Raw genomic sequence first — 72089 nt, forward strand, 5'->3', positions numbered from 1 at the left:
CCGGAAGACTTGGAGTTAAGCTTTTCTCTGAGAAAAGAACAAAGAGCGGCACTGAAGTCATTCTTAAAAAGGGAAGATGTGTTCGGAGTTTAGCCGACTGGATACGGCGAATGTTTAATCAGTCAGCGAGCTCCCCTTCACCGTTGTTGCTCCGGTTGGTGTAGCGCTATCCTATCACGTGCAGAGGGAGTTTGAAAGACAACCGTTTATCCGCCCCTTGGATTGAGCTGTCGATGGTGAGTTTCCAGACCAAACATCTTGATGTGGGTCTGGCTTGTCAGGCTACATATGGCCAGTTTTGCTTGCCCAAATAAAAAATTAATTAAAACATGAACATCCCTCCTTTTTCTACTATATTTTGGGCCATAGATGAATAAAACTGGTGTAAACACTTCCCTCAGAGTATTACACCACTCTTCCAATTTCTGAAAAAGTGGCTGAAGCCTTTCACACGGTTTCCTGCTCTCCACATAAAGGACAACCCCCCCACCACCTGTGGATCAAGATGTGCTCTGTATCTGTTTGTAGCTATTAGCTATTACAATTCTCCACTGAAGGTCTCCAGACCTTTTCTCCAGTGGTGGTTTGTACAGGGCCCGCCAGCTACCTTTAGGGGAAGCACCTAGCCCGAACAACTCCAGCCATTTGGACTCTTTGACACTCTCAAGTGTTTTCAAGTGGCATATCTTAACACACAGTGCATAAAAGTCTTTTTTTTTTCCAGCATCCCGAAACAACAACAGCTGAGGTATCTTAAAAGATAGCAAACTACCTTCCTTTTCTTGCCATATTCCAGTCTCAGCAGAAACACTCAGGTCTGGAAACACACATTTGTCCAGCTCTTCATCAAAAGATTCCAGTGCCCGCCTATAGTCTTGTGGCAGAGACTCTATAATCTGATTTAACACTTTCTGTGCCAATCGGATTGATTTTATTCCCAGTTTTAAAGCAAAGTTTTCCACGGTTATCCATCCTTTTGTTTCCATTAGATGTCCAATTTTTGTTATGTTTGCTTTCCACATAGCTTTTCTGAAAGTATCTGATTTACAAATGTCCAAATCCAAACTGAGATTAAAAAGTAATGGTTCTTCTTTCAGCCATAAGCTCTGCGTCTCATTTACATTCCGTGAAGACTTGAACAGTGTCCATGTTTTTAAAATTGATCTGTAAGTAGAGAGAGAGAGAGAGAGAGAGAGAGAGAGAGAGAGAGAGAGAGAGAGAGAGAGAGAGAGAGAGAGAGAGAGGCAGGCAGGCAGGCAGGCAGGCAGGCAGGCAGGCAGGCAGGCAGGCAGGCAGGCAGGCAGGCAGGCAGGCAGGCAGGCAGGCAGGCAGGCAGGCAGGCAGGCAGGCAGGCAGGCAGGCAGGCAGGCAGGCAGGCAGGCAGGCAGGCAGGCAGGCAGGCAGGCAGGCAGGCAGGCAGGCAGGCAGGCAGGCAGGCAGGCAGGCAGGCAGGCAGGCAGGCAGGCAGGCAGGCAGGCAGGCAGGCAGGCAGGCAGGCAGGCAGGCAGGCAGGCAGGCAGGCAGGCAGGCAGGCAGGCAGGCAGGCAGGCAGGCAGGCAGGCAGGCAGGCAGGCAGGCAGGCAGGCAGGCAGGCAGGCAGGCAGGCAGGCAGGCAGGCAGGCAGGCAGGCAGGCAGGCAGGCAGGCAGGCAGGCAGGCAGGCAGGCAGGCAGGCAGGCAGGCAGGCAGGCAGGCAGGCAGGCAGGCAGGCAGGCAGGCAGGCAGGCAGGCAGGCAGGCAGGCAGGCAGGCAGGCAGGCAGGCAGGCAGGCAGGCAGGCAGGCAGGCAGGCAGGCAGGCAGGCAGGCAGGCAGGCAGGCAGGCAGGCAGGCAGGCAGGCAGGCAGGCAGGCAGGCAGGCAGGCAGGCAGGCAGGCAGGCAGGCAGGCAGGCAGGCAGGCAGGCAGGCAGGCAGGCAGGCAGGCAGGCAGGCAGGCAGGCAGGCAGGCAGGCAGGCAGGCAGGCAGGCAGGCAGGCAGGCAGGCAGGCAGGCAGGCAGGCAGGCAGGCAGGCAGGCAGGCAGGCAGGCAGGCAGGCAGGCAGGCAGGCAGGCAGGCAGGCAGGCAGGCAGGCAGGCAGGCAGGCAGGCAGGCAGGCAGGCAGGCAGGCAGGCAGGCAGGCAGGCAGGCAGGCAGGCAGGCAGGCAGGCAGGCAGGCAGGCAGGCAGGCAGGCAGGCAGGCAGGCAGGCAGGCAGGCAGGCAGGCAGGCAGGCAGGCAGGCAGGCAGGCAGGCAGGCAGGCAGGCAGGCAGGCAGGCAGGCAGGCAGGCAGGCAGGCAGGCAGGCAGGCAGGCAGGCAGGCAGGCAGGCAGGCAGGCAGGCAGGCAGGCAGGCAGGCAGGCAGGCAGGCAGGCAGGCAGGCAGGCAGGCAGGCAGGCAGGCAGGCAGGCAGGCAGGCAGGCAGGCAGGCAGGCAGGCAGGCAGGCAGGCAGGCAGGCAGGCAGGCAGGCAGGCAGGCAGGCAGGCAGGCAGGCAGGCAGGCAGGCAGGCAGGCAGGCAGGCAGGCAGGCAGGCAGGCAGGCAGGCAGGCAGGCAGGCAGGCAGGCAGGCAGGCAGGCAGGCAGGCAGGCAGGCAGGCAGGCAGGCAGGCAGGCAGGCAGGCAGGCAGGCAGGCAGGCAGGCAGGCAGGCAGGCAGGCAGGCAGGCAGGCAGGCAGGCAGGCAGGCAGGCAGGCAGGCAGGCAGGCAGGCAGGCAGGCAGGCAGGCAGGCAGGCAGGCAGGCACAGGCAGGCAGGCAGGCAGGCAGGCAGGCAGGCAGGCAGGCAGGCAGGCAGGCAGGCAGGCAGGCAGGCAGGCAGGCAGGCAGGCAGGCAGGCAGGCAGGCAGGCAGGCAGGCAGGCAGGCAGGCAGGCAGGCAGGCAGGCAGGCAGGCAGGCAGGCAGGCAGGCAGGCAGGCAGGCAGGCAGGCAGGCAGGCAGGCAGGCAGGCAGGCAGGCAGGCAGGCAGGCAGGCAGGCAGGCAGGCAGGCAGGCAGGCAGGCAGGCAGGCAGGCAGGCAGGCAGGCAGGCAGGCAGGCAGGCAGGCAGGCAGGCAGGCAGGCAGGCAGGCAGGCAGGCAGGCAGGCAGGCAGGCAGGCAGGCAGGCAGGCAGGCAGGCAGGCAGGCAGGCAGGCAGGCAGGCAGGCAGGCAGGCAGGCAGGCAGGCAGGCAGGCAGGCAGGCAGGCAGGCAGGCAGGCAGGCAGGCAGGCAGGCAGGCAGGCAGGCAGGCAGGCAGGCAGGCAGGCAGGCAGGCAGGCAGGCAGGCAGGCAGGCAGGCAGGCAGGCAGGCAGGCAGGCAGGCAGGCAGGCAGGCAGGCAGGCAGGCAGGCAGGCAGGCAGGCAGGCAGGCAGGCAGGCAGGCAGGCAGGCAGGCAGGCAGGCAGGCAGGCAGGCAGGCAGGCAGGCAGGCAGGCAGGCAGGCAGGCAGGCAGGCAGGCAGGCAGGCAGGCAGGCAGGCAGGCAGGCAGGCAGGCAGGCAGGCAGGCAGGCAGGCAGGCAGGCAGGCAGGCAGGCAGGCAGGCAGGCAGGCAGGCAGGCAGGCAGGCAGGCAGGCAGGCAGGCAGGCAGGCAGGCAGGCAGGCAGGCAGGCAGGCAGGCAGGCAGGCAGGCAGGCAGGCAGGCAGGCAGGCAGGCAGACAGACAGACAGACAGATAGACAGACAGATAGATAGATAGATAGATAGATAGATAGATAGATAGATATTACTAATCACATTTTAAAAAAACACTGGGTGAAGGGGTTGCAAAATTTGCCTGTGCACCTTGCACATTACATGGATGAATTTTAACATTAATGGATGAAAACAGGTGAGCTCTCCTGGTTTGAAGCAATGGATGCCAACATTGGAACCATTTTTTACTGTAACTGTATACAGTAAATTCTTCTGTTGTTTTGTATGTAGACCTCTGTATGTGTAACTTTGTGTTGGTTAAGAAGCCACCGTGTACATTTTGAGTCTTGGAGCCTTTTCCTTACTAGTCATCACTAAAAGAGAAAAACATAAACAATTAAGACAGAGAAAAACATACTTAGACAACAAGTATAGGAATTAATTGTACTAGGGGTGGGGACCTAGATCCTGTCATTTTCCTAGTCGTCAAAGGTAGAGCTAGAGAAACCACTTACCCCTACATTGTAGTGAAATTTTCCGCTACAGAAGCTTAACTTCATAGGAATTTACTGAAAGTCCTCGCTTTGCTCCGCTCCATTATTAATACCAGAGCAGCCGTGTGCATATGTTCCTTTTGGTTAGAAAGAAATAGTGATTTAAAAGCCCAGTCGGTGATACTGGTATTACCGGTGTTGTCACACGTTGATAAACCGGTGTGAAAATTTCCACACGTCACATCTTTATGCGTGCCATCTCGCATTCATTCCAAATGTAGGCTCTTATATATATATATATATATATATATATATATATATATATATATATATATATATATATATATATATATATATATAAATATATATATATATGCTTAACTGGCTGAAATCAGGGAAACTGTCAAGTGGGACAGTTAGTGAAGAAGGAGGAGAGGGACCAAGAGAGAGTGAGGATTTGGAGGCAAAAGAGACAGAGAGAATAGTGAAACATTTTATGTTTGATGTTGCACTTGAAAAGTTTCAGATTGATGCTCGTGTTTATTTATTTGATCTATATCGGACCTTATTCTCTTTAATGTTGTGGATCGATTGTAACTTCATTGCAATTTAATTCAATGTACTGTCGTTCTAATTTCCATAACCGTTGTGTTATGATGATGATAATGCTAGCTCCACAGTCATTGAATAGGCCTAGCGGCCTGTTGCTGCAACGCTTTTTTTATGCAGCTGAAAATAAATCTAATTTCTGTACTGAGCCTGTGTCTGTCACATCCTCTTAAAGTGGAAGCTTGTGCGTAGCTTTGTTGCATGTTGTTATTGTCATTCGTGTTCTGGTTATTTGCCCTGATTTGCCCTATCAGTCTTTATATGGTGATAAAACAAAGCTTTGTTGTTGTTGTTTTTTTTTAAGTGGGTATTGGGGGTTGCACGAACCCGTTCTGGACATAGAAGGGGGTGCGCAGGTAAAAAAGTTTGGGAGCTGCTATTCTAAAATTTAACAGAAGTCCCTGCGAGTAGATCAATGTTGATATGTATTGCCATAAAGCTACACTGTAGCCCCTTTCACACTGCACGTCGGACCCGCAATATTCCCGGAACATTGCCGGGTCGCCTTCTGTGTGAAAGCAACCACGTCCTGGAATTGATTACCGAATTGAACCCGGGTCGGGGACCTAGTAACATTGCGTTATTCGACCCGGGACGAGCGCTGTGTGAACAAAAGCCGAAACTAATGCCGCAACGTGTACGTAGTTATCGTGCGACTCCTAGAGCTTGTTTTTTCAATAATACAACCCTGCAGTGCCAGAAGAGCTCGTCTGTGTTTTAAACGCAGAGAGTGTTCGTATACAAAAGAAACTAAAATTAAACAAGCAGAAACGTGCGCAAACTGGACACAAGTCGAGACCACGGAGCTCCTAACTATCCGCGCTGAAGCTGAGATCGCTCGCCGTTATACGTCACATCAGGATGTTACATGTCAACTCGACCCGGGACCGTTACGGGTTGTGTGTGAAAGCGCACATATTACGGTATTTCGCTGGCAGTCTGAATGGGCCAAATCTAGCGGCCCGGGAACAAATGCCGGAACAAATGTCGCATTATCCGTGTATTTGCCGGAATCGCAGTGTGAAAGGGGCTCATGTGATATTCAGGGCAGGCGTGTTAGGGGCGCGAGCGCGCTCTAGTGCCGCCCATTACTTCCCATTAAACATAGAATCGGAACAAGCGAAAAACAACATGTTTATTAAACATGACCATCATAGGGCGCCCCCTCAGCCACATGTTTAATTGCTTATCAACCTGATTATTAGATTGAATTGATGGTGATTACTGATTATTAGTTCAGGCGTTAGGTCAGGCAAGTGCTCATCTTGCGCGTTCATCAAAAATGAGGCGTCTAAACCACGCACAGCGACGGAAAGCAAGAAAGAAAGAAAGAAAGAAAGAAAGAAAGAAAGAAAGAAAGAAAGAAAGAAAGAAAGAAAGAAAGCCCAGCATAGAGATTAGTCTTCTATCACAGCCAATATGTTGTCAAACTAAATAAAATTACTTAGTATTATCAATATTATCAACTAATATTTATTTTATAAACTTGCTAGTTATCTACGTATTACTACATATTGCAAACATAACTTCACTGACAATAATCTACAATAGCCTAACCTACTGGATGTAATTTAAATATCAAAAGTCCAGTTCATTATAAATATGGATAAAGTATGCACGTTAGTTATGAAAAGTATGCAACCTACATGGGCGTCGGGAGCAAATAAAAAGTGGGGCATCTTGTTTTTTTTTTTTACCGGAGTAACGATAGATGGCATAAATTAAACACAAATATGATGTCTTCTAGGCTACTTAAAGATTGATTGGGCTAGACAAAATTACAGAAACCACACTCTCTACAGTGGCTGCAGTCTAGGGGTAAGATGCATGTCATCAAGTTTTGACGCATATCGATCAGAGGTTCGAATCCGCCTTTTGCCACACTCGCTCTATTCCCTTTTCCCCATCACATATCAGATCGGAAAGGCATTTATTTTCAATAAAAAGTGAGAAAATATTAGAAAAGTGGAAATAAAGCATCTAACGTGTTTAATAATAAGTGCTTCTCGGTTAGGGGTAGGCCTAGGAAAACAGACGTGCTGAATTAGAGACGATAAAAGTGAGTGGGGCGGGGCGGGGCGGGGGGCGCGCAAAACTCCATCTCGCCTAGGGCAACCAAAGAGCTAAAGCCGGCCCTGGTTCCCCGTGAATGTTTTTGCTGGGGTTGGGGCCTTAAGTTGGCGTATATGAATAAAACAAGGACAAATAATGATAGCTATTATCGAATTTGCTGCAAATGCAGATAAACTTAATATTGCTTTTTTTGTCACACAGAAATGCCATTGGCAGTAAAGCACGTATGATTTTGAGCTAGGATGAAGTAAAGTAAATTTACTGCTTTCAAATGCTGTCATCATTTACTCACTCTCGTGTCGTTCCAAACCTGTATGACTTCTGTGAAACACAAAATGTTTTGTGAAATACAAAATACAAAAGATGTTTTGAAGAATGTTGGAAACCAAGCCATTTTGGTTAGGCTACCATTTGAATATTGTATGAACAAAAAAAAACAGACTCAAATTTTTATTTTATTTTATGCTACACAGAAATAAACTCATTTAGGTTTGGAATGACATTAGGGTGAGTAAATGATCACATTTTTGGGTTGAACAATCATATTTTTCAAGAGTTAACACATCATTAAAGTAAGACACTGATCTATCTTTCATGAGGCTATTACATTTAATTAAATCTATTAAAAAAAAGTTAATAAAACTTTTAAAGAGGAAAAAAAAGCTTTGTCCTTAATTCATTGGATCTAGACTTAAATATGTTTTATAGACTATAGTTTAACTGTTTGCCAGTTTCATTTAAATGTAAAATCATGGTAGTCACCAGGGCTGGACTGGTAATCTGGCATACCGGGCATTTGCCCGGTGGGCCGACGCACTTTGGGGCCGGTATAGTGTTTAAAAAAAAAAAAAAAACTGTATTTTTTTTTTGTACCACTGACAACATGCAGCGACAGCGGCCCATTGGTTTGTCTTCTGAATTGACAAGGCGAAGCGAGAGAGACCTCTCCATATTAGGCCCTTTTTTTCTATTTATTTATTTATTATTTGAGCGCATGGAACTGCAAAAGGTGAATATCCGCACAGCGCAGCCGCTGCGTTTAAATAATGCTCTATGAACGGCACTTTGACTTATTTTGTTTTATACAATCGTGTGATATGGAAACATTTCAGTTCTGTGGTGAATCAGCTAAAAACAGCCGCGAGCATGTAGGCCTATTCATGACGAGGTAAAGTGGAAAACGGCAATACACACAAACGTTTCACTTTACCACAACCACAACTCTGCAGCTATTAACAGCGAAGAAATATGGTGTTTTGGAAGAAACATTTATTAAAAATGTTGCTATACATAAATTAATATTGCAGAATATAAATTACTTTTATAGATGCTGTTTTCGTATTTTCTACAGGTGTTTACATTTTTTTTTTTACTTACAAAAATTAATATTGCAGAATATAAATTACTTTTATAGATGCTGTTTTCGTATTTTCTACAGGTGTTTACATTTTTTTTTACTTACAAATATAATAGTTTATTATATGTTTTATATAGTTTTGGAAACCATAGTAATGAGGGGCAAGGTTTTTACAGTCTGTTTTTTACCCTGCGACTACCAGGGCTGGACTGGGGCTAAAATTCGGCTCTAGCATACCCAGCACATCCGGCCCATGAGTTCCCCGTGAATGTTTTTGCTGGGGTTGGGGCCTTAAGTTGGCGTATATGAATAAAACAAGGACAAATAATGATAGATATTATCGAATTTGCTGCAAATGCAGATAAACTTATTATTGCTTTTTTTGTCACACAGAAATGCCATTGGCAGTAAAGCACGGATGATTTTGAGCTAGGATGAAGTAAAGTAAATTTACTGCTTTCAAATGCTGTCATCATTTACTCACTCTCGTGTCGTTCCAAACCTGTATGACTTCTGTGAAACACAAAATGTTTTGTGAAATACAAAAGATGTTTTGAAGAATGTTGGAAACCAAGCCATTTTGGTTAGGCTACCATTTGAATATTGTATGAACAAAAAAAACAGACTCAAATTTTTATTTTATTTTATGCTACACAGAAATAAACTCGTTTAGGTTTGGAATGACATTAGGGTGAGTAAATGATCACATTTTTGGGTTGAACAATCATATTTTTCAAGAGTTAACACATCATTAAAGTAAGACACTGATCTATCTTTCATGAGGCTATTACATTTAATTAAATCTATTAAAAAAAGTTAATAAAACTTTTAAAGAGGAAAAAAAAAGCTTTGTCCTTAATTCATTGGATCTAGACTTAAATATGTTTTATAGACTATAGTTTAACTGTTTGCCAGTTTCATTTAAATGTAAGATCATGGTAGTCACCAGGGCTGGACTGGTAATCTGGCATATACCGGGCATTTGCCCGTTTGGCCGACGCATTTTGGGGCCGGTATAGTGTTTAAAAAAAAAAAAAAAAAAAAAAAATAGTATTTTTTTTGTTGTACCACTGACAACATGCAGCGACAGCGGCCCATTGGTTTGTCTTCTGAATTGACAAGCCGAAGCGAGAGAGACCTCTCCATATTAGGCGCTTATTTCTATTTATTTATTTATTATTTGAGCGCATGGAACTGCAAAAGGTGAATATCCGCACAGCGCAGCCGCTGCGTTTAAATAATGCTCTATGAACGGCACTTTGACTTATTTTGTTTTATACAATCGTGTGACATGGAAACATTTCAGTTCTGTGGTGAATCAGCTAAAAACAGCCGCGAGCATGTAGGCCTATTCATGACGAAAACGGCAATACACACAAACGTTTTACTTTACCACAACCACAACTCTGCAGCTATTAACAGCGAAGAAATATGGTGTTTTGGAAGAAACATTTATTAAAAATGTTGCTATACATAAATTAATATTGCAGAATATAAATTACTTTTATAGATGCTGTTTTCGTATTTTCTACAGGTGTTTACATTTTTTTTTTACTTACAAATATAATAGTTTATTATATGTTTTATATAGTTTTGGAAACCATAGCCATATAATGAGGGGCAAGGTTTTTACAGTCTGTTTTTTACCCTGCGACTACCAGGGCTGGACTGGGGCTAAAATTCGGCTCTAGCATACCCAGCACATCCGGCCCATGAGTTCCCCGTGAATGTTTTTGCTGGGGTTGGGGCCTTAAGTTGGCGTATATGAATAAAACAAGGACAAATAATGATAGCTATTATCGAATTTGCTGCGAATGCAGATAAACTTAATATTGCTTTTTTTTGTCACACAGAAATGCCATTGGCAGTAAAGCACGGATGATTTTGAGCTAGGATGAAGTAAAGTAAATTTACTGCTTTCAAATGCTGTCATCATTTACTCACTCTCGTGTCGTTCCAAACCTGTATGACTTCTGTGAAACACAAAATGTTTTGTGAAATACAAAATACAAAAGATGTTTTGAAGAATGTTGGAAACCAATAGGTTACTGTCGTAACCCCGGTTCTCTGAAACATCGAGTGGAGAGATCCACCTATGGGAAGGGCATCCGTACCTGACCTCTGCAGAAGCATCCAATTGCACCAAGTCTGACAAGACAGGCAGGAGCGCGCAGCCAATGCCCAGTAAGGCCCCACCCCTTACCAGCGGGCATATATGGGCTGCATACGCTACTGTACATCAGTAAGTATATTCGCTTCTCGTGCGGTAAGCGGGGCAAGGCTGGTGGATCTCTCCACTCGATTTTTCAGAGAACCGGGGTTACGGCAGTAACCTATTGTTCTCTTTCATCATCTCGTTTTGAGATCCACCAATGGGAGAGACATGGACAGCTCCCCGATTGCCCAATACACTCACAGTGAGGTCCTGTTAGCCAGAAAAAGACGGTCACCCCGAGGGGCGGTGCACGACGCGTCTCATAATCATGAACTCGCCACACCGACGCAACCGCTTAACTGCGGTGTGAAGCAGGACATGAAACATAGGCTATGTGTGTCACACATAAAGAAGGCAGGGTTAGGAAGACCCCACCCCCAAGACCGAATGTGCTACTGAGGTTCTGGTGACATCCAGCCTGTAGTAACGCACAATCGTATGGGGAGAAGCCCAACTGGCCGCAGAACAGATATCCTGCAGTGATACTCCCCTGAACAGAGCCCAAGAGGCGGCCAAGCCCCTCGTGGAATGAGCTCTGATGTTCCCTGGGGGTTGCACTCCCTTTGATTCATATGCCAAGATTATAGCGTCCATAAGCCAATGTGAGAGGCGTTGTTTAGACAGGGGATCCCCTTTGCGAGGAGGAGCCCATGAAACGAAGAGTTGGTCACTCTTCCAGAACACGCTGGTCCTAGACACATACGTTTGTAACGCACGGACTGGACACAGGGCATTTAGCCTCTGATCCTCCACAGAGGAAAAGGGCGGAGGGTGAAAAGCGGATAGCTCCAACACCTCCGATGTGAACGCAGGGAAACATTTCGGCATGAATGCTGGATTAGGCTTGAGGAAAACCTTATCTCCACCCAGAGAGAAATTGATGCACGAGGGGTGGACCGAGAGTGCATGTAACTCACTGACACGTTTGGCTGACGCCAAGGCCAAGAGCAAGGCTGTTTTGAAGGACAGCAACTTAAGGGGAATATTCCCCAGAGGCTCAAAAGGGAATTGAGACAGAGCTTCCAGCACCATGGAGAGGTCCCATTCAGGGATGGTTCTCCTAATGACTGGCAACGAGCGACGGGCGCCCTTCATAAATCTGCGGATTAGAGAATGCTGCCCAACCATTGAGCCCTCAAAACCCACATGACAAGCAGAGATAGCTGCCAGATAGACCTTAATAGTGGAAAAAGACCTTCCCTTATCCATAAGGTCTTGGAGGAAACACAAGATATCAGCGACTGAGCACTGATATGACGTGAGACCCCGCTCATCACACCACTCATCGAACACCTGCCACTTACAGCCATACAAGGACCGTGTAGAAACGGCCCTGGTATTCTGTATAGTAGCCACCACGCGCGGGGGAAGCCCTAACGCGCTTAGGTTCGTCCTCTCACGGGCCAAGCCCAGAGAGCTACCCTGTCCGGGTGTGGGTGATAAATCTCCCCGTTCGCTTAAGACAATAGGTCTGTGCGGAGGGGGAGGCACCACGGCTGGGCATTTAACAGAGGGATTATCTCTGCCAGCCACGGCGCTTTGGGCCACCTGGGTGCTATCAGGATGAGAGAAAAACCCCCCTCTCTCGCCCTGGCCAGTGTGAGAATTATCAGGCACAGGGGAGGAAAGGCATACAGCAGCACTCTGGGCCACGGGTGGGCCAGTGTGTCCACCTCGAGGGGCGCGTCCAAGTCCTTTAGCGAGAAGAACATAGGACAATGGCTGTTTTCGCGCGAGGCGAACAGATCTACGGGCGCCCGTAGCCTCATCCATATCATGTCTACTATCTGAGGGTGGAGGTGCCAATCTCCGAAGAGCCGGTTCCCCCTCGATAGAAGATCCGCGCCTCTGTTCAGAATCCCCGAAACATGAGTCGCGCGTAACGACAGGAAAACTCGCCCGCTCCATACCAAACGCTTGTAAGCTAGGGCATGAAGCTTCGGCGAGCGCGCGCCGCCTTGACGATTGATAGCCACTGTCGTGGTATCGTCGCAGCGTACGAGCACATGATGTCCCTGCAGACGAGGCAGAAAATGATTCAGAGCCTTCTAATTGGTTAGAAGCTCTAAATAATCTATGTGCTCTGAACGTAGTTTGCTCGGCCGCAAACCGTTCACAGCTCTGCCCTCCTGGGTGGCACCCCAGCCTGTTAGGGACGCGTCCGTCGTCACGACTTTCCGCAACATGACAGTCCCCAGAGGGGTACCCTGTGCGTAAAAGTCTGCGCTCTTCCAGTGGCGCAGAGCTGCAGCGCAGGTGCGCGTCACTGTTACATAGCGGCAAAGATCGTATAAAATGGCTGAAATGTAGTGACAAAACCCATTTCATGAACGCCCTCATCCTCAGGGGTCCTAGTGGCAAAAACTGGATAGCTAAAGCCATAAGACCCTGTAGCCTGAGACATGTGCGATATCGCACCCTCGCCCCCTCTCTGAACTGTGACAGACAGTTCGTCAGAGAGAGAACGCGCTCTTGAGAGAGACGCGCTCGCATGGAGACTGACAGACATTCTTAGGGGGGTGAAGCCCGCTTCCACACGCAAACAGAAAGTTCGGGGGCTTAATTTTTGCCCGAACGGAAGCACCGTGAGTTCGTAACAAATGCCTTGATAGGCGAAACGAAGAAACTTCCGGTGTGGTGGATAAATGCTTATGTGGAAAAAAGCATCTTTCAGATCGACCGATGTGAACCAGTCGTTCCGTTTCATGACACGGGCGAGCGAACCAAGGGTTAACATTATGAATCTGTATTTCCTCAAATGTTTGTTCAACACCCTGGGGTCCAGAATAGGACGGAGGGAACCGTCCTTCTTTGGGACCAGGAAATAACGGGAAAAGAAACCCTGGTTTATCAGATTGTGGGGAACCACCTGAATCGCACCTTTGTTTAGAAGAGAGGAGATTTCCTCCTTCAGGACGTGGGCCGTGCTTTCCTCTGTGTGAGAAAAGAGAACGCTGCTGAAACGTGGATGTTTCATAGCAATCTGCAGACGATAGCCCTGTAATATCATGCGCAATACAGTAAGCCAGGCTGACACACAGCTCGTGTGTATGCCCGTCCGGGCCGTGCTGGCTTCGAGCATGCCTAGCTGTCTTATTTGTGATGCAATGGCGCCCTCTAGTGGAGAAACTAGGGACGACACGTGCAGGTTCACCATTACGAGAGAAAGGGTATTTCCCTACATTGAGAGGGTATCTCGCTGTGACGAATTCATTTGATTCGTTAGATTTATTGTGTTTTTTGTGTTTCTGTGTGTGTTGTGTTTTCTGGGAAACACTGGGGCCGAAGCCTTTATTATTTGAGTGAGGGGAACACAGTATGTGCGGTGTGGTTACACTGCTTTTGAACTTTTCTTCACGACAATCCCCTTGAACAGGGGGGAACACACATCGACCACTAAACACATGGGCTGGGCAGCCACGGGAGGGGGACACCCTACAGCAGGAACCTTCCGTCCTTTGGAGAGGGGTTCTGGGGCAGGAAGAAAGCCCAGAAAACTTCTTTCGAGGCTTTTCCTTGACCTGATTAAAATTACGTCCCGGGACCGGGGGGTTAGGCAAACGCACAGGGGGCGCCTGGCGTGGGACCGTCTTCCTGGGAAGATACAATATGAAGGCCTCGTGCTCCTTCTTGTCGTCGCATCGTTGTTGCATCATAGCAACTGCGGGGCCAAAGAGAGCCCGGCCGGGCTCTACCGGGGCGCCTGCGATACGTTTCTTTTCGCTATCCGGGAGACCAGACAGGTTGAGCCAGAGCGAGCGCTCTCCTACCACGGAAAGCGCCATAGAGCGCCCACAGGCTTGGACGACCTGACGAGCATTACGGAGAACGAGGTCGTTAACCATGATGATCTCCTTCCACAGTGCAGGAGAGGGAGAAGATCCCTTATCTAACTGCTGGCCCAGATCGTCCAGGATCTCCGCTTGGTAAGCGGAAAGGAGGGAGGAGACATTCAGAGTCCTAACAGCCAAGGCCGAGGATTTATAAACGGCCTGGTGCACCGAGGCAGAAAAACGGTCCATCCTGTTAGGAAGGACCGGCTTCGGGGGGGCGGGCAGCCCTCCCTGGACTGGGTTGAGGTGTCTGGCAATGGAGGGCTCAATGGCAGGCGGTTCGCCCATGCCGCGAGCCGCCATATCTTTAACCTCCAGCCCCGCGAGACCGTGTTTAAGATCGAGCGGGTCGTTCCAGTAGTGCCTCATGTGCTTAGCGCACGCTGGAAGAACGGGAAAGAGTTCTTACCTCGGGCCGGGGGGGGGGGGTCCCAACACTTTACCGTCATAAATATCCCTCTCCTGGTCGGTGGCGCTCTGTGGAGCCGGCCATTTAATGTTGAGACGAGCGGCCGCTCGCTCACACACATCCAGGAGGATGGATTGAGGCAAGGCCGCGGGGGCGCTAGCCTGGGGAATAACAGAGGGCGGGATGGCCTCCTCGTCCTCCGAAATTTCAAGAAGGCCCGCGTCGTCGTAATCACCGGACCCGGCAAGATTGTCGGCGAGCGGGAGGTTACCCGTGAAGATGTCCTCTTCGGGGAACTCAGGATTGGGCTGGTCAGCCAAAACAAGAGCCGTCGCGCCCCGGGAGGTCCCCGGTAGCGCGCTGTCGTCACCGTGTTCCATATCCGAGTACGACAAGTCGAGCTCGCCACACTGAGTAGCGGCAACTTTAAGGCGGTGTCGCAGGAGTTTCTTAGGCAGTACCAGGCAGTAACTGCAGTTCTCCGGGTTCTCTATTGCCTCCTCTGCGTGCTTGAGGCCCAAGCAGACCACCCAGAAAGGGTGAAAATCCTTAGCGGCGATAAGAGACCCACACGCGGCCGGGCAGGCCCGTAATAGGCTAGACACAGAAGGAGCAGACTGAGAGAGCGACATACCCGCGAAAAACTCAGAAAGGTCCGTGGCGGCAGCCGTGGAACAGGAAGACGGACGAGAGCGCGAGCGGCTCCGAATGCAGACACAGAATGTGCCAGAATAGAACTGTCACGCCCGGTGGAGGCTGATCTGGCGATATTTCCTCCTGCAGACAATAAGTGAGCAGCGCAAATCTAACCGAACTGTGTCAGTGCAGAGATCGCGAGAAGCGAATGTCAACTGATGTACAGTAACGTATGCAGCCCATATATGCCCGCTGGTAAGGGGTGGGGCCTTACTGGGCATTGGCTGCGCACTCCTGCCTGTCTTGTCAGACTTGGTGCAATTGGATGCTTCTGCAGAGGTCAGGTACGGATGCCCTTCCCATAGGTGGATCTCGAAACGAGATGATGAAAGAGAACAAGCCATTTTGGTTAGGCTACCATTTGAATATTGTATGAACAAAAAAACAGACTCAAATTTTTATTTTATTTTATTTTATGCTACACAGAAATAAACTCATTTAGGTTTGGAATGACATTAGGGTGAGTAAATGATCACATTTTTGGGTTGAACAATCATATTTTTCAAGAGTTAACACATCATTAAAGTAAGACACTGATCTATCTTTCATGAGGCTATTACATTTAATTAAATCTATTAAAAAAAGTTAATAAAACTTTTAAAGAGAAAAAAAAAGCTTTGTCCTTAATTCATTGGATCTAGACTTAAATATGTTTTATAGACTATAGTTTAACTGTTTGCCAGTTTCATTTAAATGTAAGATCATGGTAGTCACCAGGGCTGGACTGGTAATCTGGCATACCGGGCATTTGCCCGGTGGGCCGACGCACTTTGGGGCCGGTATAGTGTTTTAAAAAAAAAAAAAAAAGTATTTTTTTTGTACCACTGACAACATGAAGCGACAGCGGCCCATTGGTTTGTCTTCTGAATTGACAAGCCGAAGCGAGAGAGACCTCTCCATATTAGGCCCTTTTTTTCTATTTATTTATTTATTTATTTATTATTTGAGCGCATGGAACTGCAAAAGGTGAATATCCGCACAGCGCAGCCGCTGCGTTTAAATAATGCTCTATGAACGGCACTTTGACTTATTTTGTTTTATACAATCGTGTGATATGGAAACATTTCAGTTCTGTGGTGAATCAGCTAAAAACAGCCGCGAGCATGTAGGCCTATTCATGACGAAAACGGCAATACACACAAACGTTTTACTTTACCACAACCACAACTCTGCAGCTATTAACAGCGAAGAAATATGGTGTATTGGAAGAAACATTTATTAAAAATGTTGCTATATTACATAAATTAATATTGCAGAATATAAATGACTTTTATAGATGCTGTTTTCGTATTTTCTACAGGTGTTTACATTTTTTTTTAACTTACAAATATAATAGTTTTATATAGTTTTGGAAACCATAGCCATATAATGAGGGGCAAGGTTTTTACAGTCTGTTTTTTACCCTGCGACTACCAGGGCTGGACTGGGGCTAAAATTCGGCTCTAGCATACCCAGCACATCCGGCCCATGAGTTCCCCGTGAATGTTTTTGCTGGGGTTGGGGCCTTAAGTTGGCGTATATGAATAAAACAAGGACAAATAATGATAGCTATTATCGAATTTGCTGCAAATGCAGATAAACTTAATATTGCTTTTTTTGTCACACAGAAATGCCATTGGCAGTAAAGCACGGATGATTTTGAGCTAGGATGAAGTAAAGTAAATTTACTGCTTTCAAATGCTGTCATCATTTACTCACTCTTGTGTCGTTCCAAACCTGTATGACTTCTGTGCAGGGCCGGCTCTAGCTCTTTGGTTGCCCTAGGCGAAATGGAGTTTTGCGCCCCCCACCCCTCCCCACCCCACCCCACTCACTTTTATCGTCTCTAATTCAGCACGTCTGTTTTCCTAGGCCTACCCCTAACCGAGAAGCACTTATTATTAAACACGTTTGACGCTTTATTTCCACTTTTCAAACATTTTCTCACTTTTTATTGAAAATAAATGCCTTTCCGATCTGATATGTGATGGGGAAAGGGAATAGAGCGAGTGTGGCAAAAGGCAGGATCGAACCTCTGATCGATCTGCATCAAATCTTGATGCCATGCGTTTTACCACTAGCCTAGACATATCTAGACATACCCAAATCTAGACATACCCTAGCGGCAGCAAATCTAATTTGTGGGTCTGAACACCAAACATCTTGATGTGGGTCTGGCTTGTCAGGCTATCTTACCACTACACTACAGCCACTGTAAAGAACTTGGTGAACACAGCATATTTGTGTTTAATGTAAATAATATGGCATCTATCGTTAGGCTGCTCCAGTAAAAAACAAAAAAAACAAAAACGAGAGGCCGTATTTATTTCCTTCCGACGCCCACGTAGAGAGTGTTTGTACTTTTCATAAATAACATGCATACGTTATCCATATTCATAACGAACTGGACTTTTGATATTTAAATGACATCCATTTAGGTTATTGTAGATTATTGTCAGTGAAGTTATGTTTGCAATACGTATAGTAATTATGTAAAAAACTAGCAAGTGATAGCTTAGTGACAATAATATTTATAAAATAAATATTAGTTGATAAGATTGATACTAAGTAATTTTATTTTGTTTGACAACTTATTGGCTGAGATAAGAAGACTACCCTCTATACTGGGCTTTCTTTCGATTTTCTTCCTTTCTTTTTTTCTCTTTTTCCGTCCCTGTGCATCCGCGGGTTTAGACGCCTCACTTTTGATGAACGCGCAAGATGAGCACTTGCCTGACCTAACGCCTGAACTAATAATTAATAATCACCATCAATTCAATCTAATAATCAGGTTGATAAGTAATAAAACGTGTGGCTGAGGGGGCGCCCTATGATGATCATGTTTAATGAATATTATGTTGTATTTCGCTTGTTCCGATTCTATGCTTAATGGGAAGTAATGGGCGGCACTAGAGCGCGCTCGCGCCCCTAACACAATTGTCGCCCTAGGCAACTCACAATAATTTATTTACAATCATTCTGGGCATTCACTGTCATCACTAACCCAAAGAACTACTGAATAGTTGAACAAGTTATGTGTCTGTGTGAGTTGTGTGTGCATAGGTTAATACAAGCAGAGTAAAATACTTTATTAATACACAGGCAATAGAAAAAGGGTGTTCCCACATTATGACAATTTGGTTGCTCAGGATAAATAGATTTGTGTGCGATGCATTGCTTTGCACAGCAGGTGTCACTAGGGAGCACACTGTTTCATGAGGCTTCAGGTAAATGAACCTTTTGGTGAACTAATAGGCTGGAAAGCCTCAGTGGTTCAGGAAGCCTCATTTGGCCATCACTAACTGTACCGGCCCCAAAGTGCGTCGGCCCACCGGGCAAATGCCCGGTATGCCAGATTACCAGTCCAGCCCTGCATCTCAATGCCAAAGAGTGTTCCATTCACCTTGAATTCACCAAAAATCTGGAGAAGTGGATGATCTTGTGTTGTAAATCCAGTAAGCTCCGACTCCCTGTAAGTGTTGAAAAAATATAATGGCGGACCCCTGCCCACAGCTCGTGATAACGTACCAGTCTACAAACACGTAAACTAGGCGGTTAGCGAATCAGAATACACTGGGCCAGCTAACCAATCTAAGCCCATTGCGTATTTTTGAGGGACCGGCATAATATGACCGATATTATGTACGTTAAACTGGTGTCCACTTTCTAGCCATGCTCTTCCATTAAAAAGAGGTGCAGTAGTCCAGAGATCCAAATATTAAACAACTTTAATGCGGTTGACAGAAGTATACAAAGGTATTGGTTTCAGTGTTTCCTACAAATGTAGAAATATAGTGTTACAACATTATACAAAATTACTGAATTAAGATATACATACTTGCATATATAAGTCCCATTTCGTATGAATATACAGTTATGATAAACAGAGTGTTAAACTATGACACAGATACAATAATATTGCGTTGGTCAAAATGACGTCGTTATAGCACTCTTAAGATATACACCATAATTCCTGTTAACTGACTAACAATCAGGTACTTTAAGGAAACAAATAAATAATAGGTACAAATGGCATTCTAAATGTGGCATCAACATTAATTTCACTAAGTTTACATTGTATCATACCAAATGTGACTGCGATAGTGAAACTGCTGAGTCATAGTCTCAACGCGAATAGTCTGAACGTGACGATAACAAACCAAATAACTCACTTTTAAGCAAATTAATCATAATGATTCAAGCATTTAGCATTTAGTAGTTACTTACTTGTCAATAACGCACACAATACTGCCCAATATAGAACAATAACAAAGAACAGTCTTCACTCCGTCTCCACTGCGTACGATCTAGTTCAGTATAACAGGAATATCGTTAGAATACACTACTTTAGATATGTGCAGTACGTTACTGCCACCTGCTGGCTTTGTTGGAACTTAGAGAACTTTGTACAGCCGCCCCACAAATATACTTTACATATTTGTAATTAAGCAAAGTGCTCTGATTAGTCTCTAAGAATTGTCATCCTTATCTGTCAATTCAGGTAACACAATCAGCTTAGCTACAGAGCGAGTATATGTACGGTCTTTGATGTTTACCTCTGCAGTGCGTACATTACCATCATCACTTGTAATGATTCTTGTGACACGGCCCACCGGCCACAAAGTTCTAGGTAGTTGAGGGTCAACAACCATAACCACTTGTCCCTTTTTAAGATTAGGAGAAGAATTCTGCCATTTGTGACGAAGTTGCAAACTGGGCAAGTACTTCCGGATGAACTGGCTCCAAAAGTGATCAGCTATTACCTGGCTGTGTCGGTAGCGCTTGTGTCCCAATAGATCACTTGGTCCATATACAGCTTGTGGAAGGGAGGCATCCCGCCGCCCCATTAGCAGCAAGTTGGGTGTGATTGGATCAGGATCAGAGATGTCTGATGACACATATCCCAAAGGTTTTGAGTTCATTATGCCCTCAACTTCAATCAATACAGTCCTTAGTACCTCTTCTGAAAGTATCAGGTCTTTTAAGACTACCTGCAGTGAGGCCTTAATGGATTTGATTTCTCTCTCCCATGCTCCTCCGAAGTGGGGAGCATGCGGTGGGTTAAATCTGAAATCAATATTCTGTTTAGCTAGCTGCTCTTGTAGCTCAGGTTCTAGAGAAGCAAAGGCTTCCTGTAGTTCCCTCTCTCCTCCACGAAAGTTTGTGCCTTGATCACTGAGGAGTTCATAAGGTTTGCCTCGTCTTGCTACAAATCTTCTGAGTGACATTAAAAAGGAATCGGTGTCCATACTACTGAGAAGGTCTAAGTGTACGCACCTTGTTGTTAGGCATTTAAATATAATACCCCAACGTTTTTCATGTCGTCTCCCAATTTTTATTTGGTAAGGACCGAAGCAGTCAACTCCAGTGGACCAAAAGGGGGGTTTAAAGACACGCAACCGTGCTGAGGGCAGATCAGCCATTTTAGGCACAGTTGGTTTTTGACGCCACTTGATACACTCTGCACAATTCCTTTGATGTTTTTTGACAGCTTGTCTACCCTTTAGGATCCAGTAAGTCCTCCTCAGTTCAGAGAAATCTCTATCTGGGCCAGCGTGGAGAAGCCGATGGTCAAAGTCTTTGATCAGTAACTTTGTCACTGGGTGATTGGGTTCAAGCACTATTGGGTGGATTTCATCCTCCTGTAGTATTTCTGCTTTACGAAGCCGGCCTCCAACTCGAATTACACCAAGGAATTGGTCGTAGGTTGGAGAGAGTGTTTTCAGGCGGCTACTGGCTGGCACTGGTTTCTGCATCTGAAGTGCTTTGAATTCCTCAGGAAAACTTTCAGTTTGCGCTCGACGGAGCAGTTCAACTTCAGTTTGAATACGTAGCTCAGCAGACATTGAAGGTGCGGTCGCTCCATGAAAGTGCTGATATGCAGCATCCACCAGCTTATTCCAAGACTCATAATTTGTTAGATCGAGGGTTGGTTTAGCAAGAACTGAGATAGTGCCACAGAAGGTAGTCTTGCGTAACTCTTCCCTTTCCTCACAGTGTAGTGGGGGACATACAGGCCATTGATCGGTAGGTTGGAAAAGGAAAGAGGGGCCATCCCTCCAGCGGCAGGGAGAAGACAATTCCAACAATGTTCTTCCTCTTGTTATATCGTCTGCAGGATTGCTGTTGGAATCAACATACCTCCAGTTCTCAGTTCCGACCAGATCTTGAATCTCTGAGATTCTGGTTCCCACAAACACTTTATACTGGCAAGACTCTGATTTGATCCAGCTCAGTACTATTGTAGAGTCAGACCACATTGTTGTTTGTCTGAGAGTGAGGCTGAGTTCAGTGTTTAGTACTCGAGCTAACTGGGCTCCCGTCAGTGCTGCACAGAGCTCTAGGCGGGGAATAGAAAGCTGCTTTTTCGGTGTAACCCGGGACCTGGCCATAACAAAGGATACGTGGATGTCTCCCTGCTTGTCCTCCGCTCTAAGATAGGCAACTGACCCATAGGCCTTCTCTGAAGCATCACAGAAGACGTGAAGATCGATATTAACAGAGTGAGAGTCGGCACATGAGTGGAAGTAGCATCTTGGCAGGTATATGTTCTGCAGGTTGGGAAGTTCTTTTTCCCAGGTTTGCCATACAGAGAGAAGCTCGTCGTCAATAGGATTATCCCATCCTCTGTCTCTCTTCCAGAGAGCCTGAATGAGGACTTTGGCTCGTGTGGTGTATGGGATGATAAATCCAATAGGATCGTATTGGCTGGCGAGCGTTCGGTACACATTTCTCATGGTGGGGATTACATCCGATATAGTTGGTTGCTTGTAACCAATAGTGTCAGAGATGCAGTGCCACTTTAGTCCGAGAGTAGATTCCTGAGGGTCTATTTTGTCTTCCTTAAGCCAGAGTTCACAGTTTTGTGATCTTGCGTCAGCTGGAAGGTGAGCTATAACATCTGGGACGTTGCATGCCCACTGTCGTATTTCGAAGCCTCCTGCAGCAAGAAAAGTTCTGAGCTTATTGAGGAAGTCTTTGGCCTGTGTTGGGCTTTGGAAGGACTGGAGGCAGTTATCTACATAGAAAGCATGCAGAACAGATTCCATAATATCCTCATGGCCTACTACATGGTCTCTGACATACCGTTGGAGCGCATAAACAGCACAGCAAGGGCTGCAGGTCGTTCCAAATGGCAATACACGCCATTCGTAGATGTCCGGACTGCGCTCCCTCTACATGTTCCTCCAAATGAAACGAAGTAGTGGTCTATCCTCAGGGAGAAGCCCTACCTGATGGAACATGGCTTTAATGTCCCCACTGATTGCTATGGCATGCTCTCTAAACCGTAAGAGTACGCCCAGCAGGGATGGACCAAGGGTAGGTCCAGGTAACAGATTGTCATTCAGACAGGCCTGCTGGTAGGGGTAGGAACAATTAAAAACCACCCTGGCCTTGCCGTTGTGGTATACTATGTGATGGGGTATATACCACGACTCAGGGGATTTGTTAGCTTCATCTGATGTGATCTTCGTAGCATAACCTGCTTTCTCCAGCTTGTCTATCTCAGCGTTATACACAGCCGCTTTTTCAGGATTAAAGCTCAGTTTGCGTTCGGTAGATCGGAGAAGAGCCATTACAGCAGTAGGGGAAGCTTGGAGGCGTACAGCATTCTTTCGACGGATAAGAGGTGTAGCATAACGACTCACTCCGTCTACTAGGACACGTGCCGTTTTCTCTTCAAGTATTACCATTGCAGCTTGGTCTTGCTTGGAACGAGTAATATCCTTGATGTTCTGGAATGGCAGGGTGTCAATCTGCCAAAGTCTTTCGATATGCTGATGTAAGGCATTCGCTGGGGAAAGAAACGCTGTGTGTAGGCAGGAGCTTTCAATTACCGGGTGATTCAGAAAGGTTGTGGGCCCTTGGATTGTCCATCCAAGCAAAGTTTGAGTAGCTACAGGAGTTCCTGGAGAACCTAGGTGGACAGGACTGATCGGAGTTATCAAATGTGGATGATCAGATCCGATGAGCATCATAGGCTGAACATTGCTGAATGTCTTTATTGGAATTCCCTTCAAATGCTGGTACTTCTGCTGCAGGACATCCGCAGGGCATGACTGTCGAGCCAGGTTCAATTCACTAGCTGAGAAGGCGTTTAGAATCTGGAACTTAACTCTTGTGTTAGTGATGGCAGCCACTTCTAGAGACACAGCGACCCCGTGGAGCTGAACAATATCCTGTCTGATTGTTCTCAGGGCTAATGTTTCATCAGTACCTTTCAGTCCGAGATGTTTCACAGCAGCTTCCAATAGGACTGTCCGCTCCGAGCCATCATCTAATACTGCAAAGGTATCAAGGGTTATCCGTCCATTACGAAGCTGAATAGGGATGACCTTTAACATGACTCTCCTTGAATGGCTACTTTTATCCAAGTAGACAGTATGAGGGGACGTACTGAGGGTGAGAACACTGGGAGTATTGTTAGTTGCAAGTTCATGTAGAACATCTAGATGTTGTCCACCACAACTAGAGCAGGGTTTCTTTAGTGTACATTTGTCAGGCTTGTGACCGCGGCCACACCGCCAGCACCTGTCTTTCTCTTTTATCCAATTAGTCTTTTCTGTCAGGTTCAACTTGCCAAACTCAGCACAAGCACTAAGATAGTGTTCTTGATTATTACAGTGAGGGCAGAAAGGCTTAAATCGTTCTCTTCTCTTGGAGGTAGCTGAGACTGCAACACAAGGGGAAGTTGTGCTGGATGTGAATTCGTCTTTGTTCTCCTGCTTATTGCCAAGAAGTATGGTGGTAGTCCGAAATTTCTGCTGCTTTGGCTGTCTTGACTCTCTGCGTGTGGGCTCCAGGTGAGCTGCCTCTGACACTCTGCGGGAGATCTGTATAGCCTGAGATTTCTTCTCAAGCCATCGAGCAAAATCAGGGAGAGTGTAGGTTTGTGTAGTGCCACTCATGAGAATTCCTTGGGCCAGACAATGTTCAACAAAGGAGTCTCGGTAAGTGACGGGTAACTTGGTTAGTAATGTGTCTACATGAGACCCGCATTGTAGTTCAACACTAGCAGGACCATCCAGTGTGCTCAGCATACCCACTAAAGTGTTAACGGCAGCAGCGAAGTCCTCAAAGGCTTGGGCATCGCCTGGTTTTACTGTAGAAGCATTAAGGATTTCCTTTAGTTCACTTTGGACCAGCTGCCTGGGTTGTCCATCTCGTTGTTGTAAAGCCTGCATTGAATGGGTGTATGGCATTGGGCTGTTAACGAACCGCTTAGCTACCTGGTAGGCAGTGGGCAATTTCAAATGATCTAGTAGAACTTGGTACTTATAGTCCTCAGTTAAATGCGGATGAGGTCCAAGTATGCTGTCTAGGCCCTTCTTGAGTAGGAGGAAGTCACTCTCCTTTCCAGAAATGAAAGGTAGCAGCTTAGGTTTCGGTATGCCATAGGAAGCAGTGATAGCCATCTCCATAAGACTTGGCATAGCAGATGGATTTGGGTAGGTAGTCAAAGTAGAGGCTTGCATGGGAGGTGGGTATCCAAGGGTTGGAGCTGGTACAGGTACATACTGTGGTACGAAATAAGAAGAATGAGGCAGGTGACCTTGTGTGAATGATCGCTGGGGTGGAGAATGGTATGCTGTTTGGGTTGTTGGCGCATTCGGAGAGAATGGTGCCATTGTTGGTTGCTGTGCTGGCATGATGTGTGTTTGAGTTAATATTGGTGGCCGCAGGAAGGACTGCAGACCGGTAACTGTGGTTGAAGCTTCACTTGTGAAGGCATCTGAGGCATTGAACATGCCCTAGGAATTTGCTTGGGATGTACAGCTGGTTGAAACCCTGTCACAGCTGCTGGACGAGCAAGCGGCACTGATGGTAGAGAATTGAAAGTCTCTGGATTTCGTTGAGCTCCCGGGGGCTGAGATAACTGTGGAGCAGGCATAATCAGCTCATTGCGTTGTATAGCTGCATCAGAGTTTAAGCATTGCATGACTGAAATGGGGGAATGAGTCAGTTCACTTTCCAAGTGATAATCAGGATTGAAAGGTAAGGGAGAGGGACTTTCATAATGCAAAGAAGGTCTTTTTTCATATGAAACACGTCTCACGCTGTCCATTTCTACCTGCAAGTCTCTCATTTCGCCGACCAGTCTCTTAAACCGCGACTCTAAATGTTGCAAACCTGACTCGTTGTCTCTGCTGACAGTTATAGCTGGTGTCGAGGTCGTACGCATCACCTGACGGGGGGGAAAGATCTCAGTTCTTGCTTGATTTGATTCCATCAACACAGGAGGGATGTTTTGAGATGGTGGATAGCTGTACACAAAGTCCTCCAGATAGGCTGGTACCCTCCGGGTACGGGCTGGCCGAGGACTGATTGGTGGCTGACCATCATAATAGTCTCTGGACGTTGCCATGGCGTAGTCAGTGAAAAATCCGGCTCGAAGGACCATTTGTGACCGATATTATGTACGTTAAACTGGTGTCCACTTTCTAGCCATGCTCTTCCATTAAAAAGAGGTGCAGTAGTCCAGAGATCCAAATATTAAACAACTTTAATGCGGTTGACAGAAGTATACAAAGGTATTGGTTTCAGTGTTTCCTACAAATGTAGAAATATAGTGTTACAACATTATACAAAATTACTGAATTAAGATATACATACTTGCATATATAAGTCCCATTTCGTATGAATATACAGTTATGATAAACAGAGTGTTAAACTATGACACAGATACAATAATATTGCGTTGGTCAAAATGACGTCGTTATAGCACTCTTAAGATATACACCATAATTCCTGTTAACTGACTAACAATCAGGTACTTTAAGGAAACAAATAAATAATAGGTACAAATGGCATTCTAAATGTGGCATCAACATTAATTTCACTAAGTTTACATTGTATCATACCAAATGTGACTGCGATAGTGAAACTGCTGAGTCATAGTCTCAACGCGAATAGTCTGAACGTGACGATAACAAACCAAATAACTCACTTTTAAGCAAATTAATCATAATGATTCAAGCATTTAGCATTTAGTAGTTACTTACTTGTCAATAACGCACACAATACTGCCCAATATAGAACAATAACAAAGAACAGTCTTCACTCCGTCTCCACTGCGTACGATCTAGTTCAGTATAACAGGAATATCGTTAGAATACACTACTTTAGATATGTGCAGTACGTTACTGCCACCTGCTGGCTTTGTTGGAACTTAGAGAACTTTGTACAGGCTTCATAGAACGTGGAAGCCATCAGACCGATTTTACAAGGAGGGACAGAGCAGTGTAGAATAAAGGTAAAATGTATGAAAAAATGTCTAAAAACAAACTATGAACATGTGTTACAGCGCACCCCACAAACACAATCAGGCCTTCGAAAGAATGTGTTTTACCACCCCTTTAAGAACAGTTAAATATCAGTACTAAAATTGTCTTGAAGCACTTGGGAAACTAATCATTTAATATATTCTCGATTGCTTAGACCTTGAATTTTTACACCAGGTAAACGTTCTTATGAGGATGCTTATCTCTCCAAGCATCAATCAGATTTTTGCATTAACATTTTAAGCTTTGTATTTGTATTAGAACAAGATCCTGGAGGCCATCTATCAATCACATTATTTAATCTGATATTAAAGTATATGTGCATTAGGGAATTTGGCTAAGCAATGAAATATTCTTTCTTATATCCTATCTAAAAGAGCATCATTTTCTGCCTTTGAATTTTACCCATAAAATTCCCATACATTTTTTTAATGTTTATGACAATGAAATTCACAAGTTACCACTTACATCAGTTAAATAGAGTAAAGATTATGCGTATTTGCGTGCTGTCCGGTGAGGGCTCCGGGCTCGGTCATTTTTGTCCGAACCCAGAGTATCTGAAAGGCAAACTAGACTTGTGTTTTATTAGTTTTAATTGTCTGAATGTGCTTCCCGAAATTTGTTTATAAAACTTCAATTCAAGTTACGAATTTGACAACATGACACACAATGTCCATTAGTATCAAAGTCTGTATAAGGAAATTTTCCAGCGAATAAGTTCTCATATACGTGTACAGACACCCACAAAGCACTTAGAAAAGCATGAGAACAAAAAATGTCATCTCCCTACTGGGATTTCCAAAAAGGCACAACCTTTAGAGATGCTGTGACTGTGAGTCTCTTGAAACAAAAATGTGCTCTATGTTATTTGGGGTAATTAAATAAATGGCTTTCCATTTTAAATTTTTCATGAGTCTCCTGGCATTCAAGACATCAAAAGGGAAAAGTCAGTTGAATATTTTTCAGAACAGAAGCTCAGAGACAACTGCTAAACGTGATGAGAACAAAAAGTGCCATATCAGCTTTAGTTTTCGTAGGTATAACCAGACAAAATTTGAACATTAATTATAGACTTTTGACATACTGAAGATATAGACCTGGTCAAAAAAAAAGTACCATTATTAACTCTTTCCTCGTCAGCGATTTAAAAAAAAGCTGCCAGCCAACGCCAGAGTTTTTGACACCAAAAATTCACCAAAAATGTAATAGCCCATCTACTTTCACTGTCGGCCTTGCAAAGATCCTCTTTGAAACGCTACCCATAGATTTTTTTACGTTTTCCCATAGATAAGCAGAGTTTTTGGCTGCCGCTCATACTGCTGAAGCCCCCCTAAAAAGGGCCTAGCAATGCCCATGACAATCAGTAATAAAATAAGAGTAAAATAAAATAAACTAATCAAATTACGAACACAGCACAAAGCAGAATAAACATACAAATTCTCAAACTGGGAAGGATGAGAGAGAGTAACTGTAGGGAAGCATGAGAAACATAGATTAGAGTCTGCAGCGTTTTGGCGCTTTCTTTGATGACTTTTCTTTCTTTCTTTTCAGGTAACAGATAAGTATAACACATTTAAAATCATAACCATAAACAATAATCTTTTACAGGTCATGCTCTCTGGACAAATTCTCAGCATTTAAATCAGCAAATGTAATACATTTGAACATTTCCCTTCTATATTACACTTCTAAGCAACTTCATTAAACATCTGTACGTAGCAACGTTTCACACTAACTAAAGTTTGAAAGATGGAATCGCGAAGAACGGGACCTTTAAGTCACCTTATGGTTGTACATTTTTAGAGAAAATCACCATGTTAGTTTGACCTTTCCACATAAACAACATTAAGAGAGTAAACATAATAGATCACACTATACAGCTCAATCTGAGAAATCTATCAAGATTACAGAGGAAATATATTTTATTGCTTTACATCTCTTACTTAAAGAGTAACCCTGATGTTCAGATGTCCACTGAATAGGGGATTTCTGGCAGTTGTGCTTTAACTCCCTTCCTCACCCTCTGTTTACCTTGGCTTGTCTTTGCTGCTTTCATAACAGTCTCTTCCTTGGGGTTCTGCAGGAACTCATACAGCGGCTATGCTAACCTTGAGAAATCCTGGGTGAAGGGTCTGTAGTAACTTAGAAACCCTAATAGAGTTCTAACTTCCCCCACTGTGTTTGGTTCTTTCTTTTTCAATTGCAATACAGCTTCAAGGTCCTTCCGGTCAATCTCAATGCCTTCTCCTTACTCCATCAGACCAAGAAATCTGATCTGCCTTTTGAAAAGTTCACATTTCTCTGGACGGAGTTTGATGCAATACTCATGCATTCGGCAGAGGACCTGCCTAAGGTCGTCGACATGCTCATGAAAAGTTTTTGAGTAGCAAAGCAGATCATCCAGGTATGGAGATTAAACATTTGTCTCTGATGCCCTCTAGAACACTCAACATACACCTCTGGAAGGCTGTTGGAGCGTTAGTTATTCCAAAAATGATACGCTTCCACACATAGTCAGAGTCCCCAGGGTTTGCTAAATGCAGTCATGTGCCTTGACAACTCATCCACAAATCCTTGATGATGCGCACTACCTTGGTCAAGGATGGAGAACCATGTGAATCCTCCTAGACTGTCCAGCAAATCTTGTATCCTCGGTAGTGGGTGTCTATCTGCAGTAGTCTTTCGATTCAACTCTCAAAAATCGACACATAGCCGTAAGGTACTGTCCTTCTTCCGGACACAAACAACTGGTGATGAGGAATATGTCTTTATCTGGTATATCCGAATATTTCAACCCCTCCTGTTTGAACCGCCCGCTCCAAGCAGGACTCGAACCCGGGTCCGCCGGCATGAGAGTCAGACACCCTAACAAGGAGGCTTAAGGCTGCAACCTCTAGCATCAGTCGTTAGAGCATCTCTTGAGGTCAGAGGAGTGAGGTTTATTTGCACAGAATCTACTAGCTGACCTCCATTACTCACTCCCCTAAACCTCACTTCCATCCGTGTCACGGCACCAACGTAACCCCTCCTGTTCGATTCACCCGCTCCAAGCAGGACACGAACCCGGTTCCGCCGGCATGAGAGTCGGCCACTCTAACAAGGAGGTTAAAGGCTTCAACCTCTAGCATCAGTCGCTAGAATGAGGTTTACTCGCACAGCATCTACTAGCTGGCCTCTGTTACACTCACCCCCTAAACCTTACTCCTCTGACCTCAAGAGACGCTCTAGCAACTGATGCTAGAGGTTGAAGCCTTTAGACTTTACTTTGGTGCCATGAACCGGATGGGAGTGAGGTTTAGGGGGGTGAGTGTAAAGGAGCCCAGCTAAATTAGCTCCTTTTGTGAAATATAGCCTAAGAACTCCCTTGTTTTCCGACATTAATTCCCTATCCGGGCTAAAGGTGGTATCAACGGGTGGAGCATCTGGCTCAGTGACCGTCACAGTCATTGCCTATTGAGAGATGATACTGTAAGTTATAGAGCCATATGTCTGATTCTTCTTCTAGGCCTTTTCCGGCCAGGGTGGCCCAACTCTTTGTCGTAATGCCTTTTAATTCTTTCCCTGACACGTTAAAGATCCTAACATTAGGGTTTTCATCTTTTTCTCCTTTATTGGAGTAGATGTAGGTCCAAGGTTCAACTCCTTCCATCACCCTCAGATTTACCTCTGGTGCGGCGTCTTTGACCTCTTCCCAAGGTATAGCTGTATAACTTAATTTACCTGTTGTGGTACTCAAACATTCTAGTTTGCCTTTCATATCATCAGCTACGAGATCTATGGTCATTGTTTGTTTTTCCCTTTTTCAAAGTGTTAGGAATTTACTTTCAACTTTATTTGTCGTTAGACATATATTTTAAACCAGGGGGTCCTCCCAGTCCACAACAAATGCTAAGGACCGGACATGGTGAAAATTCTGTCCGACAGAATTTTTTTATCTCACCTGCAGGTATAATATGTCAGGCGTTACTTCAGAAGTCCCGGGCGGTGTCCTATAACCAGCTCAATCTTAAGTTTAAATGCACTGGGCAGGTTGTTAATGTATCTAAATCCTAACCAATAAAGATATTTTCCAGAAAAAAATCACTCTGAGACTTAATGAAAAAGTTTATAAGAATAACCACAGAATGGTTTTCTTTGTTTACTTAAAAAGAAGTTTCAGAAAAATACAAAGTGCAATAATTTCAAAATGCAAAAATAACCTAACATTTGTCTTCCCCCGAAGTCTGGCTATTTATGCGGAATTATTTTTGGATGACTTGTAACCTCAGGTACCCGCTCATTTTGGACCAAACCGCGCATCACTGACCCGCACTAGAGCAATCTACAAGTATCTAATTACTGGGCCAATTGTCCTGGTTTCCGGTAATCAAAATATGGCCACCCTACTCTTGCAGCTTAAACATTTCACAATTTCAGCATTCAAATTCACTTTCCAACATAAGATTTTTAATGGCATTCATTAACCCTTTATTTGATTTCTCGGTTTTAAGAGTAAGCATTTGTTTTCCTCTCCAGGTCAATTCTTTACCGGGAGAAGTTTTTTTTTTCTTGCCGCATTTTCTGTCTGGTGTGCTCCCTCTTGTGTTGCTCCGCTAGAAGATCATTCATAAATAATTCATTTGTTATTGACACGTTCAATACCATACCCATATCATTAAAGGTAAGGGTAAGTGTTATTTCAAAACCGATTTACAAAAGGGACTCAGGCCGAGTGCAATATCAAACTTGTAGCCAATCAGCAGGTAAGGGGCGTGTTTACTATTGATGGTGAGAAGAGAGGCTCAGTGCATGCATAGAGTGCATGTTATTATTCAAAACAGAAGACACACATAATAACGGACATTAGCCGATAAATAATATATATGCTGGCTTTTGCTTGAATATACTCGTGTGTCATGTTCCCTTGCGATCATATTGTCACTCACTTCAGCGTTGATAAAGACCCATTCATTTTCACACCGTATGGAGCATCTAAATCTCCTCACTGTCTGTTTCAAGCGTCAGCTCACAAAATGTGTCCGACAAGTAAGATACTATACTCCTAATGCTTGTTTCCTCTTTTCATGATCTATATAACCCTTATCCTGTCATAATTGTAACATTTCATTAGCTGGACTATCACGCTTGTGTAACCTCCTATCGAGTTGTCATGAGAACGGTTCGGGTTTTTGTGATCGCTATAACTCTAATCTTGTCATAATTGTAATATTGTAATATTTTTTTGTTTGTTAGTTGGACTGTCATGCTTGTTGTGGCGAGGTGAACGAGCAAGAGACATGGGAGGAGCAAGTGAGACCAGGGACGTGATTGCGAAGGAGCGTCACCTGCGAGCCACACCGGTCTCGAGTGGCATTTAAGGATGAGCGACACCAGTGAAGGACGAGAGAGGAGTTTTGTTTGTGTTTTGTTATGTACGGTTTATTTCTGTTTTGTTTAGTAAATAAAAGTTGTTGAATGTTCGCCGGTTCCCGCCTCCTTCCTTCCCATCTACGAACTTCGTTACACTGGTGCCAAAACCCGGGGGGAAGGAGGGACATGCTGTCGAAGAGCCCTCGCTGCTGAGGGGGATCGCAGTGCTGAGGAGGTCGGGCAGCGCGGATGGAGGAAGACCGCGAGGTCTGCCCGAGGCGATGGTGCTGGAGCGAGGAAGGTGGGACAGAGAGCTCGCTGCCGTGCCCCTGGGACGAGGTGGGGTGGCTGCCGTCTGAGAGGGAGCGAAGGAGTTGCCGCGCTTGACGTGAGCCGGAGCCTGCTGCCGTCCGCCGGTTAGGGGAGGAGCAGGGAGCGCGGGGCTTGCTGCTGGGTCCCTCAGTGGGAGGAGTAACTGCCGGCCGCCAGGGGGCGGAGGAGGATCAAGCTGTCCACCAAGCATCCAGTGCCATCGCACAGCACCGCGAGGAAGAGCCTCTCGGCTGGCGGAAGGCCGAAAGGCAGTGTGTCTAGGAAACGGACCAGATTTTTTTTTCTTTTTTTTCTTCTCCTCTCTCCCCTCTCTCGTTCTGTCGCTCCTCGTGCTCCCGTCTCCATTTCTCTTGCCTCTATGTCCTTACCCCCAGGTGCCACGGCCCCCATGATCCCGAGGGGGGGAGTAGAGCGCAGTCTCGTGAGTGCCCCCCGGCCTGTGAGGGGCGATGGGGGTATGTGGCAAGCAGCGGGGCGAGCTGGGCGACATACCGGTCTCGTCTCGCGGCCAAGTGACGGGAGCATAAAAGGAGGAGCGAAGGCAGCGAAAGACGAGAGAGGACCAGGCCTGGATTTATGTTATATTTTATTTGGTATGTTTTGTGTGTATGGGCAGTCGTCCGTGAGGGGTTGCCCGCGGTTTATTATGTGTGTGTGTATGTGGAATAAACAAAATAAACAATAAATAAACAAAATGAAAGTAAAGCGCGGGCAGCCCCTCACGGACGACTGCCCGCGGTTTACTTTCGTTTTGTTTATTTATTGTTTATTTATATGTCGTTGCCTGGGTTACATATGTGTGGGGCGGAGCTATCAAAATAGGGCCTTGACCCTTTTGGGGGTTGGGGCATGTTTGTTTTGGTGATTTGAAATAACAACATCGGTTACCAGAAAGCACTTACCCCACCTTTAATGAGAGAATGTGTTGCCAGGGATACAAAGGAATTCATAACCACTTGTCTATTTATGATTAACTTTGTCACTACTTATTCTGTCTTTTCTCAAATCTAGAAGGCACTTAATTCAAAAATAATTTCACATTTTTACTACATTAATGACCCAGTTTAAATACAAAGCTTAATGCTAAATCACTGAAGTAACCCTTTAATAGTTTAACACATTATTCTGTTTAACTCCTTATTGAAATATCCTTTCATAATCTCCTAGATGTAGTTAATAATTCCAGAGTAAGTTAGAATAAATTAGTGTAGCAATTTATTATTAGTCAGGTAAATGTGTTATTCCAATTACATAACCAATTCAAAGATAATCCATACATAACATCAAATGCTCGGAAGTAAAGAATATGGATACCTGACTTTTGAAAAATGACATAACGCTGAGCATCTAGTAGACACTCAGTGTTACGGCCTGACAAATAAAGGTTCCAGCCTTAAATTTCTGCAACATCTCCTTAAATACTCAGACCAAGACAGAAACCTCTTTCAAATGTAAACATGTTAACAATGATAATTTACATGAATTACTGATAGACCTGTATTGACTGCAGGAGGTAGAGAACATTCAGATGAGTTCAGATGCTAAATTCCTTTATTTTCTCAGGGAGTCCTCGTTTCTGTCAGACAGTCTGGCATTTGCTAGTTTTCCCAGCCTTACATTACAGATATTTACTTCAACTTAACTACCAAAAATCTCTTGACATTCTCCAGAGTTAAGATCTGAATATGGCAAAGTAAATCAACATTTTTTCTCAAACATGCTCAGTCACAGACAGTAAATGGAGTCTCTTGAGGATGTGATTACACCGTGTCAATCTGTCCTAATAACAGCGGCACTGACTGGACTTTTAACAGCACCGGACAGGAAATTCATCCTGCTTCATTATGAAGGGATTTGTGGCCAGAAAAAGACCAGTTTGGATTCAATTTTCTGTCAACGGCAAAATGAGCAGCAGAATAAACAATAAAAAGTATAAAGTTAAAATAATTTTCTGAATAATTCAAATCTTGAAAGAGGATCCTGTCTGAGTATTTGATTGTGATAGATTCATTTTTGCTCGTCTCCAGCAAAACACAGATTTGATCTTCTGTCTGTACAGAGACGAGGCGTAGTAGTACAGAAGAGGATCCAGAAAAACACTTGCGCTCCCCAAACACACAGCCAACAGGTAAGAAACGTATGATGAATCTCCCTCACCTTCAGTAGCTAAACGAACACAGTGGTACAACAGGATGCCATTGGTTGGAGCGAAACACATCACAAACTCAATCAGCATGACAATAGCTATAATCACAGCTCTCCTTCGGTGGACTGAAGATGATTTTGCTAATGGCTTAGACTTGCCACTGAGCACATATATGATGATAATGTAGCTGATTAAGGTGACAATGAGTGGAACAAAGTAGTAGAGGCAGGAGAGGATGGAGAACAGGTACATGTATAGCTGATTGTATAGCTCATTTATAGGCACATCATGACAAGTGATGCCCACATCATTAACCTTGAGCGTTTGTCTCATTGAGAGAAGTGGCACTGTACCAGCGAACGCCAGCAGCCAGACCAGCACACACACACACGTGGCTTTCCTTGCGTTCCTCCAGGTTAGACAGGTGATGGGAAACGCCACGGCCAGCAGTCTGTCCACACTCATGCACATCATCAGCAGTATGGAGCAGTACATGTAGCAGTAGTAAGCTGCACTGAGCACACGACACGCCACCTCACCGAACACCCAATCTGAAGCGTTCAGCTGGTAGTGGATCTTCAGAGGCAGCAGCAGGGTGAAGAGCAGGTCCACACACGCCAGGTGAGACATGTAGATCACAGCTGGTTTCTTCTCTCGAATTCTACAGGTGAACGTCACCAAGGCCAAAGCGTTCAGGGGCAAACTAATGAGGATGATGAAGATGTAGAACGAGGGCATGATGCGTGTTATCAATACGCCTTTGAGAAAGAGAGAAGCCTCTTCTGAGATTCTGAATATGCGTTCTGTTGCATTCAGATCAGTGCTGTAACATGGATGTTTTTCACACAAAAAAATGGTCCCTGTAATCAAAAACACAACATCAGCTGCGAAATCTCTTAGTAGACAACTGAACATGACTTTGATGAAGTTGTTCAACTAAAGAATCAGTCAAAACAAACACAAGGCCATTTTCTTAATTGTAAATGTGTTGTTGGCAGTCTGATGATGAGTTTATACCTTTATAGGTTGTATTTTGAGTTGAAGAAGAGTTGGGTGAGGTCTCATGATCCAAAAGCCTAAAGTTACCAATAGCATTAAAACTGCGTCCAGATGGGGCTGTAACCAAACACAAAACCATCAAGGAAAACTCACTGTCAGACAAATAAATGTGACTGAAACACTTTTGAGTAAAGGCATTGATAAGTTAGGGTTAGTCCTTGCTGAAGGCAAACAGCCATTTTCTTTTCTCTACTAAGAGGAACCTTCTGTATATTAGGACCTTATCTTATTGATAGCTTTCTATGTGTTTTTGATTGTAAATCAAATAATTTATAGTGTCTATATGCAAAAACATAATTGACAGTTTTTTGTTTTATAGTAAAATGACATTTATTGTGATGTTAAACCAAATAAACAAAATTATATTGTATATTGTAAGGTAACAACCAATTTACAGAGTTTTTTCCCCTGTAAAATTCACATATTTTTTTACATTGATCAATGCATCCAAAATGTCCATGAGAATCCAAACCTTAAGTTGTTTTCAAAAATATTTTTGAAACTTTTCTGTGCGTTAGCTCTGTATCTTCTATTAGGCTAAACTCGCTGTAAATCAAGACTAACTCTGTTGAGCTGTTAACGATGATTATTTTTCTGTCGACGAATTTTGCAAACAGTCAAATTAAACACACAATATATTAAAGCGTCTTTGATGTTTCCATGGTTTTTACAGAAGAATTGAGGGTAGCTAGCCTAGAAATCTAGACGCACCCTAGTGGCAGCAAATTTAATCTGCCCGCGAGTGTCGTCTAGCAACTCTCAATACCCTTCTGAGCTGTATTCGCCTAACTCTTGCTGGGCCAATCACATCGTGTATAGAGTCGGTGGGCGGGGCCATAATGACGACGGCCAAGTTGCGTTTGCGTGCTTCTAGTAAACACAGAAACTGGCGAACGGCGGTCTTTCGAATCAGCTTTGACCGCGACTCTGGAAGACTTAGAGTTAAGCTTTTCTCTGAGAAAAGAACAAAGAACGGCACTGAAAAAGGGAAGATGTGTTCGGAATTTGCTGACCGGATACGGCGAATGTTTAATCTGCTTAAATGTTTAAACAAGCTCTGTTTCACCTTCGTTGCTCTGGTTGGTGTAGCGCTATCCTATCCCGTGCAGAGGGAGTTTGAAAGACAACCGTTTATCCCGCCCCTCGGATTGAGCTGTCAATGGTGAGTTACCAAAACCAAACATCTTGATGTGGGTCTGGCTTGTCAGGCTAGAGGGTAGTTCCTATATGATGAAAAATCTCCATGGTTTCTACAAAATAATCGAGGGTAATGCATGTATGATGTCATTGATAGGCAACGCACTGCACGATCCGTGTTCTGGTAAAAATGTATTATTTCTCTGGATTTAAACATTCTTGTAAACATTTAGGATAATTTAAGTACACAAGTCAACAAAATACATAACACTGTGTTTTTTGGGGGGGATATTTTAAGCAAATAATCTTACATATTGTGCCTTTAAATTCGAATTTTTGGATTTTTCTGTCTGATGTATAATCTGCATAAAAGCTAACCCAGCTGAGAACCCTTATTCTAAATTGATTAAAACTCTGACTAAAACTGGCCTTGTCCTGTTGTATTTTTCTACTCTCAGAACAAAAGTATAGACAGTATTTAGAGGATCTCCTGATACTATACCTCTTATGTGCTCCTCATCAACCGGTGGATTAATGGTTTCTGCAGCAACCGCAAATCTGTGTTCAGCACTATCTATAATCAAACATACAAAAGGAATGCTTATTTATATAACACTACTAGATAAATACAGGAAAACGACCACATTTAAGATCTTGATAAAGGCTGAAATTATTTCCCCACAAAAATGTTTAAAACACAGGGTTTTTCCTAGGAATTCCCTGAATACCTCTCTATAAGGGTCCTGAGTGATATGCCTAAGAAAGGAATAAGTTTGAGTATACACTTATAAATCCTGTTGTTGGTCCTGGTAGCTGATTTAGAACATGGTCTCTTGTCTATAGCTGGTAATTTATCATTATATATATATATATATATATATATATATATATATATATATATATATATATATATATATATATATATATATATATATATATATAAGTATAGAATATCATAGTTCTAATAGGGGCTCATTGTAACGCAGTGTTAGAATACACCCCATCTGCGCGACTGAGATTTAAACCGCGTGGCATTTGGACTTAGATCAGCATTAAAGAATGATCTCAACTGATAGCCTATATACGATTCAAATAGTATCAGATGTGTCTCATTTTAAATAAACACAAAAACAGATAAAAATAAACTTAATTAACAATTCACGTTTGCTATGGTAAAATAAATGTTCGATGATATCTTCCAAAGATATGGGTGGGTCACTAGCGGCTAAGGCAAAATATGTGAAGTTTTGCGGGGGTTGGGTCTGGGAGTTCTCCCCCAGAAAAAAAAAATGATTTCATAGATGTGATTTCCTGCATTATGGGGCGTTTTAGGCCATATCCCTTTCCTATACCAAAAAAAGACCTCAAACCAGTCATACCAATAGTCTAATAAAAAGGCTATATTCATTTAACTGCCATAGAAATCAACAGTTTCACAGATAATGATAATGAACAAGTTGCATGTTTTTTATGCTCTGTATCCAGACAGAAAAAAGTGCCGTTTACTAAACGATTGATTGGGCCAAACAAAATTACAGAAATCACTAAATTATTCACCGTAGCTACAGAGTAGGGGTAAGACGTATAGCACTAAGTTTTGATGCATCGGAGCATAGCTTCGAATCTGCCTTTTGCCACACTCGCTCCCTTTCCCCATCACATATCAGATCGGAAAGGTATTTATTTTCAATAAATAAATAGAAAATATTAAAAAAGGGGATATAAACATGTTAATTAATATGTGTTTAATAATAAGTTTCTTAATAAGTTTCTCGGTTATGTGGTAGTCAATGTAAGCAGCCGTGCTGAATTAGAGACGATAAAAGTGAGTGGGTCCAATATCATTGGTCTTAAAAAGTGGGTGGGTCTTGTCCCACCCACACACAATGGTTCCGACGCCCATATATATATATATATATATATATATATATATATATATATATATATATATATATATATATATATATATATATATATATATATATATATATTTTTTTTTTTTTTTTTTTCCCCTATTTTTTCCTTATATAATGTTGATTTGGAAACTAGTAAATAGGTTACACAACGTTTCGTCATCCTGGCATGTGGAAAATGTTAAACCATGCGTGTTCCATCTAATCCCGCGTTAGGTTGTGCCCCGAGCTCCTCTAGTTCAGTTTCAGTTATTCGCGTTAAAGTGCAGCAGCAAAAATATACCAAAAGTCGTCACTTGTGAAAAGCATGAGCTGATTTTTATCATGCATAATTGAACTTACCGTTAAATAATGCAGTGCATGTGTGCGCATTTAGAATTAAAAACAAGATAGTTTGGATTCCCATGATGTGTGAACTGTTGTCCAGCTCTTCAAACTGAAGAAAGAAAGTGTTGCTGAGGAACAAACTCGCGCGTGAAGTCTTCAGTCCGTCTGCACTGTGCTGTGGCTCCAGTTTCAGCGAGGATGTGCATTATAATGTAATGACATCACCGACCCTACGTCTCATACAGGGCCGTACCCACCATTGAGGTCCCCGTCCGGACCTCGGTAAGTTAATTCTCCGAGGTGTAGGCTAGGCTACATAATAGAAGTTGCAAAATAAAAGCATTAGCCTATATTCCTAATTGCTACACATAATGTGATTCTTGTCTGTGAAATCCAGGCTAAAGTCTTATAATATTGAGATTAGGAGCATCACATTTAGATTTCAATCATTGGTTATATTTTCACATTGATTTCTATCTTTGACATGATCTTACTCATTCAACATTAAATATATCAAGGTTATTTGTTCAAATAATGTTCTTTACATAATGTAAATCACAAAAATTTACTTAAGCTAGGTTTTCAAAGACGGAGTCACGTTGTCTTTGGCTCAATTTAACAACAAAACAGGTTTTCTGATTTTCTCATTTGGAGTGTAATCTTTTTGCAACATTTAACCAGATTCTCATTTATTTGTCTTCTTAAAATAATTTATCCTGCACACTGACATGGTTTTATAGCTACAGTTAGCTGATTCTGTGATTTTTTTTAATGTCTTAAAATGCATATAAAGGAGGGAAATGTTTTTTTTTTTTTTTTTCAAACCCTCCAAAGTTCATATTTGGACCTCGGTATTTATAAAATCCTGGGTACGGCCCTGGTCTCATACGACTAATAGAAAACCCAGAGAGTGTTTCTGACTGTCCCACAGCGCCCCTGGGAAAGTAGACAGAAACTTACACTTTACAGCTCAACATGACTAAGACAGACATAGTTACAGACATAGACCCCCCCCCCTCTCTCTCTCTGCTTCCGGCGTGAGTGTTGGGTGCGAGTGGAGTGGACGGGTGTGAGCGTGGGTGGATTTACTCGAGTGAATAACTTTCTTTTTCTCTTTTTTTCTCTCTTTTCGGTTGGTGTTTTTTTCATTTTTATTCTTATTGTTTTTTGGGTGTGCCTTTGGGGCCTCGTGCTACCTGGTTAAACCGGGAAACATGACGGCCCAAAGTGCGCAGGGTTTGGGTTCACTCACGCGGCGCCATGCGGTTAAAGTGGCGTCCGCTGCAGGTGTTGAGGAATGTTGCATGCCAGTCGGCGTGGTTGTAGGGCATGAATGTATTGTTTCTGCCTCAAGAATGAACAATGCCATGGTTATTTTCCTTAACAGTATTGAAAAAGCGAACAAATTAGTTGAGCAGGGAATCGTGATCAGTGATGAGTTTGTCACAGTGCTCCTCCTCGTATTACCATCAAAAAGAGTAACTTTATCCAACGTCCCCCCTTTTCTTAGTGATGAAATATTGACTCAGGCGTTGTCTCGTTACGGAAAACTGGTATCCCCAATTAAAAAGATTGCGATCAGTAGTGAATCTCCTCTTTTGAAACACGTTGTTTCTTTTAGGCGTTTCGCATATATGGTAGTTAAAGATGATGCCGAGTTAGAATTGTCACTTAATTTTCGGGTTGAAGGTTTTGATTACGTGATATTTGTTACAACCGCGAAAGCAAAGTGTTTCGGTTGCGGCAAATCAGGACATGTAATTCGGAATTGTCCGGATAAATCGGAAACCGATGCTAATAAAGAAAACTCAGTTAACGGAATGAGTGAAGCAACCGAGGCTGTTTTGCTGAACGATGAGGCGCCGGGGGTGAGCCGGGCCGAGTCGGAGTCGGTGGTCACGGGGAAGGAACTCCACGGTGAGGGGGTGGATGCTGCTGGCTTCGCTGAGGCTGGTTCAACCTCGACGCATCAAGAACGTTCAGGTATGATACGCGATGAAACAACTGTTTGCGATGATGGAAAAGTGAATGGGGTACAGTTTTCTGGGAACGCAGAAGGTAAAAAATCATCTGGTGTTGCAGGGAATATGACTTTGCCGCTGTTGATGAGTATAGGGGATGTGGATTGTGTTGATACAGAGATGGAAAACAAAATGTTCAAAGTACCCAAAAAAAGAAAAAAGCCTGGTCAATTGCAGGATGAAATTGTTTGTAAAAAAATGGATGTACAAGTTAGTGAGGACCAGGAGACTGAAAGTGATAGTGAGCTGTCTGACTCCAGTGTAGTGCTTTCTCAAAGAGATTTTTCTGGTCGAAGCTATGATAGTGAGGACATAAAGATGTTTCTTAGGGCAACAAAAAACAAAAGAGGTGTTTGTGTTCAAGAATATTTCCCTGACATCAAGCAGTTTGTTGACAAAACGAGAAGCCTAATGGCAGAAGGGGGTTTTAATAATCGGGAAGTGTACCGTTTGAAGAAGATTGTGAGGAATTTAGACAAGGATTTGTGTAATGATGTTTAGGAAATTAAGAGACACCATTTTTAGTGATCTGTTGTGTGTTGGAGGGCTCTTTTTCTTTACTTTTGTCATGAGTGAAGTACGCCTGGCTACCTTGAATGTGAATGGTGCCAGAGACGTTAGGAAAAGAGCCATGTTGAATGAAGTGATAAAACAGAAGAAATAAGATATTATTTTATTACAAGAAACACATAGTGATGGTAAAAATGCTGCTGATTGGGCGAGGGAGTTTGAGGGTATTTCTGTATTGAGCCATCTTACTTCAATAAGCGCTGGAGTGGCTGTTTTGTTTGCAAAAAGTTTTAGTCCTATTTCATATGATGTTGAAGAAATTATTAAAGGCAGACTTTTAAAAGTAAGAGCTTTTTTGAAAATAATGTGTTTGTATTTATTTGTGTTTATGCTCCAACTGCTGTAGCGGAAAGGATGGTTTTTTTAGACACATTATGTTCTATCCTGCAAAACTGTTCTTCTGAAGAATATTTATTTTTGGGGGGTGATTTTAATTGTACTGAACACATACTGGATAGAAACCACATTGAACCTCATTTGCCTTCACAAAAGTGGCTCATCCAAATAATAAAGAAGTATGACCTATCTGATATCTGGAGGCAATTAAATGGAACTCAGAGACAATACACATGGGCTCACACAAGAGACAATGTTATGTCGTTTGCTAGATTGGATAGGTTTTATGGGTTTAAGCATCATCTTAATAATTTTAATAAATGTTCAATTATTCCTATAGTGTTTTCAGATCATGGAATGGTGCAATGCTGTTTCATTTTAAACTCCTTCAAACCTAAAAGTGCTTACTGGCATTTTAATAGCTCTTTGTTGAGTGACAAGTTTTTTAGGGGTTCTTTTAAGTTTTTTTGGGAGGAATACAGAAATACAAAGCATGAATTTCAATCAGTACAACAGGGGTGGGACTTTGGCAAGGTTCAAATTAGGCAGTTCTGTCAGCAGTACACTCACAATGTTACTGGAGAGATAAGAAGATCTTTGGAGAATTTAGAGACTGAAATAAATGAATGTCAACAGTTAGCGGAATCCACTGGAGATAATCAATATTTAGAAATTGGATTAGGGAAAAAGGCTCGGTTAGATGATCTGCTGGGGTATAGAATACAAGGGGCGCTGGTCCGGTCAAGATTTCAGAGTATAGCACAAATGGATGCGCCGTCCAAATACTTTTTCAGCCTTGAAAAAAGGAATGGGCAAAGACGTTTAATTCAAGCTTTGCGTTCTGAGAATGGTGGGTTGTTAGTAGAACCAGTTGATATTCGAAGGAGAGCAGTTGTTTTTTATCAGAATCTATATAGAAGTGAGTCTGAGTCGGGGAGCAATGAAGGAGATGCCTTTTTAACTCACTTACCCCAGATGTCTGAAGAGGGTAATGCAGCCCTTTCAGGTGCGCTGAGCTTGGGGGAGCTGCATAAGGCCCTGCAAGGCATGGAGTCTGGGAGGGCTCCAGGACTGGATGGTCTCCCAGTTGATTTTTATAAATCATTCTGGACGGAGCTAGGAGTGGATATACTACAGGTACTGAATGACAGCTTGTCTGAAGATATGATGCCGTTGAGTTGTCGCAGAGCGATAATCACCCTCATACCGAAAAAAGGGGATCTCACTGAGATAAAGAGCTGGCGCCCCGTCTCACTTCTGTGTAGCGATTACAAACTGCTTTCCAAGGCATTAGATAACAGACTGGCTGGAGTGTTGGACGAGGTAATCCATCCGGACCAGACGTATTGTATTCGTGGCAGATCAATGTTTGATAACATTTCACTAATTCGTGATGTGTTAGAAGTTTCAAAATTGTTAAAGTTAGATGTCGGATTAATTTCTTTGGATCAAGAAAAAGCCTTTGACCGAGTCGAACATTCCTATTTGTGGGGGACTTTAAGAGCTTTTGGTTTTAGTCAAGATTTTATAGACAAGATCAAGGTACTCTATAGTAAAGTTGAGAGTGTACTGAAGATAAATGGCGGCTTATGCGCTCCGTTTCAGGTTCAAAGGGGTATAAGACAAGAATGCTCCTTATCTGGGATGCTATATTCTTTGGCCATTGAACCATTGTTGCAACAAATAAGACAAAAGGTGTGTGGCTTATGTTTACCCAATTGTAAAAATAACATTGTTTTGTCAGCTTACGCTGATGATGTGATGGTTTTAATCAGTGGACAAAATGATGTACAAACTTTACTTAAATTAATTAGAGAGTTTATGTTATTATCCTCTGCTAAAGTCAATTGGTCAAAATGTGAGACATTGTTGGTTGGTCAGTGGTTTGATGGAAAACCAAACCTTCCTGATGGGGTTGTTTGGGGTAAAACAGGGATTAAATATTTAGGTGTTTTTTTGGGTGATGATGTAACACCACAGAAAAATTGGGAAGGGGTGTGTGAAAAAATTAAGGGGCGTTTGGAAAAATGGAAATGGTTGATTCCAAATATGTCTTATAGAGGACGTGCTCTCGTTGTCAACAATCTGGCTGCCTCCTCTCTGTGGCACAGGCTGGCTTGTGTGGATCCTCCAAAGCAACTTCTAGGAAAAATTCAAGCTGTCCTTGTGGACTTTTTCTGGGACAAATTACATTGGGTACAACAGAGTGTTTTATACCTGCCTAAGGAAGAAGGAGGACAAGGACTTATGAACTTACAAAGCAGAACCGCTGCTTTTCGGTTGCAGTTTCTACAGAGGTTTTTTGACGGTGCGTCTGATGTGAGCTGGAGGGCCGTTGCCTGTGCCATATTGCAAAACTTTGGGGGGTTTGGGTTGGACAAACATCTTTTTTTGATGAACCCTTTAAAAATGGACTTTTCAAAGATGCCATACTTTTATAAAAACCTTTTTAAAGTGTGGAGTTTGTTTCATGTTCAAAAGACTGAAAAATCATACTCTCTTCACTGGCTGTTAGAGGAACCTTTGATTTTTGGAGCACGTTTGGATATAACGAACAATTGTAACTTACATGGGTTCAGTTCTGTTCTTCAAAAATCCAGGGTGGTCACTTTAGGACAGATTTTGACCTTGGCTGGCTCAAATCTGGAGAATGCAGAGATGGCATCCCAACATTTGGGTATTAGATCTGTTCGTCTTGTTTCTTTGTTTTGGTTTAAGCTGAGATTAGCTCTTACAGCTGAAGAGAACCAAATGTTAAAAGAGTACAACTGTGGGACATACACTCCCAATGCTCAGGATCTTTTTCCCTGTCTAGAATTTTCGCCTAATCTTGATGGGTGTACAGTTTTTTTTTTAAAGAATTGGCAATCTTTGTGGTTGGATCTATTGTCAACTAAGGGAAATTTGTTGCATAGAGCTTGTGTTATAGCTTTTAATAAGACATATTTTGAAAGAAAGGTTGATACACCATGGCGATCTTTTTTGGGGCTAAATGACAATGTAAAACCTGAATGGAGATCTTTATATAAGCCGCCATTATCAAAGAGGGCAGGGGACTTACAGTGGAGAATACTTCACGGTATCATTGCTGTAAACTCTTTTATCTCTGTTTTAAATCCAGAAGTTAGTCCTGAATGTCCCTTTTGCTTTCAAAGGGAAACAGTTTTTCATGCTTTTATGCAATGTCCTAGATTAGAACAATTATTTATATTTTTAAAGGATATTTTCAACTGTTGTAAAGAGTCTTTTTCTGAAAACATGTTTATTCTGGGTTTTAAGTATAGTCGCAATAAGAGGTATGTCTGTCAATTGTTGAATTTTGTTTTGGGACAAGCAAAGCTGGCAATATATAGAGTACAAAAAAGAAAATAGAAAAGAAAGAAAACAGAAAACTACAGTAGAAAAAAGAAAAAAAAAATTCTATCTACAGTAGAAAAAAGAAAATAGAGCAAAAGCCTTGCCAAAGCATCACTGAGGTTTTTTCAATGTTGGTTAAATCAAGAGTGGTGATTGATTTTAAATTTTATAAAACAATGGATGACTTGTCTACGTTTGAGATGATTTGGTGTTGTAATGGAGCATTGTGTGTTGTTTTTGAAGAGGAGTTAGGTTTTTTTTTGTAAGCCTGTTTTTTTGTGAGGCTTGACTGTTATTGTGTATTTTATTTTATTTTATTTCATTATTTTTATTTTTATTTTATTCTTATTATTTTTTTTAATTTTGTTGTAATAGCTGTGTGAATTATTGTGATTAAAGTTTTTTCAAAATTCAATTCAATTCTCTCTCTCTCTCTCTCTCTCTCTCTCTCTCTCTCTCTCTCTCTCTCTCTCTCTCTCTCTCTCTCTCTCTGTGTGTGTGTGTATCACATGCCTTTTCCTGTCACTGTACTGGCTATATATATATATATATATATATATATATATATATATATATATATATATATATATATATATATATTGCAGTAGGCTATTCATTATGGATGATTTATCCATGAACAGCATTATGTTTTTGTTGTTTAATTCATGTTGCCTCATAATCTTACAGTGAAATCTCTGTGTTTACTGGCATGAGGGCAGAAAAAACAGTTCTCACAACCTTGATCTGAAAATGAATAATAATAATTACACGCACACACACATTTAATCTCCATCTGTCCTGGATGATAAAGGTTTTATTTGGAGACTGTAAAATTCCATTCACAGGACTTTGAATGCAGAATGCCAATGATTTAACACACAAACCAGGGATGGAAATTCATCTTTTTTTTTTTGTCCACCGGCCTTTTCAAAATCTAACAGCTACTCAATGGTGTTACCAGCCACTTTCTTGTTTTTAACCGACTGTAACTGCATGTAAAAATTAATACTACAAGCTCTACAATACAGTAGAGCTTGTTTATTTACCGCAGTTTATTTAATCTCAAGTTTCAATGAAATACTGACATTTTCTCTTCCACACAAACCATGAACTGATACACATTTGATTAAATGAGTAGGGCTCTGTGTGCTCTTTTGTTTCCTGGATGTGGCATTTGGATGATTCTTGGTCTTTTATGGCTTCCAGTTTTAGGTTTTTATTCCAACAATTAAACTATTAGTTTTGGCATCTTCTGAAGTGTGTGGACGACATACCGGGCAGAACATTGTCAGGAATGAACTGAAATCAAAATTCTTGGCCGAAACTGAAAAAGAGGAAACCAAGGCCGAAAAACCGAAACACCGAAAGAAATTATGACAATTATTAGTGCCATTGCATTTATGGCTAATGCTAAGACTGTGTAACTTTACTAAAAATCAAGGCATTGCCATTGCATAAATTAATATTGCAGTTTAAAATAATAAATATTATTTTATAACAATTTAAAAAACTATTTATGCAAATATTTATTTATTACTGCATATTTAACTGTTTAAATTAAAGATTAATCCTTATTAAACTTACACAAGCTATTCAATCAAGAGCAGTGAGTGATGTCCTTATCTTTTGTTTGACATTAAACAGAGCAGTAAAGGCTACTGCCCCTTTAAGACCTGTCTTTCTCGACTGTATAAAGTTAAGGTATAGTTAAGGTAAGGTATTAAGGCATATACAGACTATGTCTGCTAGGATACTCATCAAGATGGACATGTTGACATACTTCTTGTGTGAGTTTGTCCGTTTAATATTTTAAACATTTATACATTACCTGTAAGCCTACTTATTTTTATTCAACTCATCATCTCAGGTGCATTGTAGCTTCTTATTATGACATGCCAGTCGTCGACTGATTCAGCCCCACAAAGCTGCAGACAGGGGAAATATGCTCTCATCCCAGAAGATGATCCCCGTGGCACAGGCCTTACTGGGGTCTCTATTGTGCATTATTCCCCATCCCGGTCCAGCTCCACCAGCTTCTCCCGCTCAGCTCAGGGAAAGTGTAGAAAAGTGTTTTCTTATGTTAAATTTAAATGTATGTTGTTTCTGATGTTAAAGTTATTGTAGGTACATGAATAGGCTAGTTGTAAAAAGTAGCTAGAGCAATTTATTTTCATTTACACATTTTAATTAACATAACAAGAAAATATATGAACATATGTATGATTATAACTTACATTACAAAAATAAACAATGTACAGAACAACCATTTGATTTAGCCTATTTTTGTCTGTGGCAATTTTTAGCTTTACGATGTTGACAGTATGATAAGAAAAATAAATGATTGCACCGACAACATAGCCTATCCCCAGTATATCTCTCTTTCTGTAAGGGAAATTTAAAAGAGGGATTCTGGAAACGAAATCTAAATTAGGCTGGATCAGTCGGGACGGCAATAAAATAATTTATAGCGGATGAGCACGGAGTGAATGCTAAGCATGAGCAGGATGGTGTGGAATGAAATAGACAGATCTAATTTTTAAGCAAGTGCAGGAAAAAGAATAAAGAGCGAAAAGGGAGAGAATGGACTGATTCGTCTTCTTGAGAGAATGGTTGAGAAATAAATAGCATTTATGCAAGTCAAAATTGGGAAGTTAAAGTTTATCTTGGTTGCTCAGGGTGGTGCGAATTCAAACGTTTTGTTTACTTCAGGTTCAAGCGCTTGCACTGTTGTGTTCAGTATCCAGGCTACACACGAGGAACCGACCTCTACCATCTTTAACTGGGAAATTTAAAGGGGCACTTCAGCGCTGGAAAGATGAATCTGGATTTAAACTGGGTCATTATTATAGTAGAAATGTGAAATTATTTTTTATTTTGGTGTCTTCTAGACTGAGAAAAGACAGAAAATGTATTTTTGTTTAATGGGGATGAAAGACTACAATTCCCAGAAAGCTTCGCTGCCCTGTGAGGCCATTCCCAAAGCCACCTACTGGATTACAGTGACTGAGTTAGAGAACAGACACTAAAATTAAATACTGAACGTGTCTGTTCAATATAATGATATTGAGCACAATCATTTGAATATACTCCAGGGTTTCTACTGATACAAAGCCATATGCTAATCGCTGAAGTAACCCTTTAATCCTGTGCCGCAAGAAATAATTATGCACAGTAATAGTCACCTGCACACACAGATATCCCCCTAAAATAGCTAAAACTAAAAACTAAAACTTCCAAAAATATTCAGCTTTGATATTAATGAGTTTTTGTGTTCATTGAGAACATGGTTGTTGTTCAATAATCAAATTAATCCTCAAAAATACAACTTGCCTTATAATTCTGCACTCCCTGTAATGTTTTCCCACATTACAAACATTGTTTGTTGTTCTTTCTCCATGTAAGTGCAGATAGTCTTGACAGAAATGCACATTATGTTCCTTATTGTCTTGCTGAAACTTCCTGTCCTCCCTCCGGATCTCGATCAGCTCATCCTCTCGGTCTGGCTTCCTCTTGACTGGTGCGAGCTCCTCCTCATCCTGGTCATCCACTGCTGAACTTGGCCCTGGTGTGTCCTCAGGGGTGGAGGCAATGAGGACAGTAGGGTTGTTAGAATGCCTGTCCCAACACTTCATCAACGAGGACAAACCTTGGCCAAGTTTCCCACTCCCTCACTTGTCCCAGACTCCCAGGGCACTTGCAGTCCTAAGGGAGAGAAAATAAACATTCCTGTTAAACCCAAACACAACAGCACAAGCCATTTCAGCAAAGATGTGTCTATTATTAACTTGCATAATTTGTATTTTTGTAAGTTATGTATTTTTTATTTTTTTACCTGCAAGGCAGGTAATATACGATGTATATATACGAAAATAATACGATGCAGCTGTACATACATACAAAATACTCCAGAAATCATATTTCTAGATACAACAAATTTGGTTAAACATTTGTAGACAGACTATTGCCTTATCTACTGAATAATGGAGGCTATAATACAGGAGAATAGTGGAAATAATACAAATGGGTCGTTACCTCCAATCCACACTGGCCGAGTTTTTCGGCCGGGTAAATAAATTCTCATTTGCTGCCCTTATTTGAATTAAGCTGTCTGCTAATGTACTTGCTCCATAAAACCAAACAAAATACTACGTCAGTCACCTAAGGAATGATGTGGTAACACAGGGGTCAAGGTCACGCTAAGAAATAAAGACCCCCGGCTTTTAACAAGTTTCGTTGGTTATTTGAGTAAATTAAAACACAATACTTACATTTATATTTGTTTTCCTCGGCCATGGGATGGGGCTAGGCTGTGAAGAATCTGTTCTATCTTTTGTGTTCCAGGGAGATAGGGTTGCCAGGTCTCTGCAACAAAAGTAGCCCAAAACTCCCCATGCGATTTTCTCTATCAAGTGGCCAAATTCTCCACAGGATTTGTGCGTTTGGGGATGTTAGAGCACCGCAGTTGTACTTACAGGGGTGGAAATCAACCCGCGCAAATCATTTTTACCCACCGCAACAACTTCAAAGTAGCCCAATTAGACAGGATAACCGTGGACTTGGCAACACTGACGGCAGGCGGCATTTGAAGGCTCCTCCGAATTTGGACAGCCTTCGTTGCTTTGCGGTGACGCAATCGTCAAGTAGACCCAAAAAATGTGAAGGCTCAAATGCGGCCTTTGAAGGATGCAGCCTCTGAATTGGGACACACCCAATAGTTCCTGCATTAAACCCCATTCATTTCTGTGAGTGTATGCCATCTCAAGCACACTCACTGGCAAATTGGTGAAATATGGATATTTTGAGATTTTATGGCATTAGTTATCCTCTCGATTGTAATATCGATTGTAGACGTATTTTATAAAGCACGTTAAAGTTAATGTTCAGCGTTATATATCAATAAACTCTAACTTCAGTTATAACATGAGCAGCACTGCATCAGCTACTATATCCAGATGCTATTCTGTCATTTCAACAGTTTTTAGTCTCTCTAAAATCTTTCTGTCAAATTTGTTTCTATGAAGTATTTGCCATTCAAGGAATAATGTATCTAGTGTCATGAAAATCAAGAGTTTAATACATTAGGTGCCCCATTTTTTTAAACATTATTTAAAACTTCTTTCTTGGGTTAAATTCTGTATATTCTAGCATCATTCATTTATATTCACCTGTTGTGTTGTATCTTAAAATAACATTAGGATGTTAATAACATAAAAAAATAAAAAAATAAAAGAAATTACAGCCAGTAAATTGTGGAAAATAACCATTATATCTCCATTCTCTTTAAAAGCCAGTTGTGTTTGCTCCATGGCAGATTTGCTATTTACTTTGTAAAATATATAGACACCTTCAACCTGACCTGTCATTTTAAATACATGTCTGTACATGTAATGATTATCCATTATGACATGTAAGCTGTTTTTATCTTTATGTACACAGTAACAATAAAAATGTTTGTGTAATGCTGCTACTAGTTATGGATCTACTACTATTCCTGTGTGTGTAATAAGCAGTGTACACATATTGTGCATCCACCTATAGGCTAGCCTGGTTAAAACCTTCATAGACAAATAATTTCAAAAGGGGCATCACCAACGGACATCGCTCAAATGCCTCTGGCCGCAATTGGATAGACCTAAAACCAATCAGAGCGATAAAGATGACGTATGCAGAGCAACGGAGAAACATCTGAGATGCTGCATCCCAATTCGCCTACGTATACTATATTTCTCATTAATGCAATTATCTAATCAACCAATCACATGGCAGTTGCTTCAATTCATTTAGGGGTGTGGTCCTGGAGTATGAGACAGAAAGTGTGTAAACAATCTAAAAAAAACTGTTAGGAATCTTATTTCAGAATGCCACCAGCAGGAAATACCATATTATCTACAAAGCGTATGATGTGATCAACGCTGTCCAAAATGGGAACAGTGATTTTAAAATGAACTGGAAAAGTAAAATAAACAACCCAGTGACCACCCATCTGATGATTATATGGACGTCATGACAAAATCAACTCACTCAAAAACACAGACCATGCCCCGTGAAAGGTATCGCTAGCTGATAATATATTTTATTAGTCCCAACACTGATTTTTCATCACTGATAAATGTCTCCCATCATACATCACAGCACCACTGGAGTAAAGTTTGTGTCAGAGGCTACACCAACACCACCTCTGCTTCTCTGAGGACAAGAAACGCCTTTGGGACGATCATATCTGAATATGGCTATGAACAGAGCAAGATCATGTAAATGCCAAAGTTTTATTTCAGTTCATCAGGTTGTGTAAATACAAAATGGACATAAAATATGATAATTTCATATATATTAATATTGTGTGATTATAAGTGTACTGTTATGCGGCTACATAAGCAGTACACTCTGCAAATGAGCCCAGCCCTTAGATGTTCTCTACATTTGTTCAGACATGTGAAATCACTGAATTCTGCTACCCAACAGGCCCAAAGTTGCAGTATTTCCCTAAAACATACTAAAATGTCAAAAATTCTGTTTTTGCTTTAGAGGCATCTACACGACAACATGTAAAAGGTGGAAATAATATTTTTTTTTCTTTATTTGGGACTTTCAGGTTTAAGAACAATGTGCATTTACTTTTAAACTGTAACATACAAGTTTAGCATGTGCATTATGGTGATAAATCGGTCAGGGAATGTGTTAAGGGAAATAAAGAGTTCGCACAATATTATTACAATTATTCAAAGAGGTTTCTTGCCACCTTTTAATACTTTTCTTTTTTTTAAAGTGTAATTAATGTAAAACAAAAGAATAATGACTGAATAACTGCAACTGCAGATTTCGAACAGAGATGGCAACAAAGAGGAAAACTACAGATGGCAGCTTTAATGAGGTTACTTAAAGCGGGGGTGAAATGCTGTTTCATGCATATTGAGCTTTTTACACCTTTAAAGACTTGGATTCCCATCCTAAACATAGACAAAGTTTGAAAAACTAATGTTGGACGTTTGATGGAGTATTTCTGTGTTAAAAATACTCCTTCCGGTTTCTCACAAGTTTCGGAGAGTTTTTTTCGAGTATGGGTCGACTTGACGTTAAATAGAGCGGAAGGTCCTTGTATGGGCCGTACGGGCTCTTCTCCCGGAAGGGTGCGCGCGCGCGTGTGACTAGAGGGAGAGAGAGGAAATGCACGCCGTAAACAGTCTCTCAGGTGCAGATCCAAGGTGTTTCTCAATGTCAAGGATGCTTCCTTGGAAGGACTGATCCTTCCAAGTCACTTCCTTCAGAGGCTAGGCGAGGCTCCTCATTAGGATTCGAAGAACAAGCAAATGGAACAGGCTAGCAAGTGCACGTCATTGCGTCATTACGTCAGTGAAAAGGTCCGTTGGCCATCAATAACATTATGTGTAACGTTATTTGTATATATTTTTATATCAATACATTAGTAATTTGTACTGGCATTTAAACGTTAAACTTTACGTATATTTACTACGGTTATAACAAATGTTTGGTAACGTAAATAAAAGCATTGTGGCAATCAGCGAGGTGAGGGACCGTGAGAGCCAGCTGATGGAGTGATAATGAGCGGCAGCTGATCGCCGCCACACCGGTCTCGGCTCACGGCAAAGTGATTGGAGTATAAATGTGGAGCGTGGAAGACGAGAGAGGACTGGGCCTGGAGTTTATGTTATAGTTTGTTTATGTTTTATTATGTGTGTGCGGGCAGTCGCCCGTGAGGGTTTTCCCCGTGTTACTTTCATTTTGTTTATTATTTATAATAAAGTTGTTGAACGTTCGCCGGTTCCCGCCTCCTTCCTTCCCATCTACAAACTCCGATACAAGCATATTTGCCCCGTTCACGCTCCGACTCCGGGAACGTCAGAAGATAGCGAAGCTGCGCGCATAGGATTGTGGGTGATTTGAGAACGCGAAGTGCGCGAAGGCTACTCATATGCATCCTTTTCTGTATATGACATATTTTTCGAACGAAGGACTCAGTCCTTGGCTGAAATTCGAGGATCCTCGACATTGGAACAGTCCTTCGTCGGATGTCGATGACGTGGCATCCTTAGAATTCTGGCTTCCGAGGATCCTTCCTTGACATTGAGAAACGCCTCCAGTCGTCCGTGAACACTTATGACGCGTCGCGCTCCACTTTATTCCTATGGGTGACGTCGAGCGACTTCAACGCTTCAGCACAGCATTCCGGGAAGGCAGCGCTGCATTTGAACCGATTTGAACGCAGAAATGACGGGAAGCTTCAAGGCATCGCTTCAGTCGCGTTGCAAAGTGGATTTCCACGGTCACTGCTGTCAGGACTTCACCAAATCATACCAAAGAAGTGTGTTTTTGACAGAGCGGTCCCAGCGATAAAGGTTCGGTCCTGCTTTGGAAGCAGCCGGTGAGTAAAACTCAAATGTCTGTGCTGTTGGCTATCGTCGCGTGAGTAAACATCAGTAAACGACACGATCGCGTGCTTCGTCATTCAAATGCACTAACGGTTACTCCATTGTTGTTCTGTATAACACTAGTCTGACTCTGACGTGCAAAACTGTTTTGCTTGCTACCTCTAAGGTCTAGTCATATACAATAGTCCATAAACCGAATCATGTCCTCATAAACTGCGTGTTAAGACACACAAAGGCCCCTAAATATAGTACATAGGTCCGTGTATCATCTGATCATTTCATTTCCTGTTTGGAATGGAATAACGAGAACACATAAATCGGCTTGTTTATTCGTTTTTTTGTTTAGTTTAAAAAACGAAAAATGAGATTTTGGCTCGATTTTTCATATTTCGTTTGTGTTTATAAAACGGTTTATGGTTTCGATATTTCGTTTCCACACGGGGGCGGCGCCGAAACGCCTCTTTCATCTGATTGGTCAAACAGCTCCGCCTTCAGCGCGAGCTCTTCGTCCTGTCAGGCAGAATACGAGTGCGGGGCTGACACACACACACACACACACGCACACACACACACACACACACACACACACACACACACACACACACACACACACACACACACACACACATATATAGGCTATATTTACAGGAGGTAGATAAGGATTAAATATCTAAACATCTTCTTGAAAAATTGGGGGTAACTTTCATAGTTTTTCATGCAAGCAAAATAACTAAGTTGCAGAGAAAAAATATATATTTTCATATTGCTTCTCAAAAATGAAAAACCCAAACAAAACATCCTTTAAAAAAACCTCAAAGTCTTCATATAGTATATTGTTTACAATGAACTGGGGATGTCTTGCCAAAGTTTTCTTGTGTGATCACAGTGTCAAAATAAATGTAAGATGTCCAAACTTGCATACTTAATTTAAACTTTGACACCATGAACGTTTTGACAGGGTCATATCAATGTATAAATTTAAAAGAAATCTCTTGGACCTTATTTACCATTGGGAAAGTCCAAACTTTCTTCCATTAAATATTTTCCACTAATGGATTCCATTTGCAACAACATGGAAAGACAATCTTTGGGAAAAAGAAAACAAATATCTTAAAAATATATCCTGCTTACACATGTCAACCGGGTCTGGGAGAGGCAGTTCAGAACTTGTAATAAAACTATTATGGCCTTTAAATAGCATAAGGACCCTAGCACCAAATACATAGCAAACTGTTTTAGAGTAACAGGAATATTAAAGTGTGAGAGAAATTCTTGATAAGTAAATAACCATCCTTATTAAATAACTGGCTAACCCAATCCTAATCAATAGATCAATTTTTTCTCCAACCAGTTTTCAAAAAATAAGGACTTATGTTTATAACGAATATTCTTATTATTACAAATGAAGTAATTGGTTGGAGAAAAATAGTGTTTGAAAATCATAGACCATAGACCACATTACTCTATCAAGGTATAATGAGATGGCTGCATATGTTAGTTAGACCTGAGATGCCTTCTGCCTTGGAGAGAAGAATCCTTCCTTTTAAAGATAAATCTATGATAAAATTCTGAAGTGAGGCCATCAAGACCTGGCGATTTATTAACCTTTACATTTTTGATAGATTTGGGAACCTCAACTAATGTGATGGGGCAATAGCAAAAATCTTTATCAGGAGCACTAATACAATTAATGTTACCTATTGAGGCCATAAAGGATTGTGCTGTCATAACAAAATCGGCTGCTATAAAGATACTTATAGAAATCTGAAAAATATTTGGCAATTTCTTGCGGCTCTTCAGAGAGGGAGAGTTACCAGTTTTGAGCTGATGAATGTTGTCTTTACTCAGACTTTAAACTTGGACTTGGACTTTTAATTTATAAAGTTTGTCCAAATGTTGATCCTCACAGAGATTTTTTTTTCTTCCACAGATAATCAATCAGGGCATCTAGATGACAAGTAGCAATGGTGGAAATGATGTCCTCTTCTTGGGCTCTTTTAAGTTTAGCAGTATTACTGCAATAATTTCCAAAAAAAATTAAGCAACTCCCAATGTTTAAACACGTTCAGCTTTGACTTTAGTCCAAAAGGAATGCATACATATCTTTACCTCTAGGTAACGGTCTCATGTTTCAGTACAGAGCTATTACGTTCTAAAATTTAGCAGAAGTCACTGCGAGTAGATCAATGTTGATATGTATTGCCATAAAGCTACACTGTGTGATATTTTCCCCCATCTAGCGGTGTAAAGGTATATGACCATTCAGTGAATATTAGTTCCCTTTCGGGGAACTCGAGCTGCGTCGAAACGCTGTGAGAACGCCTCTGCGTTAATGCGTCGTGAAGCGCCTGTAGAACCATTCCATCGGAAAAAAGATCGATCGTCGGCGTGATGACGTCATCGACCGGAAGCTATAAAACGTCCGTGAAAACAAACAGGAACTAGCTTCTGTGCCTTCAGTAAGCGATCTGTGTGAACCTGTCTGTCTATTTGGTGTTTTTGTCTGTCTATTGAAAGAGTTTTTCCACCCTTTGTTAAATATTCCATATATATTTCACAAAAAAGAGAAAATAAAATAGATAGAGAAATGGCGAGCGAAAGCAGTAACTTTAAGAGGTGTGTTCATCCCTGCCCACGCTACATCACGAGTGGGGATACACACTCTCTTTGTGTTGCCTGCTTGGGAGCGCAGCATGCCCAGGCAGCCCTCGAGGGGGCTGCTTGCGAGCACTGTGAGCGTATGCCACTGAGAACGCTGCGCTCCCGCCGGGCACTCTTCGAGGAGGGTGCCTCGGCTCGTGTTCCCCGCGGCTCTGGTCCCGCTGCTGCCGAGGCAGAGCGGAGGCTGCAGTCGTGGGGTTCACAATTGGATGTTGCGGAGGGGTTTGAGACGGGCGCTGCCTTATCTCTGCCCTCACCCGCTCCATCCAGCGGTTCTTCTCGGGGCTTGGAAGCACGCATTGCGGTTTCTTCCCCCCCGAGAGAGCCGCCGGTGCTCCAACTATCCAGCTCCGAGGAGGTGGACGTTGAGAGCATCGCGACTGAAGATTCGCCACTTCAGTCCCCTGCGAGTGATGAGCTCGTTGAGGTTCTAACGCGAGCCGTGGCCAGATTAAACATCGACTGGCCCGTAGAAAGATCTGAGGCAGGAAAAAGACGTTCTAGTAAATTAGACGAAAGATTCCTGCCCGCTCGCGCTTCAGAACCTCAGCGGCGGGGCCTGCCATTCTTTCATGATTTGCACACCGAGGTGGCAACATCATGGAGGAGACCGGCATCTTACCGTGTGTTCAGCCCTCAGACTACGGTCTATAGTAACATCATTGGGCTGAAACACTACGGTTATGGGGCGATGCCAAAGGTAGAAGAGACGCTTGCGAGCCATCTCTCGCCTTCCTCGGCATCGTCCCTAAAGGCCCCGACTTTGCCCACCAGACCATTGAAAACAACGTCGGCGCTGGTGGGCAAAGCGTACTCGGCGGCAGGTCAGGCTGCTGCATGCCTTCACACCATGGCAATTATGCAGGCTTATCAGGCTGACCTGCTTAGGGACCTAGATGGACGCGATGAAGTGGGGGGTGATGTCATAAATGAGCTTAGAACAGCAGCTGATATAACTCTCCGGGCCACCAAAGAGACGGCCAGATGTGTTGGCCGCTCGATGGCAGCATTGGTGGCTACGGAGAGACATTTATGGCTCAACCCCACCGAAATCAAAGAGAGGGAGAAGAGCTTTCTGCTCGACGCGCCGCTGTCTCCTGGTGGCCTCTTCGGTGACGCAGTACACACTGTCACCGAGAGGTTCCAGGAGTCAAAGAAACAAGCTGCGGCGCTGAAGCAGTTTCTCCCTCTCCGAGTCCAGGTCCCTGGGGCTGCCGCTGACATCAGGCAGCCCAAGCCGAGTACGAGCTCAGCTCACAGGGCACAACAAAAGCAGAGCGTCGCCGCTCGGGCTCCCCCTCAGCGCGGGGACCAGGGGCGGCGCTCTCAGACGAAGCCTTCGAGGGGCAGGGCTGATCTGCGGACAGTCCTGATCGCCAAGAAGGCTTCGTCGAAGCGTTCCTGACGCCAGAAGCGTCAGGACGCTGAGGGTGGTTCCCCCCGTGGGGAAACGGTGCTTACCCCTGCCTACGGTACCCGTTTCCCTACGGCACCCTCGGGGGGCCGCGCTGCCAACCCTGCCGCAATGCCGGGGCGCAGTCGGTCTCCGCGGGCCACCCGAGGGTGGTCCGCACCCCCTTCGGGGGGTCCCCGAGCAGTCAAGTCAGTTGTTCCCTGCCGGTCCGCCGCTTCAGGGCACTGTGCTTGTTGCTCAAAATACACCAGAGGCCAGCCTCGAGAGGCTGGTTCCCTTAGTAGATTTTCTAGACGAATGGAAACGTCTATCAAATATATCTCAGTGGGTCCTGCAGATAGTAGAAAAGGGGTATGCCATTCAATTCAGAAGTCGGCCACCTCCTTTCTGCGGTGTCCTACCTACAGTGGTGGGCCCGGAGCAGGCTCTGGTAATGGCACAGGAAGTAGAGACACTCCTGCAAAAAGGGGCTATAGAGAGGGTTTCCCCTCCCAGCAGGGAGTCTGGCTTTTACAGCCGTTACTTCATCGTGCCGAAGAAGGATGGGGGCTTACGCCCGATATTAGATCTGCGGCTATTGAATCGCTCGGTGGCCAAGCTCAAATTCAAGATGCTTACACTCAGACAGATTGTAGCGCAGGTCAGATCGGAGGATTGGTTTGTCACCATAGACCTCAAAGATGCGTATTTTCATGTCTCCATCCGTCCACATCACAGGAAGTTCCTGAGGTTTGCCTTCGGGGGAGAGGCATACCAATATCGTGTACTTCCCTTCGGTCTAGCACTGTCACCCCGCACGTTCACCAAGTGTGTGGATGCAGCTCTGGCGCCGCTGCGTCTTCAGGGCATCCGCATACTGAACTACATCGACGACTGGCTGATTCTAGCGAATACAGAGCAGATGGCGGTTCAGCATCGAGATGCTGTTCTCGCCCATATGTCGAAGCTGGGGTTGAGGCTGAACGCCAAGAAGAGTGTGCTTTCTCCGGCTCAGAGAACCACTTTTCTAGGTGTGAACTGGGACTCGATAATTATGCGGGCGCAATTATCGCCAACACGCATAGCGTCGATCCTGGCAGCCGCCAAAGAACAGAAGCTAGGCCGAGCCGTCACTGTGAAACAGTTCCAGAAACTGTTAGGTCTCATGGCAGCAGCGTCCAACGTGATACCTCTTGGCCTACTGTACATGAGGCCACTGCAGTGGTGGCTCAAAACACAAGGGTTCTCCCCGAGGGGAAATCCGCTCCGCACGATCAAAGTCACGCGGCGATGCCTACGTGCTCTGGTCATGTGGAAAAACCCGGGGTTTTTATCTCAGGGTCCCGTGTTGGGGGCTCATGTTCGTCGCGTAACGCTAACGACAGACGCCTCCCTCACGGGCTGGGGGGCGACCATGAGTGGTCGCTCATCCCAGGGTCTATGGCAGGAACATCAGCGGCACTGGCACATAAATCGGCTAGAGATGCTCGCAGTGTTTCTTGCATTGAAACAGTTCCTGCCCGACCTCAGGGGCCACCACGTACTAGTCAGAACAGACAACACGTCCGTGGTGGCCTATATAAATCACCAGGGGGGTCTGAGGTCTCGTCCGTTGGACAAATTGGCACATCGGATCCTCCTGTGGGCCCAAGGGAAATTGCTGTCAATCAAGGCAGTATATATCCCGGGGGCCCTAAACCAGGAAGCAGACAACCTGTCGAGACAGGGGCCGAGGCCCGGGGAATGGAGACTCCACCCAGAGGTGGTGGAGCTCCTATGGAAGGTTTATGGGAAAGCAGAGATAGACCTGTTCGCTTCGGCGGAGAACTCTCACTGCCCGCGGTGGTTTTCTCTGACCCATCCGGCTCCGCTGGGGCTGGATGCCATGGTGCAGGAGTGGCCGAGGCTGCCTCTGTACGCCTTCCCCCCGATTGTTCTGCTTCCAGGAGTTCTGGAGAGGGTACGCCGGGACGGGGCCCAGGTACTCCTAGTGGCCCCGAACTGGCCGACCCGAGTGTGGTTTTCGGACCTGATATCTCTCCTGGAAGGCTCTCCGATGGAGATTCCGACCAGGAGGGATCTACTCTCTCAGGCGGGCGGGAGATTCCTGCACCCACGCCCGGAGATGTGGAAACTGTGGGCCTGGCCTCTGAGGGGGCTAGGCTCATAGAGGAGGGTCTCTCGGCCGAGGTCGTAGAGACCATCCTACACTCCAGAGCTCCGTCCACGAGGAAGCTGTACGCTTTGAAATGGAGACTTTTCTCAGCTTGGTGCAGAGAACGCCAGTGGGATCCAGTTAACTGCCCGGTTGGTACAGTGCTGGAGTTCCTGCAGGAAAGGTTCTCTGCAGGGTTGACCCCCTCCACACTTAAGGTGTACGTGGCGGCCTTGGGCGCTGTCCACGTCCCTTGCAGTGGAGTGTCTTTGGGAAGACACCCTCTAATTACACGCTTCCTTCGTGGCACATTAAGGTTGAGGCCAGTTATGCACTCGAGGGTCCCGGCATGGGACTTGGCCATTGTTTTGAGGGGCTTGTCCGGACCTCCGTTCGAACCTTTGGAGGAGGTTTCGGATAAGTTCCTCACCCTGAAAACTATTTTCCTTTTGGCCATTTCATCCCTTAAAAGGATAGGAGATATTCAGTCCCTGTCAGTAGGGCCCTCATGTCTAGAGTTCGCGCCTGGGATGGTGAAAGCATTTCTGCATCCCAGGCCGGGTTATGTCCCCAAGGTTCCTACGAGCCCACGGGGCCCCATCACTCTACAAGCCTTCTGTCCTCCTCCATTCTTGACGTCAGACCAGGAAAGATTAAATCTGCTGTGTCCGGTGAGGGCACTGGATACTTATGTCCACAGAGCTGCCCTGTGGAGAAAAACTGAACAATTGTTTGTTTGCTTCGGACCCCCTAAGAAGGGGGCTCCTGTATCCAAGCAGAGGATGAGCAAGTGGGTGGCCGAGGCCATTTCACTTGCTTATGAAGCTGCCAGGCAGCCATCTCCTTTGGCTGTCCGGGCACATTCTACCAGGGGTATGGCTGCTTCTAAAGCACTTTTGTCGGGGGCTTCCCTCCATGATATATGTAACGCGGCCGGATGGTCGTCTCCTTCTACCTTCGTCAGGTTCTACGAGCTAGACCTGGCATCTACAGTAGGGGCACAGGTTCTCTCGTAACCGTGTGCGCTTCGGTTTCACACATACGAGACACTTGGTCCTATGGCGATGTGGGTATAAGCGTTCTCACAGCGTTTCGACGCAGCTCGAGTTCCCCGAAAGGGAACGTCTCAGGTTACGTATGTAACCCTAGTTCCCTGAGGGAACGAGACGCTGCGTCGCTCTGCCATACTCCCGGCGTGTCCGTGATCACTTACTTCAGGCTTTATCAGAAGTTAGTTCCTGTTTGTTTTCACGGACGTTTTATAGCTTCCGGTCGATGACGTCATCACGCCGACGATCGATCTTTTTTCCGATGGAATGGTTCTACAGGCGCTTCACGACGCATTAACGCAGAGGCGTTCTCACAGCGTTTCGACGCAGCGTCTCGTTCCCTCAGGGAACTAGGGTTACATACGTAACCTGAGACGTTTCTATTCCTCTCAATTCCGATTTAGTTTTTAACTCCTACGGTGCCCGATTTAATCCAAGATTAACATGGCTTCCATTCGACCTCGCTCATGAGTGCCATCGAGTGTTAAAACGCGAAAGGCGAAGCTTGAATTTACAGGTATGTCCCTCTTTGGCTAATGTACTTTCAAGATGGAGGAGCAACATGGCGACCGGCATTCGAACCCCTCACCCGTATGTATTTTCAATGGCATATTATAAACTTACGAGAATACTTTATTTTGAAAGAAGTAAATATACATAAATGAGCACATATATTTTTTAAAGAACTAAGTATTTTTAGCAAAGAATAAACTAAAAAGTTACACAGTGTAGCTTTAAGGGGTGGTAAAACACGATTTCACTTTTCTAACTTAAGCTAGTGTGTTGTAATGTTGCTTTTTGAGAATAAACAACATCTGCAAAGTTACAACGTTCAAAGTTTAGAGCAAAGGGAGGTTAGCCTTTCAAGCCAGACCCACATCAAGATGTTTGGTCTGGAAACTCACCATTGACAGGGCTCAATCCGAGGGGCGGAAAAACGGTTGTCTTTCAAACTCCCTCTGCACGCGATAGGATAGCGCTACACCAACCAGAGTAACGAAGGTGAAGCAGAGCTCGATGAAAGATTAAACTTTCGCCGTATTCTGTCGGCAAAACTCCGAACACATCTTCCCTTCTTAAGAATGACTTCAGTGCCGTCCTTTGTTCTTTTCTCAGAGAAAAGCTTAACTCCAAGTCTTCCAGAGTCGCGGTGAAAGCTGATTCGCAAGACCGCCGTTCGCCATTTTCTGTGTTTACTAGAAGCATGCAAGCGCAATTCGGCTGTCATTATGTTAAGCCCTGCCCACCGACTCTATACACGATGCGATTGGCCCGACCAGAGTTTGGCATTCACAGCTCAGAAGTTTATTGAGAGTTGCTAGACGACACTCACGGGCAGATTAGATTTGATGACGCTAGGGTGCGTCTAGATTTCTAGGCTAAAGGGAGGTATTTGCTTTTAAAGAAATCAGTTGGACTACAGCAAACGGCCGGTAGGGAACTACAGCCTTTTCCCCCAGACTTGCAGACATTCAATATTTACATAAACCCCTCTTTCGAGAATATTAAATAAGGGGGGCGAGGCCATTTTGCAGTGCCGATGAAACACTGTTATTTTCATCCGGATTGTAGGTCCACTTTGTTCAGCATTCCTAGGGACGGGGGAGTTAGGGATCAGTGGTTAAAATCTAAATCTCGCTCTCTGTGCTGCTCATTTTCACGGAAAGCTCACAAACGTTGCGAGTTTAAAGCAGGATTCGCACAACGGCTTATCCTGAAAGATGGAACAGTTCCAACTTTCCAACAGAATAATAATAATAATTAATTCATTACATTTATATAGCGCTTTTCTAGGCACTCAAAGCGCTTTACATATAGAAGGGGGAATCTCCTCAACCACCACCAATGTGCAGCATCCACTTGGATGATGCAACGGCAGCCATTTTGCGCCAGAACGCTCACCACACACCAGCTGATTGGTGGAGAGGAGACCGAGTGATTAAGCCAATCAGGATAGGGGGAAGATTAGGAGGCCATGATGGACAGAGGCCAGTGGGCAAATTTTGCCAGGATGCCGGGGTTACACCCCTACTCTTTATCAAAGAACATCCTGGGATTTTTAACGACCACAGAGAGTCAGGACCTCGGTTTAACGTCTCATCCGAAGGACTTCTCATCAGAAGCTGTTTACAGGCCAAAGTATGATTTATTTTTCATCTATGTTTTTTCCTGTAATAGTTTGTATTGTAAATTGTAGGTTGTAGCAAGGAAGTAAAAGAATGAAAATGCTGTTTGGCTCTGCAAACCAGTTTGTTATCCCTTTGACACGTACGATCACATTCTAGGCTGGTCCCTGCAGCGTACGATCACATATATGATTAGAACGTTCATTGATCAACTGCCAAATTCAAAAATGTAAATCTAGTTTTAGTATGTTGACTGGTGCTGAGCCAGAGACTGAGTGAGAGAGAGATGAATGAGCTCAGTGTCTTTTAATGTTTATTTTAAGTTTCATACACTTCAAATGACATTACACAATCACAAAAATGTCACATCAGGAGAAGTGGATGATATTAGGTTATTAATCAAGCATGCTTCATCTCCATCAGTGTTTAAACATATACTGGTGGCTGGGCGCCCACAGCCCGTGATAACTTTAGCAATCAACTAACACAATCATTTTCTACCCTGTTCCCTCACGTAATGTCACATAAGGGGAATTCAGGGTGATTGGGACACTTGCCAAAAAGTGTCCCAGTCACCTTGAATTCACCATATATCTGGAGAAGTGGATGATCTTGTGTTGTAAATCCAGTAGGCTCTGACTCCCTGTCAGTGTTGAAAAATTATAATGGCGGACCCCTGCCCACAGCTTGTGATAACGTACCAGTCTACAAACACGTAAACTAGGCGGTTAGTGAATCAGAATACACTGGGCCAGCTAACCAATCTAAGCCCATTGCGTATTTTTGAGGGACCGGCTTCATAGAACGTGGAAGCCATCAGACCGATTTTACAAGGAGGGACAGTGCAGTGTAGAATAAAGGTAAAATATATGAAAAATAATGCAGTTGTCTAAAAACAAAGCATGAACACGTGTTACAGTGCACCCCGCAAACACAATCAGGCCTTCGAAAGAATGTGTTTTACCACCCCTTTAAGATCAGTTAAATATCAGTACTAAAATTGACTTGAAGCACTTGGGAAACTAACCATTAAATATATTCTCGATTGCTTAGACCTTGAATTTTTACACCAGGTAAACATTCTTATGAGGATGCTTATCTTTTTTGCGTTAAAATTTTAAGCTTTGTATTAGAACAAGATCCTGGAGGCCATCTATAAATCACATTATTTAATCTGATATTAAAGTATATGTGCATTAGGGAATTTGGCTAAGCAATGAACAATTCTTTCTTATATCTAAAAGAACATAATTTTCTGCCTTTGAATTGTACCCATAAATGTTTATGACAATGAAATTCACAAGTTAACACTTACATCAATTAAAGTTGATCTTTAGAGTAAAGATTATGCATATTTGGCATTCTGTCCAGTGAGGGCTCCAGGCTCTAAATGTTTTGCCCGAACCCAGAGTACACGCCCCCCTTTGTGTTAAATTAGGTTTAATTATCTGAGCCTGCTCCACTTGTGTTTAATTCGTTTTGATTGTCTGAACGTGCTTCTCCCGAAATTTGTTTATAAAACTTCAATTAAAGTTATGAATTTGACAACATGACACACAATGTCCATTAGTATCAAAGTCTGCATAAGGAAATTTTCCAGCGAATAAGTTCTCATATAAGTGTACAGACACCCACAAAGCACTTAGAAAAGCATGAGAACAAAAAATGTCATCTCCCTACTGGGATTTCCAAAAAGGCACATCCTTAGAGATGCTGTGAGTCTCTTGAAACAAAAATGTGCTCTATGTTATTTGGGGTAATTAAATAAATGGCTTTCCATTTTAAATTTTTCATGAGTCTCCTGGCATTCAAGACATCAAAAGGGAAAAGTCAGTTGAATATTTTTTTCAGAACAGAAGCTCAGAGACAACTGCTAAACGTGATGAGAACAAAAAGTGCCATATCAGCTTTAGTTGTTTTCGTAGGTATAACTGGACAAAATATGAGCATAAACTATAGACTTTTGACATAATGAAGATATAGACCTGGTCAAAAAAAAGTACCATTATTAACTCTTTCCTCGTCAGCGATTTAAAAAAAAGCTGCCAGCCAACGCCAGAGTTTTTGACACAAAAAATTCACCAAAATGTAATAGCCCATCTACTTTCACTGTCGGCCTTGCACAGATCCTCTTTGATACGCGACCCATAGATTTTTTTACGTTTTCCCATAGATAAGCAGAGTTTTTGGCTGCCGCTCATACTGCTGAAGCCCCTCTAAAAAGGGCCTAGCAATGCCCATGACAATCAGTAATAAAATAACAGAAACTAATCAAATTACGAACACAGCACAAAGCAGAATAAACATACAAATTCTCAAACTGGGAAGGATGAGAGAGAGTAACTGTAGGAAAGCATGAGAAACAGATTAGAGCTTGCAGCATTTTGGCGCTTTCTTTGATGACTTTTCTTTCTTATTTAACAGATAAATATAACACATTTAAAATCATAAACATAAACAATAATCTTTTACAGGTCATGCTCTCTGGACAAATTCTCAGCATTTAAATCAGCAAATGTAATACATTTGAACATTTCCCTTCTATATTACACTTCTAAGCAACTTCATTAAACATCTGTACGTAGCAACGTTTCACACTAACTAAAGTTTGAAAGATGGATTCGCGAAGAACGGGACCTTTAAGTCACCTTATGGTTGTACATTTTTAGAGAAAATCACCATGTTAGTTTGACCTTTCCACATAAATAACATTTAGAGAGTAAACATAATAGATCACACTATACAGCTCAATCTGAGAAATCTATCAAGATTACAGAGGAAATATATTTTATTGCTTTACATCTCTTACTTAAAGAGTAACCCTGATGTTCAGATGTCCACTGAATAGGGGATTTCTGGCAGTTGTGCTTTAACTCCCTTCCTCACCCTCTGTTTACCTTGGCTTGTCTTTGCTGCTTTCATAACAGTCTCTACCTTGGGGTTCTGCAGGAACTCATACAGCGGCTTTGCTAACCTTGAGAAATCCTGGGTGAAGGGTCTGTAGTAACTTAGAAACCCTAATAGAGTTCTAACTTCCCCCACTGTGTTTGGTTCTTTCTTTTTCAATTGCAATACAGCCTACACATTCGGCAGAGCACCTGCCTAAGGTCATCGACATGCTCATGAAAAGTTTTTGAGTTGCAAAGCACATCATCCAGGTATGGAGAACAACTTTTGTCTCTGATGTCCTCTAGAACACTCTCCATACACCTCTGGAAGGCCGTTGGAGCATTAGTTATTCCAAAAATTATATGCTTCCACTCATAGTCAGAGTCTCCAGGGGGTGCTAAACGCAGTCATGTGCCTTGACAACTCATCCACAAATCCTTGATGATACGCACTACCTTGGCCAAGGATGGAGAACCATGTGAATCCTCCTAGACTGTCCAGCAAATCTTGTATCCTCAGTAGTGGGTGTCTATCTGGAGTAGTCTTCCGATTCAACTCTCGAAAATCGACACATAGTCGTAAGGTACTGTCCTTCTTGCGGACACAGACAACCGGTGATGAGTACGCGGAGGAAGATTTCTTTATCCGGTTACATTTGTGGGTCACCGCACCAATGTAACCCCTCCTCTTCGAACCGCCCGCTCCAAGCGGGACTCGAATCCGGGTCCGCCGGCATGAGAGTCGGACACTCTTTCAAGGAGGCTAAAGGCTGCAACCTCTAGCATCAGTCGCTAGAGCATCTCTTGAGGTCAGAGGAGTGAGGTTTATTCGCAAAGCAACTACTAGCAGACCTCCGTTACACTCACCCCCCTAAACCTCACTCCCATCCGTGTCACGGCACCAATGCAACCCCTTCTGTTTGATTCGCCCGCTCCAAACAGGACTCGAACCCGGGTCCACCGGCATGAGAGTCGGCCACTCTAACAAGGAGGTTAAAGGCTGCAACCTCTAGCATCAGTCGCTAGAGTGAGGTTTACTCGCACAGCATCTACTAGCTGGCCTCTGTTACACTCACCCCCTAAACCTTACTCCTCTGACCTCAAGAGACGCTCTAGCAACTGATGCTAGAGGTTGAAGCCTTTAGCCTTTTAGCCATGAACCGGATGGGAGTGAGGTTTAGGGGGTGAGTGTAAAGGAGCCCAGCTAGTAGATGCTGTGAAAGTAAACCTCATTCCTCTGACCTCAAGAGACGCTCTGGCAACGCTCTAGCAGAGTCAACCTTCATGTGTTTGACTCTGTACTTCCTTCTCAAATCACCCATCCAGAAGAGCACTCACCTGTTCAGGAGCTTGATTTCCCTATTACCACAAGTATGGAAGGATTCTGCAGAAATTCCTCTGTAAGTATTACTAAATTAGCTCCTTTTGTGAAATATAGCCTAAGAACTCCCTTGTTTTCCAACATTAATTCCCTATCTGGGCTAAAGGGGGTATCAACGGGTGGAGCATCTGGCTCAGTGACCGTCACAGTCATTGCCTATTGAGAGATGATACTGTAAGTTATAGAGCCTTTATCTGATTCTTCTTCTAGGCCTTTTCCGGCCAGGCTGGCCCAACTCTTTGTCGTAATGCCTTTTAATTCTTTCCCTGCCATGTTAAAGATCCTAACCTTAGGGTTTTCATCTTTTTCTCCTTTATTGGAGTAGATGTAGGTCCAAGGTTCAACTCCTTCCATCACCCTCAGATTTACCTCTGGTGCTGCATCTTTGACCTCTTCCCAAGGTATATCTGTATAACTTCATTTACCTGTTGTGGTACTCAAACATTCTAGTTTGCCTTTCATATCATCAGCTACGAGATCTATGGTCATTGTTTGTTTTTCCCTTTTTCAAAGTGTTAGGAATTTACTTTCAACTTTATTTGTCGTTAGACATATATTTTAAACCAGGGGGTCCTCCCAGTTTGCAACAAATGCTAAGGACCGGACATGGTGAACATTCTGTCCGACTTTTCTATTTTTTTATGAAGTGTGTTTAAAGTGTTAGGATTTACTCTGCATGCGCTTTTCAAATTTTTTGTAAAGTGCTGGATAACACTTGACTGGGTAAACCCAGCTTGATCTGCCAGAGATTTGATTTCGGCCTGCAACTCAGTGTGGTACATTCATTTCTACTGCTTCTATTACACTTTTTTGGGAACCAATCACAGACTGGTTAATCTACCTGGCGCGCTAGTAGATGGTTTAACACGATGACAGATAGAGAAGTGATGAGTTGTTGCCTGTTGATCACACTGCTTGTGGTGTAGAAAATACAGAGCAGACTCCCCAAACTAATTGAGCTTGGTCTGGTGATAGCCAGACAATGATTTCCTTTTAAACCGGTTTACAATCTTAGACTAACTCACCCACTCCTGGGGTCTCTTTGAGTTTTGTCTACTTTTACAGATCTTCTCATGAGCCTGTACACACTTTACACTCAGTTCCTCTGAACTCTGTAATTGAACTGAGTTTAGTTCCCATGAACTGTGAACACCAACTGTGATTGTGTGACTCTTGGCCCGGGCTCTTCTGTTACACGTTATGTTATTCATTGAAAAACTGTATTTGTAATTTAAACCTTCTTTACTAGCAAAATCCTGCCCCGCCGCCATGTGTTTTATATACCGCTGTAACATCCTAAAACATTCTAAACATCCCCATAACCTATGACAATAAGTTGATCTCACCTGCAGGTATAATATGTCAGGCGTTACTTCAGAAGTCCCGGGCGGTGTCCTATAACCAGCTCAATCTTAAGTTTGAATGCACTGGGCAGGTTGTTAATATATAGATATATCTAAATCCTAACCAATAAAGATATTTTCCAGAAAAAAATCACTCTGAGACTTAATGAAAAAGTTTATAAGAATAACCACAGAATGGTTTTCTTTGTTTACTTAAAAAGAAGTTTCAGTACAATAATTTGAAAATGCAAAAATAACCTAACATTTGTCTTCCCCCGAAGTCTGGACATTTATGCAGCATTATTTTTGGATGACTCGTAACCACAGGTACCCGCTCGTTTTGGATCAACCCGCACATCACTGACCCGCACTAGAGCAATCTACAAGTATCTAATTACTGGGCCAATTGTCCTGGTTTTTGGTAATCAAAATATGGCCACCCTACTCTTGCAGCTTAAACATTTCACAATTTGAGCATTCAAATTCACTTTCCAACATAAGATTTTTAATGGCATTCATCAACCCTTTATTTGAATTCTTGATTTGTCGAATGAGAGTAAGCATTTGTTTTCCTCTCCAGGTCAATTCTTCACCAGGAGAAGTTTTTTTTTCTTGCCGCTTTTTCTGTCTGGTGTGCTCCCTCTTGTGTTGCTCCGCTAGAAGATCATTCATAAATAATTCATTTGTTATTGACACGTTCAATACCATACCCATATCATTAAAGGTAAGGGTAAGTGTTATTTCAAAACCGTTTTACAAAAGGGACTCAGGCCGAGTGCAATATCAAACTTGTAGCCAATCAGCAGGTAAGGGGCGTGTCTACTATTGATGGTGAGAAGAGAGGCTCAATGCATGCATAGAGTGCATGTTATTATTCAAAACACATAATAACGGACATTAGCCGATAAATAATTTATATCAGAGGTCACTAATAGGCGGACCGCGGTCCGGATCGGGACCCAGCCCCCCTTCTGTCCGGACCCGGACCAATAACCCATAAATTATTTAAAATTATTTACTTTTGACGGAGCGTTTCTATTTTAATCCGCGCAGCTTTTCTAGCATCTATGGTAATGGTATAGCGCGGCCCAGGAAACTCACAGACCAATAGCATGCGTTGTAAATCATGTCATGTGATGCTACTCAAGTCAGACAGCGAGAAACACACACACACACACACACACACACAGGGAGAGACGAGACGAAAGAGAGACAACGTTTCACATGGCGTGCTCTAAAAAAAGAAAAGTGGACAGCGAAAACAGAGCTTTTAATCAAGAATGGACCGATTCTTACATGTTCATTCTTCCCACGGGCAGTTCCAAACCGGTATGTCTCATATGTTCAGAGACTGTCGCGATTATTAAAAGCGGCAATGTGAAGCGCCACTATGAGACAAAGCACAAATCGTTTGACCAAACATACCCACTTAAATCCGCACTGAGGGCAGAGAAAATAAACGATCTAAAAGCCCAATATGATCGATCCAGCAGAATCATAACGCATTCATTCACTGCCCAACAACGTGCTAACGAATGTTCCCTTAAAGTTGCTTGGATTTTGGGCAAACATAAAAAACCATTTACTGATGGAGGGGTTGTCAAGGAGTGCATGAGTGCGGTAGCTGAAACCTTATTTGAGGGAAAACAAAAAGAAGACATGTGTGTAAAAATCAAGCAAATACCTATGTCAGCATCATCAGCCACAAAGAAAACAGAAATATTAACCCATGATGTGCTAGCTCAGCTGGATGAAGCAATTCACAAGGCACCATGCATAGGCTTAGCTGTAGATGAGTCCACTGATGTGTCTGACAATGCTCAGCTGTTAGTTTTTGTGAGGTTCTTCAACAAGGACAAGGAAGAGTTCTGTGAAGACCTGTTAGGTGTCACAGCCCTTCAGACCACTACAAGAGGAGAGGACATCTACCTGGCCATAAAGGAGATGTTAAAGAAGAGGAAAATAGAGCTGAAGCAAGTGGTTTCAATAACCACAGATGGAGCCCCTGCCATGGTAGGGAGAGAGAGAGGAGCTGTGGCAAGAACGAAAGATGACAATCCACAACTCATCTCTTACCATTGCATAATTCATCAGTCAGTCCTGTGCTCCACCCTGTCAGACGAGTATGCTGAGGTGATGAACACAATGATGAGAATGATAAACTTTCTCAGAGCTTCCTCTTCCCATCAGCATCGCATGCTCAGGGAATTCCTCAGAGAAGTTGATGCAAATGCTGATGACCTTCTGCTACACAACAATGTAAGATGGCTCAGCAAAGGTAGGGTGTTGGAGCGCTTTTGGTCCATCCGAGGGGAAATCGCAGCTTTCTTGGCACAGCTGAAGAGCCAGAAGGCAACAACATTTTCTCTCTTTTTGGAGGATGACAAGAAGATGGATATTGTAGCTTTTTTGGTTGATATCACTTCACACCTCAATGAACTGAATTTAAAGCTACAGGGCAAGGACAATTCAGTTTGTGATCTGATGACAGCTGTCCGCTCCTTTCAGAGGAAACTTGTGTTGTTTAGGGAAGACCTGCTGGCAGACTGTGCACACTTTCCAACTGTGAAGGAACAGATTCAGGGTGAGAGAGATGTGTCTTCTTTTGTTGACTTTGTTGACAAGCTGATTGTAAACTTCAGCAAGCGTTTCGACAGCTTCAGCCTTGGACAGCAGCTCATCCTGTTCATTCAGAACCCATTCCTCATCACAGATGTCAGGGAGTTCTCAAAGGAAGTCACACTGCTCTTCAAGTGGGAAAATGCTGGGCCTCTCCAGATGCAACTGGTCGATCTCCAAGCAGATGTGGCCTTGAAAGAGCATTTTGAAAAAACTGATCCTGCCACTTTCTGGCTTCAAATGGTCTCAGAGACCGCTTTCCCAGGTCTCAGGAAAGTAGCCTTGTACCTCTTTACCATGTTTGGCTCCACATACAATTGTGAGGCAGCTTTCTCCACAATGAACATTATTAAAAGCAAATATCGATCCAGGCTCACAAATGAGCACCTACACATGTGTTTGAGAATGGCCCTGACACCATTCCAGCCCAGATTTAAAATCCTGGCAGGACAAGCAAGGGCTCACTTTTCTCACTAAACAAGACAAAGTGTGTAAGTTGGATATAAAAGGGAAAGAAAGAGAAAAGGAGGTGTTAAAGCTGTTCAATTGTTAATGTGTTGAGATTGTTTATTTTAAAATGTGTTTAAACTTAAGATGTGAAAGGGAGTTAACTAAAAAGTAAAAGGGAAACTCAAGCTATACTTTTTTTATTAATTTTTCTCAAATTAAGCACTTTATTTTGAGATGCACATTTTTCAAAAGCTCTCTGTTGTGTTTTATTTATTTATAATTTATTTTAAATGCAGCCTTTATTTTATTTAAATTGATCATTTATTATTAGAGTACTTATTATTTCCCTACAGTTCAATAAATAAACAGACAATAAATATTGTTGAAATATTATTAAATTTGTACTTTCATTTTATTTGACAGTCGTCTCTTGACTAGGCTACTTACATATTATTTTCATACAACTACTAGGCTGTGGCACTGAATGATAACACAAGTTAGTCATTGTGATGTTACGGACCTTTGGTTGCTGAATTTTTTTCTAACCAGACCTCTT

At 43.4% G+C, this 72089-nt stretch overlaps 1 protein-coding gene across 1 annotated transcript; it reads right to left on the minus strand.

Moving 5' to 3' along the window:
* Positions 1-33125: 33125 nt before the first annotated feature.
* Positions 33126-39077, minus strand: LOC137046126 (proteinase-activated receptor 1-like). Its single transcript, XM_067423207.1, has 4 exons — positions 38813-39077; positions 37060-37131; positions 35379-35477; positions 33126-35221 (listed from the first exon to the last, which is right to left on the minus strand). The coding sequence occupies exons 1-4, from the start codon at positions 38874-38876 to the stop codon at positions 34176-34178; spliced, it is 1281 nt and encodes a 426-aa protein (XP_067279308.1). The 5' UTR covers positions 38877-39077; the 3' UTR covers positions 33126-34175.
* Positions 39078-72089: the final 33012 nt, after the last annotated feature.

Source organism: Pseudorasbora parva, chromosome 18 (genome assembly GCF_024679245.1).
Source record: "Pseudorasbora parva isolate DD20220531a chromosome 18, ASM2467924v1, whole genome shotgun sequence".
Classification (NCBI taxonomy): domain Eukaryota; kingdom Metazoa; phylum Chordata; class Actinopteri; order Cypriniformes; family Gobionidae; genus Pseudorasbora; species Pseudorasbora parva.

What these genes read in the sequence shown, in the direction of transcription:
- LOC137046126 (XM_067423207.1), bottom strand. Translation starts at nt 38,876, where the DNA reads ATGGGAATCCAAACTATCTTGTTTTTAATTCTAAATGCGCACACATGC. An exon ending in ATGCACTGCATTATTTAACG is followed by an intron (nt 37,132 to 38,812) that starts GTAAGTTCAATT and finishes GTTTGATTATAG; the next exon opens with ATAGTGCTGAACACAGATTT. An exon ending in TGATGAGGAGCACATAAGAG is followed by an intron (nt 35,478 to 37,059) that starts GTATAGTATCAG and finishes GTTTGGTTACAG; the next exon opens with CCCCATCTGGACGCAGTTTT.